This window comes from Gallinula chloropus (genome assembly GCF_964237585.1).
Source record: "Gallinula chloropus genome assembly, chromosome: 9".
NCBI classification, from domain to species: domain Eukaryota; kingdom Metazoa; phylum Chordata; class Aves; order Gruiformes; family Rallidae; genus Gallinula; species Gallinula chloropus.
In genome coordinates, this window is record NC_140094.1 from 1,119,217 (window position 1) to 1,186,486 (window position 67,270).

The window sequence follows — 67,270 nt, forward strand, 5'->3', positions numbered from 1 at the left end:
ACGTGACTAAAGCCAGCCTACACCAACCTAGGAAGTGTCTGGAAAAACGGATTGCTGGGCTAAAAATACCATTTGCCTATGTCTCCTATATGTTACTCATCAAACACTAGCTCTTTTGCTGTGGATCCAAGGGACATGGGGGTAGCTGTTATTAGAACATTTTGCCTGTACAGGGATGCCAAATGTGGAGGCACTGAAATATATGCATCTGTGTCAGTCACTTGTGACTCATGTTCTGGAGTGACAGTTCTTCTGCATGGCGCTTCCTGTTCATCCCAAGCTGAGCCATACTAACTGTTATTTATTAGAAAGCAACTTAAAGCTGCATCCACAGGGCCAGCTGGCTCTTACCCCAGTACAAATCATCACTGCCACATAATCAGCACTTTCAGAGCTCAGGCTTGCAGGTGGCTGTGGCGCTTCCCTCCCTCTACTGTTGCATCCCCACCACCCTGTGAAACTCAGAGTAGAAACCAGGCTGAAGTAACCTCACATTTAAGATCTGATTCAGTCCATCACCACCTCTCCTTTTCTTTAGCTGGTAACCTTTTCAAACTGCTACAAGCCAATCTGGGTGAAAAGTGTTCTGCACCTCAGAAACGCCCTTGGCCAGGCCAGAACAGGAAACGTACCAGCGAGCAAATGGGAAAAACACATGGGAAACAGGAGAGGTCCACACTGGAAGACAATGAATGAGAATATAAAGGGGAAAGTAAAAGGATTGTACGTGAACAACTAAGCAATATTAAAATTCATACAGAAGACTAGTTCCAAACTGATCTAGGCAAGGGTACAAAACGTTTTGAGCCTGTATAGATAGCAAGGAGGTTGTTAGGACTTCAGAAGTAATTCACATAAGCTTGGTATGACAGCAGCCAGTGCACAGCCAAAGTGCAGTTTAAATATTGTGTCATAATAATAGTTGTATGTGTAAACATGTAGGAAGAGTTAAACAATAGATGACCAATGGTTAAAGTACCGTTGGTGGGATGGTTACTCCTCAGCTGTACTGCCAGCTCCTTGGTGGCTCACAAGTGGCCCTGCAAGCCAGGTTTGGTCCTCTGCTTTCTTTTAAGAACCACCACTGTGTAATCCTGCAGTTGTGTCCCCAGCTTCATATCCCTTCAGCAATATAGTCACAAAACCCCTTGTCACCAGTTGCTTCCTCCCCCTCAAGTCTTTCCTAGACAGTGAGCCAGGCAAACCAAAACACGGTTTGAAAACATGGAAGAGACAACACAGAGCAATAGTATCACCTTTGTGCTTACTACTGGTGCAAACTGACTGAGACTAGAAGTCCCTCTGCATTTAAAGTGGCAAGGTTATCCAGCTGTCACGGCCCTGGAGCAACAGAAGCAAACAGACCTGTTAGCCTTGGCAGGACATTGGGGGATGTACTGGAGAACTGCCAAACAATAGTACGCAAGCGATGTGCGCTGTACACATTAACTCCATGCACAACAAACTCGCTGCTGTTCCAAAAGGAGTAGCCAGAGTATTTCAGGAGTTAATGTTTACGAAGAGTTGCATCACATGAAACTGGACTCAGCAGCAAAATAACAGTCGAGCTGTTTCTAGCAAACACTAATATTCTACTAGTGAGGCAAAAACTTTTAAGAAATACGGATTAAAGTTAAAGTTCATGCAGTCATAAGCACAGCACTGAGGTGGTCTCCATTCTCATAAGGAAAAAACATTGAAATTCATTTATATGGAGTTCTTCTGTTAAACAGAAAGCTTTTAATGAGGGGATCTAACCTTGAGTAAGTCCCCTAAGCATTTATTCTTCTCTGAAATGGGCATAATGCCACTCTTTTTTTGACTCTACCATAACTGTTCCATGCAAGATCCTGTGCATGATTTCTTTCAACAAGAGGAATTTAGGTTTGTACATAAGAATTACAGTACTAATATAGTATTAATTTTATAAAAGTTAGTAATAAATGTGAAGCCTTGGAAAGAAGCCCTTCTTTGTAGTTGTTTTATTTTTCCTTGCAGGACACACGTGCATAAAAATAGTCAAGTTATCCTCAAAACTAACAACACTCAAACGCCCCGGCACCACATGAAGCCTGAAGGCCTGAAACGTTGTAAAACATCTTGTCTGTACATATTCTAATGCACTGTTTAGCAGTCTTAACAATAATGACTTCTTCCATTTTCTCTAGGTGATCACTCTTCAGATTAAAAAAGATTTTTCCCTATTTTGTGAAAGAAAACACCTCTAGTTTCATTCCAGAATTCCTCTTCCTGAACTTGAGCTATAAAAGCAATTAATTTTTCTGCAAGTTGGTCATCTTTTCCAACTTTCACAAGCTATGTCACTTGCTCATGCTCCTTTCCACCAGATCACTAAGCCATATTTTAGACTCTTCTATTAGTTATTTCCCCAGTCCCCTAACTTTTTTTTTTTAGTGACTTTTCTTTAGCTTCTGTCAGTTCATTGGTATTTTTCTAGTCTTTAACTGGAAGTGAATATTCTAACTGTTGTCTGGAAGCTGTACAATGAGGAATTATCCTTCTGCTTTCACGAATCAATGACTACTCTGTAAGGCTAAAAGCAGTTTTTCTCTTCCCATTGTTTCCATGTTTCCTCTCATTCCATTTGTTCTTGCATTCAGGTTTTTTTTTTTCCAGCAAGCACCACAATATAAATAATACCCTCCTGCACTTCTCACTTTGAGATCTCAGAATGTTTTTAAAAGCAATTGTCTTTCCCTTAGATGAGGAAAACAAGGTGTAAGTAGAATAAACCAAGATGTAAGTAGAATAATTATCTCATCCCAGTATGTCCAGCACAGGTTGCATTCCAGCTCAGCATATTACCTGATGTTCTCCTTCTACAAGCAAACCCTTGTGCATACTGATCTTTTTAGTAAAGGGCTGGTAAAATTCCAACCTTTTTTTTTCTTTTTTCCTGTCCCACATTGCTCCTTGGGCTGCTACCACTACAATACGTTGCTGCTACTCAAAAGAGACTCATCGGATACAAAGGTCACTGTTAAAATGAATACTGGAGAGAAACTCTTCACATGGAACAGTGTCGACACCTTCGTTTCAGAGGGGTAAAAAACTGAAGCCCAGACAGATAAAGCAACTCTTCCAAGGCTATCTGGAGTTTCAGTGTGGAGTATGGCTCCAGGCTCCACAACCCAATAGTAGGGTTTTACCCAAAAGCCCAGAGGGTCTGCCCACAGGAGCAGTTTTCCATCTTCAGTTCTTGCACTACTGGTTAAAGGCACATGGCTCTCTCTTATAGCTGCAGTTACTAACACCACCTCCCAAAATAAACTCATCAAAACCCCACCTGGCCCTAGAATAAGGCAGGCAACAATCTGACCAGTGTTTCTGGTCTTCTGCATGTTATAGATGTAAAGCAAACGGACTTTTGGGTGGTTCATAATAATGGGTTTGGGACCAGAAAAGCCAAAGGGACAATTTTCTGTGGATGTGCCTTGGCAAAGAGCGTGTGCTGTGCAAGACATATTCTGTCCACTTATCTGGGGATGATAAACTGCAGTGTTTGCTCATAATGGGTAGTACTTTTTGAAGTATGAGACCAGAGCGCAAAAGCCTTCTGCCAGGCTACAGGAGAGGAATAAGCAGCAAGGCAGAAGAGGCAAAAAGTGAGTCAATGCACTGCAGCAAACACCAACCAGGCTGCTTGATGGCTGAGACATTTTTTCCCAATTTCTCTGAAAGTGAACAAGTCAATAAAATCCTATCAGAAACATTTTAAAGTAGGTATAGCAAGTAAACAGTGAAATTTTATTCTTTAGTTGTATCTTATCTGGTAAGAAATGGTGTTTGTTTGGTCACACATTCAGGATTTGGTATAATCAATCCCCATGCCCAAATGCTGCGCTAAGGGGCAAACACATGCAGCTGGCTACACTCCATTTGATCCTCCTCCTCATCCCCTCCCTCAACATTCAGCTGATTACTGAACAGGTTTTTCTCACTGTTATTTTTAATTCCCTCAAGCTGCCTATTTTTCCTCCTTGCCAAACACAGCAGGAGCATTCAGCTCCTGAAAGGCCCTGCATAGCTGGCTGGCTGCTGCTGGCTCGGATGCAGGCAAGGTGTACAGCACAGCACACAAAGGCACCGCAGCAGTCTGGCCAGGCCATGCAGCAGGCAGTGAGAGGGCCAGAAGGCCCATCCAGCCCACATGAGGACAGTTCTGGAATGAGCATTTTTTGCAGGAGCTTAGAAATCCACCAGGCCAGTTATCTTTCCAGCTGAAGTGCTCCCTGAGTTCATACTCACTGCTATCACCTGTAGAGTTTATCATATTGATGTACAATTAGAAGATACCTGGTGTACCAGACTTTGAAGTGTGGTGAAGGCTTTAAGATCTGTTTTGGTCACGGTCTCATATTCATCCTTCAGCCTGAGGTTACAGGGCTGAATACTGGTGCTGGGATTCAAGTTCAAGCCATAGAATAAAGAATCCTAATAAGAAAAGTGCCAGGACAGTTAGTTTCAGTATGGTGACATGGGAATGTCAGCAGACACCTCTCTTCCTAGGGAGTATCAGAGAACTAGAAATCCCTGTTATATTAGAAGGTATCAATGAGGACCTTGCCTCGGGACAGCACATGAGCCCACACTCACTGCCACCACCTACACCCCCCTAAACTTTGCTCCCCCTGCTATGCAATACAGTGACCCTTCCCCACCTCGCCCAGGATCTCCTCAGTGTCGTTCCCCTGCTTCCCTCATCCACAGCCCTTTCTCCCCTTTCTAAGTACATCGTCCAATTTCCTCTCCTGTGCAAGGCCAGCCAGCCTGCAAACAGACTTTATTCCAGCTGGCCCCTGCTCAGTACACACAGTATGGTCGGTCTGGCAGACACTGCCTGTCAGTGGTGGGGGCACGGCTGTTGTTCAGGCCCGGCAAGGAGGAGGTCTGGTGGAACACCGCGTGATCCAGCTGCTTCAAAATGCAGCACGTCCCAGTGTAATGCTGGTTCATGTCAGCCTCAAGCAGAGGAGAAGCTCCAACATCAACTGGGCACAAAAAGAGAAGAGGGGGGAAGCACTGGAATTACCTAGCTCGGTATTTTATTGTGTTTGCAGCATTTTCAATGCCTGAAGTATGCTGTGCCTATGGTTGTTCACAAGCCTCCTGTAGGATGTGTAACTGTACAGAACAGAGCCACTCAAAGCAAGAGTCCTTAGCTCTAGCTCACAGCTAGCTAACAAATCTCTTTAGAAACATGCACCAAGGACCACAGGACCTGAAATCAAAACCCATGTCACCCTTTCATGCAGCAGTTGAATAAAACAATACAAATCCAGTATTACTGCTTATGGGAAACCAGAAGAATGATTTTTAAAGTTTGTAACTGACAATAATTTAACACCCTCGCTCCCCTAATCGTTTACCTTAGTCACAGTTTAGAAGAGATGCAACAGTTGTGATCCAACCAAACCAAAAAGGAGGTTACAGCAATATGGAAGACTTTCAGTATCGTTGGTGCACTTCATGTAAGAGCACCCTCCTTGAAGCAAAAGCTGAAATACTACTGTGAAAACTTGGAATCAACATAGTAGGACTGGAAGGTAATTCAGAAGTAGTATTTGCAGCAGCAGTTTTGCAGGAAGGTGATTTGGGATATATGGATTGAGAATGCTATCACCAACAGAGGAAAGTCCTGCTCAAACTTCTTCTAACATTACTACTACTTCTGGATGCAAGGAGCACCATCACTGCAGACACAGCTGCACAGTAACAAACCACAAGCCTACTGCTGCTGTATTTATGACTTTAAAGCATTAATAGAAAGGGAGAATGTAACTTGAAAGAGATGGTAGCCATAGGAAACATTTGCAGATCTTGCCTCCTGACTTCAAGGGATAAGGTATAAAGAGGAAACGTGTGATACACCATAGTGGAAGGCTGACTGATTTTTATAAATACACCAGTGTAACAGAGAAAGAACCAGAGATCACCTGAACCACCTCTGTGTAAATCCACAGACACAGTCACGGCAGCCTGGGCAAAGAGGAAGCTCCCTGACACAATACCTACCTCTACCCAAGAGTATTATCCAACTTGTGCTTTCCATTACTGCTAAGTCTTGAAGCAGAAACACTGTGCCCCAGTGTTGACTGCTAGTGATGCTCTCTAGCACCCCCCAGCCAGGACATGCCCTTGCACTCCCCCAGCCCTCTGGGCTCATTTTATCCCCATCCCCTTCTAGGGAACTACTGGGATGAAGCTGTGGCATGGTTGAGTACTGGAGAAAGAGGTTCAGCCATCATATACATGGAACAGGGAGACAGTGAGGCAAAACAATAATCAAATAACAGGGAGGGCAGGAGGGATGGTACCTGCCTGTCCATCTTTCCAGGCACCAACATGGGGCATTTCAAGCTTCAAACCAGTACTGGTTCTATTCCCAGCTGCTTTAAAATGCCCCAGGATCAACAGCCATGCCTAAACTGAGGCAAGACAGCCAGAAGATCTACAGCAATGGAAAGAACACAGACAAGGGCTCTTCCCTTGAAGCAGGCTGCTGAGAAGGATTTTCAGGCTTTGCAAAGTATCCAGGGATGCTTAGGTCTAGATGGAGAGACAGAGCAGTGTAGGTCCAAGACCTTTTAGAAGAACATCTGGAATACATGCATCATCCCATCCTTCAGAGGGCTCAAAATTAGGGTTTTAATTCGATTTTAAGGGTTCTTCTCTATCTGAAAAACCCACCTTTTCACAGCATGGGGAATTAAGCTATGCTGCACAAAAGCTTCTCATACAAATGTGACATGGGGGAGCACGACTGCAGGACAATATAGGGCAGGACACAAAAGGCATCCCCTTGAAGCAGCAGGGCACATCTCAGGCATGCTGAAAGCAATTACTGAAGCAGGAAAGTGGCCAGCCTAGCACAGCCAACAGCTATCCTTACAACAGCTAGAGGCCATATGGACTGCAGCTTTATATTGTTTCAAAGATGAGGCACCTCTGAACAGAATGTCACTTAATATTTTAGGATACTGAAACAGAGAATAAAAATAACACCTAGTAAATCACCACCAGCTTCCCAGAGCAGTGAATTCTGCATCTTGGCGACAAAGTGGTCAGATGCTTAAGTTCTCCTGAAGTTACAGTTCAGTAAAAAGTTAAGAAGATTTCAAGCCCATATTTACAAGTAAGCAGGGATGCAAGTCTTTTCCATGAATGTCAGTGATTTTTCTGAGTAAGAGCCAAAGTGAAGAAAACTAAAAAGTCAAGTTGATCAGGTTTTTTTTTTTGCTAATCCTTAAGAGGATATTTCACACTGTTTTGAAAGCTGTCCTTGACTAGAAGGTACTCAGATACCATGGTTACAGTCACAGAATGAGATACTGTAATGTATTTGCTGGGTTCTTTTATGCTTTGATTAGCTAAAACATTGGAAGAACAGACAGATTTTTATTATTTTGAGTCTCTCTTCCACTGATCTTTAGTGCTTGAATCACAAGAGATCTCAACTACTATTTTGTAGCTGTAGACACACTCTGTCTGAAGTAACTGCCCTTAAAGTCACAGTCCTGTTTACACATTTACTAAACAAACATCAGAAGTAAGTGGTGTGCCACTTCCAAGGTACTTAAGAGTTAGTATGTGGTCGGGTACAAACCATGCATCTGGCAGATCATATAGAGCCTAAGAAGATTTTAAGTAACAGACTATTTCAACAGAGCCTATAAAAGTTGCAGTAGTCACTAGAAAAAATGGTCAGGAGAGAAAATCTTTACTTCATATATTTAGAACGATACTAATATATTCATGTGACATTCCCTTTGGCTGGCAACAGTTGCACACAGCCATCCAGCACAGGTAAGTGTACTGTACTGAGGTGTTAGGGAAGCTTGGTCAAAGAGGAGCTGTGTAACAGAAGTTCATTTGGAAAGTACATACTATTTTGTAGCTTTTAACAATCCTCTAATATTTGCAAATTTGCTGTTTTCATAAACTTTTTAGAAAACTTCTATATACATCTGTTGTTCCCTGATTCTCCAAGCAGCTGGCCAGCAAAGCTTTTAGAAACACACAAAAAGCATAAAAGGCCAACAGGAAAAAAAAAACCTGTTTGAAAGACCATTTAAGCAGCTTTAGTTTTCCTTTGTTACCAAATGAGACGTCTGAAGTTGATATTAAATGAACAGTAGTGTCGATTCAATAGGAAAACTGGCTCTTCAACTGATTCTAAGCTCCCCATAAGAATGCTGGAAGTTCCTTTTGCTCTGCTGCAGAACAGTTTCCATTTCTTCTTACAAGTTTAATTCCATATTCTGAAGAATTAGAACAAGTTGAATACATGTTTTGGCTAGAGACCATACAGAAGCACAAATCCAATGTCACACTTGGGAAAGAGGGAATTTAACACTCACTGTAAACAAAATAAATATGTGCATACACAGGATGAGACTCCTAATTGTGCCTTGCCTTATTTTCACTCTTTTTTCCCTTCAAGCTGAGCAATTCCCATGTTTTGGTTCCCAAGCAAACAAGAGGCTTGAAACTTTAGAAAAGTTTATCTAATGTTAGCAACCTGTGCAGCACAAATTATTTTAAGAATTCAGAAACAAGGATCCCAGACAAAAACCAGACACCCTGAGGGAATTAGAACTCATTTACAATACTCAGCCCAACAAAAATAACGTCATTAATATTTTAACTGCTTCATCAGTCTTAATTGCAGGTGCTGAAACTCAGTGGGGAAAGCAGCTCTATCAGGTCTTAGTACAGGTAAAATATGCAGCATGACAAGCACTGCCACATGAGAGAGATTTACTCCAGTTGGTACCATCTGTATTACTCCCCAGCAGTGGAGTGAAATGGAATCAGATTGATTTAGGGTCACTTTGGGCCATGCATCCTATCAGCTTCCCAGGAGAGCCTCACTAAGCTCATTTCATGCTCAAGTAGGAGATACAAACAAAGGTATGAGACTACCTGTGTTGGGAGGTGGTTTTTAGTCCCATATAACACAGCTTTTTCTTGAGGGAAGTTGTGTTTTGCAGCCACAGAGGAGGGTTTTACTGGTTTTTCACTAGGGAGTAGAACAGAAGCTGATTTGTTTTCCCAGATGTTCCCTGGTACCTGGGTGCAGCATTCTCTGCACTTGCAGAGTTGGGAACGTTGCCCAAACCCACAGCTCCAATGTCAGTAAAGCTGCTATCAAGGACAGGTCACTTGCCTCCCTTTCTAAAATTCACCTGCTGGGGCTGGACTGCTGATCTGACTCCCCCAAATCACCACAGTTCAGCCCAGGGTCTTTCAGCTTCCTGCAGATCAGATGCTGCAAAGTTTATTAAAGATCAAGCATCCCCTTATATATATGAGCAGTAACAAGAGCTGACAAAGGGAGAGACAGACCCTTCAGACCACAGCAGGTCATCAATATTTTAATTAATATGAATTACAGAAATTGCTTGCAGCTGAGGCATGTCAGACCTCCAGTGCAGATTTTGTCATGAAGAGCACACATTCACTGCCTGCCCAAAAGGCAGTCAAAGTCACATCCCAAGCTCACAGGCAGCACTGTCATTTTGTTACATTTGTTGTGTTTTTATTTCAGGTTCAAGCAACTTTTTTTGCCCCCTTTTTTTTTTTATTCAGAGAGTTAGTTTTCTAGCATCAAATAGATTCAGTGGTGCAAGTACACCCTGCTTGGTCTGCCTTTAACACAGGACCCAAGTTATTTGCACAAACAGTTCTAACCCAAGTCAGGCAGGCAAGGCATGACATCCAGTGGTGAAACAGCCTGTAATCCCCCACGTTTCTTTTGCCCATGTCACTTTTGCTATTACCTGGACTTCTCTGAGTGATATGTCCTAGGGAGCTGCTTTGGCGGTTGGACCCGATGATCTCTTGAGGTCCCTTCCAACCCCTATGATTCTGTGATTCCAAAGTGGAACCCATCTAAGCAATCTGTTAGGATTTGCTTCATTCAGCATAGCCAAAGCCATTGAACAGAACAAACTTTACATTCATCATCACCAATAGAAAAAGAATTCTGGGTCACACTTGTAAGTCTGTGTTGACTGTTGAAAGGATTTTCAAAACAAAGACAACTAAGACCTGGAAGTCTCATGTGTGACTTTTAAAATAAACAAACAGCCAGTGCTCTTTGAAATGAAAAGTCCAAGTGCAAGTACAGTTTGGGGTGGGGAGAACAAATAGGAATAAATTTCAAAAGCAAGACTATAAGAAAGGAACCCACACGGTCTTGAACACAAACTCTCTCCCTGATTGATGCCTTGGAGAAGTGTACTAGCATGTGTGTCTTCATTCTGTTCCCTAGACATTTTGTTCAGGGGTCTTTTGCTTCCACATACTCTTACAGAAGGTGACTGCTGTTTCTCAAGCACTTCAGACCCTGCCTCCCTTGCCCCACCTGCCCCAGACCACCCTGCAGTAATAGATCCCTAAGTGGAACATTTCCAGTGAACTCACATTTTCTGTCTCTCTTCATCCACGCTGCAAACCCAAAGGTGCCATTTGCAGGAACACCACATCACTTTGTTCCCCACTGTTTTATGAAAACAAAAGGGAAGCTGGCAGATTTCCTTATGAACACACAGAGCTCTCTCCAGCTCTCAGTCTGTGCAATGGGATACAGTCTGTGTCACCTCAGGCACACCCCAGCCATGTTTAGGAGGCTGTGAGGACTCTTCCACTAAAAACAAAACAGCAGCTTTGAGATATTATTTTCAAAACCCCTGGTGCAATTCTACAATTACTTAGTTAGCTTATCCAAACTGCCCAGCCTCTAAAGCACATTAAAAACCTGTGAAACAGACACTTAAGAACAATCTTGCAGTCCCTGTACCATGGTTCAAGGTGAAGATGCAATTTTTAAATTAGATCTGAGGTGCTAAGTGCAGTACTGCTGCACCTGCTGAAGCTGAGCAGCTGGAGGTGGTGTTCCTGGAAGAAACTGAATGCTTTTCAGCACCATTAAAAAAAAAAAAAGAAGGAAAAAAACCCTCTCTCTCAACTGCTTTTCAGCACCTTGTCATAAGTTTCCAATAATTCCAAACATGACAGAAAAAAATGTCAATAATTTCTAATGGGTCTTAGATAAGTCACAGAATAATGATAAATTACTACTGCATGCACCTCCTGCCCTTCAAGTGCTGTGAACTGTAAAGGTTACATGTACTAGCAGAAGAGAAAAAACAAAGTTTAAAAGAGGATTCTGGCTAACAATACTTTCCAAAGAGGGCTCCAGACTGAAATGAAGCTACCAAGGCACCAGCTGTCAACCAAGGCTCTCAAATCACTTTTACATTAGCAGTTTGTATCAAGGATCAGCTAGCATGAAGGAAAGCAAGCTCCTTGCTCTCAGAATCATTCTCTCCTCTTCTACTGCCTACAAATCACAAAAGCAGAAGGATAATTAGGGAAGGGCAAACCATTCACTCATTACCTAGTAAGCATTTAGACTCCCACCCTCCACCTGGAGCTGGTAGAAAGCACCTATACTCTCTGTTCCCTGAAAGACACAAGGAAAGGTGAAGGAAAAAACCCTGCATCTGAAATCTAAGTCTCCTTTCCTTTGGTGCTGTACTGGACTGTGGGAACATGCCTGCCTTTGTTTGAAGGTAGTCCCAAACTGTCCTCTAGAATCAGGCAACAACCTTCATCTGTGGGAAAGGCCAACTCTTTCCTTCAACACAGCTACAAGAGGTGCTGGTGCTTCTATATTACATGCAGGACTTGTAGGTTCCTCAGACCACAGAGAGGGAGCACTGCTCTCTACCCCAGTGATTAGGGCTCTCAGCTGTGAAAAGGAAAGAACTCTGGTAGCCACAAGCCACACAAGAGCAATTTAAGTATTTTAGCTTAAAACCCTTTGAAAGGACAAACCACTGCAGGCTAAACAGCCTCAGCTTTCAAAGCAGAAGGAGGTTACATCAATTGCTTCTGAGCATTGAGACCCAGGAAGTCAATTCTGCAATGTAGGTGTTAGCTAACTACGAGGAGAAACTACAGGAAGGAAACTAGTTACTGCTCTGGAGAGCAGAAACTCAAGGGTACGTCTGGTTCAACCTCACTGCATACATAAATCCTGTAACCTGCATTAGCCAGGTTCCTCTGCCTCTGGTCTGAATAAAGCAGTATCTACCAGCTGTGGGAAAAGCCAAGGTAACTTGGAGCTCCAAATTCATGACTACTCTTACCTCTCCAGAAGTAAAACCAGGATATACTGGACAAGAAAACCATAACCTGCCTTACATGCTCTAGAAAGCCCAACACAAAACATCTAAAACGTTTTCTGCAGCTTGCCCTACTAACTGATCGATCACTTCATTTACCATGGTCACATTCACATTGTATTTATAGTGATATTGCATAAATTAGTTCAGAAAATCGTATGCTCTCCTGTACAACATCTCTTTTCCAACATCATACATGTCAAATGAACAGCTCTATGAATTCAGGGTTTAAAATGAATAAAATCATAAATAAATTTAGACCAGTATTTGCATACCAACATACCCTGGGGCCCCAATTGCAAGTGTCTACTTCTCAGCCCTGGCATGACAGCCCACTGGTGGTAAGAGATGCACCCCCAGTAACTGCCTCTGGATCGACTCCAATTACACATTTATCTGCCTGGATCTCCAGGTGACCACGCCTTGCCATCCCTGCCTAACAGTAAGGTGTGTATCTGGCCAGCCACCGCTTCTAACTCCTCTCTCTGCTAAACGAAGCATAGCGCCTACCACTGAGCACTGCACCTCATAAAGTCTACGTGAAGACAGGGTCGGTATTTGAGTGGAAAGACTGTCAGCCAGTTCACACAGTGACCACATGGCAAAGAGGGAAATGAAATGCCAGGAGTCCTCTTCCTTCCTCAGCCTCTTCCTTCTCCCTGGCGCACGCAACAAAGAAATGTGAATAGACACAATGCAATAAAAGTGACTAAAAAGCCACCAGATACACCGTTAATGGACTCGGCACAGAACAGAAGAACAAGACCAGCAACAGCAGAAGACAAACAGAAATGGTGCACAGAGCTTCTGGGGTCAGGCGGAGCCGGGCTTACCTGGCTCCCCGAGGCCGCGGGACACGGGGACCTTGGTCCTGGAGCGGGAGCACCATCCACCACAGCCCGGCTTTTGCTCTTTCTCCAGCACGCAGCTACCAGCAATGCCCCCAGCCCGCTCTGGCCAGAGAGCCCGCTGATGCGAAGGTGACGGCTGCTCAGGGGTCCCACGCAGCACCCCACCGGTCCTCCTGAAACAGCCACTTTGATCGGCTTTCTCAGGGGGCCTACCCCGCCCCCAGACCCGGCTCCCCTCGCCGCCGCTGAGGGGAGTAACGGCGGTGGCCGCTCCACAGCGCCGACCCTCAACCCCCTCCCGCCGCCCCGAGGCCGCTCCGCGGGCGGCTCCTCAGGGCAGCGCCCGCTCTGTCCCCTCGACGGCCCAGCGGTCGAAGCCGGCGGCTGCGGCTTCCCGAGGGCCCATCCCAACCCCCGAGCCGCCTCCCCGGCGGGAAGCCGCCCGCCTCGGGCCTCCCTCCCCAGTCCCCCACCTCTGAGGAGAGCAGGGAGAAGGGCCGCGGCCTACCGCCACCGCCTCCGGGACAACCTGCCTACGTGCTGCCCCGGGGCTGCCCTGAGGGGCGCGGCGGGCCCCTGCACAGGTGCCGTGTCAGGCCGCAGCGCCAGCCGGCCGTGCTGGGGGCCAGGCGCCAGCTCACCTGCCGCCGGCAAAGAAAGAGAAGACGCCGGTCCTGCTTGGCAAAACTTTATTAGCGAGTCACAACAGCAGACGCCGCCGCTGGGCCCGGCAGTATTTCCCAGTGCATCACAACCAGCACCTCCTCTTCATAAACACGTAAAAACATCGCCGCTAAACAATAAAAACTCTTATTGTAATAAAAATAGGTTTGTTTTCAGACTGTCGCTTCCCTGCAGGTTCCTTACCGCTCAAAAATCCCATGCTTAAGATAAGCCCCCCTCCCAGTAATTCTGTAACATAAAGTCTTCTAACAGAGTCCCACCACTCCTCTCCCACACACCCTGTCCCTTCCACAACTTGTTTGCTTCCCCTAAATTAAAGGCACCTCTAGGTTGTCCCTAAAATCTCACCAAGTGTATGAAGCTAACCCTGCCTTCCCGTGCCATAAACAGTTTAACTAGGCTGTGCGTCCCTGAAGCAGGGCTGAACTCCCATCTCAATGAGTAGATAGGGTGATAAATACAGTGAACACCAGGTTTGGATAAGCAGAGTAAAACTTCCCAATAAACCACAAGCACTAGTCCTGAGAAGGGGGGTCATGCTTGCTTGCACAGCGTGCTCCAATCTGGAACAGCCAGGGAAGCATTTGGATTGACCTGAGTGCTGCTCGTTGTGGTTTCTGTGCCATGAGTAATGCCACACCACTTGTGAGCCACGTGAAGCTACGGAACGACTGAGTGCCATAGAGAAAGGCCGACTCTGCTGCTCTCCACTAACCCACCACCTCCTGTCCTTAGCTGACCTGGGCAAAAGATGACCGAGGCCCAAACACCACGAACTGCTGGCAATGTCTTTCTCAAAACACCAGCTCATACCTTTTATTAATGTAGACTTAATAAGCTGGAGCTTATGGCTTCTCGCAGCCTTCCACTCCTCCGTCTGCCTTTCTGCTGCATCCCATCTTGCTCAAACAGTTGCTGGGACTTTGCCTGAGAAGAATGACCTCATCTCTGTGAGAGCCCAATTCCAATGCAACAACCTAACAACTACCGTAACCAGGGCTTCATTTTCAGACGTGCGATCTATGTGCACATTCTGCAGTCTCTAATTTGGACACTGAAGGTGTTTTCAAACTTAAGGAATTCAGAAGAAAACCCCAAAATACTGGCACAGAGATTAGTTGGTTTTTCATAGCCCAGAGAATCAACTAATAGTAATGCATAGAACAGGGAAAGTGGGAAGCAAAACTTGGTAGGTAAAATGGGCAGATTTTATCTAAATCTGTATTTTTTTATGTTCTATTTATGAATGATTCTCTCCAGACACTAAAACACTACTTTTCCCAGTCCTCCTCCCTCCTAATACATACATTACTACAGCACTTCGTGGATTCTACCTCACAAGTTACACAGAAAGCTCAGAAATGCAACTTTTAATTGCATGGGAAGAGAAGCCTATGTCTTAGAGCTCCTTATCCCTTGACCAGGCACACCTCACAGGCAGGACAAGACACAAAAAATAAAAGGAAATTAAACAAATAGTAACAAAATGCAGGGCTATGCATGCCAAAGCGTTCCTTTTCCTACTTCCACAATTCCTGTATCTACATTCTCTTGCACTTCAACCTTCCCAGTCCAGGTTCACGTCTGCTCCCTACGCTTCCCTCATACTCATTCCTTTCCACTGCTCTTCCCTCCACACTATCTTCTCCCTCTTAGCTTTTCTCCCCCTCAAATCTCGCTCTCTGCCTCTCTCTCCCTCAATGCTTCTTGCCCATTTCCTTCCTGTCACAGAAATTGTTTCTCATCAACTGCATTCGAGTTCCCACCTAAGCAAGGACACAAAGCTACAAATAACATTTTTCTTTCATAGAAACATTTTTTTTGCCCAGTAAAATGGACCTGGCACTAGTTTTCGACAGTTCACACCTTCAGCTCTAAAACCTCAGCCTAGAGGTGGCAACCATAAAGCCAAACAAAACCAGTTTCCCATCAACCTATAGTTTTTTCTGGTAGGCTTGCTTTACGATTTTTAATTTATTAAATGATAAAATAAATATGAGCTTCTAACAACCCTATGTACACTTTTTGGTACCAATTGAACAATACTGGCTAGAAATTAATATAGTTAAAATGATGCAACTTCTGAGCATGGAGACGTTGCATCAGTATCAAAGTGCTTACCCTCCTCAATTTTGGATGCAACCCCCTGAACAAAGCACAGCTATTTGTAGTTTGGGTTACATGTAAACAGCACCTATCCAAATAGGTGGTAATGAGTCTCCAATTTGCTGACAATGAATTAGTGACAGTCTCATACAGACCATGTCTGTGTATACCTCGGGTTCCGAAGTGCCGTGGTTTTGGTGAAGCATCCTGCCATCATTCTGTATAACTGTGTATCTGAGTGCATGCAAGTCACTACAGACTTTGTTCCCCTTTTTCATCCCAAAATTGTCCTGGCCTATCTCATCCTCCAGTGGCCAGAATCAGTTGTACTCAAACTGACAGCGGCAATTGCATTAGTCTTCAGCCAAAGATGATGAGCAGAGCACAAATCTGTGGCAGCACAGAACTGTTCACTGCTCAGTTCACAAAATCAAGGTGATGATGCATAACAACGCTGTGAGTTTCTCTTCAATAACAGCAACAGCAGAGTACTGCACACAGTACTGTCAGAAATCTGCCATTAAATATTTTTTGCTATTAACAAATACAAAAATTGTATTTAAAAATCTCCTTAAGACTCAATAACAATTTCCCTGCCTGAAATAATATTAATAATAATAGTAATAATAATAATAATAATAATAATGCACACAGTCTTAATCATTGTGCGGAATGTAAATGATTCTTCAGTAAGAGTGTCCCAGTAGAAACCCCACATCCTGAGTGCAGCTGGTAACACAAATAAATTGAAGTATCACCAAAAGTCTCAACATATAAAAGCACATATAGTGGTGCTTGTGCCAAGGCACTTCCTTGGGAATCTGGATCCCCATTTGTCCAAAATGCTCAGAAAGCCTTTAATAACATCATCCAGCTGTGGGTGTCGTTTGAGAAGTGAGAAGCATCATACCAAGGATTCAGACAAGGCATCAAGGTCTGCTGTCACAGCTGCTTCTTCCATCAAGAATGAAAGTTTCCGCTGTCTCCTGCCCATGGAATTCCCCATACATTATGACACGCTGCTCCTCCTCTGGTGAGAGGCTTTTCTTTGTGAAAGATCCTCACTGTCACTTTCACAGTTTCTCTGAAACAGAAAGACCATGTAAATGAGATACCATGCTCCTACACATGATGTTCTGTTATTATTAGTGAGTCATCTGTTGAGAAAAGTAGAGCTAATAGAAGTCCCCCAGAGTTTCATTCCAAAGGGTTAGATGCACTCAGGGGGTCCCCCGCCCACAGGGTGCAGCTGGTCACAAGGGCAGCAGTGCAGACTTGCTCCATGGCCACCCATTTCTCAGTCAGACAGCACAGTCACTGCCACGGTACCCAAATATAACCTGTAGCCACCATACTGCTCCTTTACAGGATAAACGTGGCGAGCACCTCAAGGGTTTATAAAGCCACCCTGCCCAAAGCTTGTCACAGTAACACAACTTACAGCAGCACTGCAGACACACAAGGGATGCCACGGTCCCATCTGGTTTCTCACTCAAAATCTCTGCCATCTGGTTTGGCTCTGCACCCATGTAAGGCCAGCCAGAGATCACTGCCCAGTAAAATGTCCCTCCTTCCCCTTTGAGAAATGTACCTACCAAGCTCTCATCCTGTATCAGGACCTTTTTCACCAGCGAACGAGAGAAGTGGTTGCACAGTGAGACGATACGGTAAGAAAGCTGTGGAGAGAGGGAAGAATGAGAATTTGATCCCACATGTGCAGTGCAGACATATCCCAACGTATTTCATTTACCCACTGCCTTTCAAAATTTTACATTCAAGCTCTGTCTTGCCCTCTCTGATCCCATCAGGCTCAGGAAGCCTGACACAGGAAGAATCAAAGGCTCGCTGTCATACCTTCCATCGCCTTCTGGCATATTGCCTTTTGAAGTTTTCCATGTTAACAGCAGATGCTTGCCGAACCAAGGCCTGTCGCTTGTCCACTGGCTGGAAGATAAGAGAGCAATTTTATAGCTTTGACTCCCTTTGGTGCATGAAATACAAAAGATTCCCGTGCTCTGGACCTGGCTGAAAAGAATGCTGGCTGGGGAAACTGAGGATTCACACAAGCAAAAGCAGAAGAAAAATAATTAGATCTAATGCACACTGTGCCTGGACAGAACCCCTCTGATTTCAAACAAAAATCCTAAAACTAGTCTACAGTCAGTGGTCACACTCAGCCCTGCGCACAATGTTGCTCTGAGAAGTTCCACTGCTGCTCCTTTCTAGCCACTCAACTTGCCACAAAAGGTCTATCAGCATAGCAAAGACTTCACTCCAGCCTCCACTTCCTTCAGAGGAAAGAATTGCAATACCGAAGTATGGAAAAATAGGAAGAGAGAACCCCCACAGACCCACCTGATCAGAGTTCAGACACGTGCCTAAAAGTTTTGGATGCCCACCCGGTGTAAAGGAACAGGTGCTTTGAAAACCCTGGCATGGCTCTTCTGAAAAATGAAGCACCTTTCAAGTCCAAAAATGCATCAAAATTTCGGTACACCAGACAATTGTACCTGACATACTTAGGGAAAGGAAGCTGCAAACCAGATCTGGTGGAAAGTGAGGAGAGAGGGACCAGGAATCAACCCTGCAAAGATGATGGAGTTTATGCAGTGCCAACCGTTCCCGCAGTTCTGATCTGCCTGTGGAAGAGGCAGACAAGCCAGAGAGATTTATACTGAACTGGGCTGGAATGCAGCCAAGCCAGACACCTGACAAAGCCAGAGTACCAGAGGAGAAGGGAAAACACACGATGGAGGTTTTAAACACTTTTTTTCAGCAAAACATTTGATAATGTTTATTAGACAACAGATTCACTTTTCTCACCAGATGCTATCGGTGTAGCATTTGAGCAGCTATTTCAGCAGTAACTCAAGGAGCCAAACTATCCACCATTTGCATACCACAGAACTGGGACATTTTGGGATTAAATAGCACTTTCTTCTGCTGGAAATGGCTAGCACAGTGAAACAAAACACTGAGTAGTTATCAATTTCAAGTAGAAAAAAATGTCACTGGCTAAAATGTCAGCTGTTCAACCCTCATGAAAAATTCCTGAGTGCCTTTCAGCAGTAGAAAGGCTGCTGAATCAAAACAGCTCACACAGTTGATAAGTGCCTCTCAATTTCTTAGCTGCCAGCAAACCAGTGACCTTGTAATTTTCTCCATCATCAGGGTATCTTCCCAAAAGCAGTGTGTCAGTGGCTTCCTTCAGCTGGGAGTGCACTAGCCTCAAGGACTGAGTCACAACATTAACCTCACCCAAACACGCTCAGGAACAGAATGGCCTCATCCAGTGTTCCTTCCAATCATGCCAGTGCATTTGCTCATAAAGAAAATCTACAGGAACAGAGAATATGAGATCATGGCTGAGGCAAGGCAGACTCATCCTTCAGAGGTGTTTCTGCAGATATTAACTGTCATTAAACTTTAAGTTACTTTAAGAATGAAAACTCTCTCCTTTAAAAAAAAAAATTGAAGCCTGTGTTCCAGTTCCCCTGGATAGTACCTTGTGGGGCTTCCAGCTCCACGGAACCTGCAGAAATGACAACTGAAGTGTTTTGAAAGAAAAAATAAAGGACAGAAATTCTCAATACTGCTGGGTCACAAGGGAGGCCAGTTCTCTGCAGCCATCAACACCAGCTTGCTAGGGACACAGCCTGGCTACCTGCACTACTTTGAAGCATGTGAAAGTTTTACATGATGCGCAAAAGAAGACGCCACAGGCAGCACGTCCAGTTTCCATCCTCCACCAAGTACAACGACAGGAATAACACCACTCCTACTGAATACATGTTCTCAGAACAGGCCCACGGTGCTCTGCACAAATGGCATGACAGTCTGCTTTTATCTTTGTGTCTCAAAGTAGGAAAGGTTATTCTCAATAACGTTATGAGCAGCAACAGTTCCATTTCATACAGTCATTCACTTCTCTGGAAAAGGAGGAGGAAGGTTGGGCAGTGAAAGACACATTCTGAGATAGAGATATATAGAGAGATAAATATATATCCAAAAATAGAGATCCACTCTGGATGGATCTGAGCAGCAATGTAGGGATGCTTGGCTAGTATCTCACTGAATCCTGTAGCTGCATAACAACCCCCCTGCAGCAAATTTGTACAGCTAAGCAAAGGGGCTGTAAACAAGCTGCAGAACCTTGGCTAGCAACGCTTTTCCAGACACAGAAGCTCAGCATGCCTTTCCAGTCACTAACTACACCATCAGGGAACAACTGCATCCTGCTTAAATGGCTATTTATTGTGTCCAAAAATGAGATGGGTACATCTGTGCATATTAATACAGTCTAATCAAATTATTTCTTTGAAATACAAGAGAACAGGGCAGGATTCAAGTTCGGGCCAACTTTTACTTTCTAAAACTTAAGAAAAAAAACTCTTCACAGCAAGAACACTTGTGTCAAATCCCACACCACAGATTACAGTATTTGTAGCTTTGTCATCATCTTTACTGCAGAAAACAAACCAGACATCTATGTTATCACTTATCCCTCAAAAATTAGATTTGCAGTGTAAAATTAAGACACAGCTATTTGATTATTTCAAGTTCCCAATTGTGTCTTTTGAATAGGATTTCTTTGGTAAAGGAGAGTAAGCTTAGATGTTGATTCATCACTTGGTTTAAAATCCAGCTAACGCCTTTGATGGTAACATATTTCACCCTGCATGACTGGCCTTAAGAAAAATAATCGTAACTCCTCTTCATCAGCAGCCATTCCACAGGGAATTCCCACAGTACTAGCTAAATGTTAAATTACTACACTGTTCACTTTGCTTTACAGGACAGATTAAACCTTTGTAAATATTTCTCTCACAGGCTCTATAGAACTGCCTGCAGCAGGCCCACACAACTGTTTCCTTCGTCCAACCAAAGTCGCTAGAATGAGATTTTAATTAGTTTTCAGGCACCCAGATACTAGTGTGTACAGACTGACCAACTCTTCATTACAAGTTAATTACTTCATAATCTTCAGGAACTGTTAGAGGTCATGAAGTACCATACAGACAATGCAAAAGGCTGTAGGGCTAGATCTGTCCACATAGCACCGTGACAACCCAGTTCCCCTAAGTTCAGACAGTGAACATGGTGGAAAAAAATCCCTTCAACACTACAAACCATCGGGAACATACAGTTTTGGTCAGCATCTTGTGTGATATACCTGCATTTCTTTTTTACTCCTTGGTGATTTTTAAGTATTTTTTTTTTTTTTGAGTGTGTGGAACCTGCACCCTGAAGGCATTTCAAACTGCTGTCCATTGGAACAGGGAGCAAACCCTGCACTCAGCCTCATCTACACCACTACCGATTTGATTCTGTAATATCAAGATTCAACCCGGTAAGGAATTCTTCACAGCGAGATCTATTTAACAGCTCCATTAGCGATTCATTAATATCTTTGCTGAAAACAGAGTCAAAGTTCCCATTCACACAGGCTTCATTTTCCAGCTGAAAACCACTCATCAAATCCTGTATCCACTTGAGCTCCTCAGCAAGCTCCTGACCGAGAGCTTCGTACTGACTCTGCAGGTCAGCGTATTTCCCAGTGATGCCTCTCAGACTGGTGCCGACAGTCTTGATATCATCTTGGAGGTGCCTTTTCAGGGATTCAATTTTACGGTATTCATATTTCAGCTGAGACAGCTTGTGCCTCACGCTTTCACTCTCTTCTTTATACCAAGCTTCTTTCTCATTATAAATGGAAACCAGAGCATCAATGTCCTCCTGCAAGGAGTCACGGGACGCTGCCAAAGTGCTGAAACCCCGTTCCGTGAGTGAGAGGTCTTCTACCACCCGGGCAAAGCGCTCAAAGTTGATGTAGGTGTTATTGGGGGGCATACTCGAATGGCACTTAATGGTGTACTCTCTCAGGCGTTTCGTCTTCAGCTGTGTGTTCTCAACCTTCTTGTTTTCCTGGACTTTTGTTTCTTCTTTCAGCTGGTGAGTCGTCAGACAGAGGAACCAGTGTTACTGAACGTTTACAAGACAGTGCAGTAATCCAAAAGCTCTACACAAAGGATGCAGCCTGAACTTCCACAATGCTGGGAGATTTTCCTTCATGCATTGATTAAAAGAAAACAAACCAAACCACGAACACCACACACAAAAATGAAGGTGACAAGCCATGTGCGTTCATTCCAATCTGGTAAGTGTAAATAACAAGCCTGCAATTTCTTTTCATGTTAATTTTCCACAGTGAATACTTCCCATAGCTATCAGTACTTCTAAGAGGAAAAACAAGAATTCTGAAAACACTCCAGTTAATGTTTTATGCAATGCAGAGCAAAAACCGAATTACAAACATCCTCATCAGTCATGCTGAGATTAGCTAAATGCATTTGCAGTCAGAGACTTACTCACAAAAGCAAGCAATGTTTATGATGACAAAAACTTACACAGGCACACAAATGTAAGCAAATCAACACACTTGGTACAGCAGTTGTATCCTGAGAGAAACTTTATTTTCCACATTGGCTGTAGTCAGCTTTCAACTCAAGAAAGCCCTAAACCCAAGATGTAGTACATGCAAATGGAGAAAACACAAAGCCCAGTCTAGCGTAGGATGCTGCAAGTGCAATAAATCTCAGAGCCTTTTGCCCCTCGTTTGGAAAGTTATGACAATAAAAGCAGCAACTGGCAGAAATTCAAGGATTTAGCCAATTTTTTCCAGTGCATCTCTGGGAGACCTAGGGTCTCAAAGTCCTCAGAGGACGGTTTTCCATTTAACACATCAATAACAGTGAGAATATTATCTCTGCTTTGCTCACAGTAAAAAGCAAGCTGTGTCTCCGTGTTCAGTCTTACCGTTATCCACGGGTGAGAAAGAGCTTCCTGTATCGTAAGCCGTTTCCTAAAAAACAACACAACCCCCCCCAGACTTCAGTGAGAAACACCTCATACACAAGTTCATTGGCCCACACTTCTCCCAGGCTACACGAAGCATTTACCAAGAGAACACCAGGACTAACTCCCAGATTTCTGGGTTACATTCCTCCATGAGGCAGACTGCTTTTGCGTGGTGTAGAACTGTCCCAAGTTTCAATAAGGAGCTGTCTGCACTGCACACGATTTCAATTCTTGCTGATCAAAGCCTACCTGTGTTTTTGTGTGTCTTTCCATAAAAAGTGAAAAAAAAAAATACTTGTTTGTTCATCCTACATGCTGAGACAGTAAATTCTTTCTACACACTTTTAATACAACTGTGTGAATCAAGGTATACAACATGAATGATATCAAAGCTATCCCTTGGAACACTACACTACATCCCCACAGGAGCTGCTGTTTCCTGAAAGCAACATTTCTAAGAGGAATGCTTCAAACCTGATCAATCTGAACTTCCTTCCACATTGTGGCAGCTTGGCAGGCAGCACATGGACAACACTGAGAATCAAAGGTAGAAACAGGGCACTGCACAGGCCCTCTGTACAAGGGACAAACAGCAGTATCACTGCTCATCTTCTCTTAAAATAAGGTTGCTAGACCTGTGCTAACCTCTCATCAAACCCTATCTACTCTAACCTATTCCAAGGCCTGAGGATTTACAGAAGCCTTGACAGAGCAGCTTGCCTCTTTCTCTCTCATACCTACATTCTCTCTGAATGAAGCCATAAGGAAGAACTGCAACGGCCTGATTTCCCTCCATGACAAACAGGATTATGGGAAAGGAGTTGCTACTTCTGCATACACTTTATCAAAAGCAAGAAAAACTAAAAACACAAGAGAAGCAAACAAAAACACACACCCCCCCCCCAAAAACCTCTCCCTCACGTAAGAAAAAACCCACCAAAAGTAACCCAAAAAAGGTCTCTGGTTCCTATGAACTGGGAATAAAGCCCTGCACAGCTGTCACACAAATTCTAGGTGGTTATGACAGACACAGAGACATGTAAGGAGCAATTCTACTGTGAGCACACGTGAAGATTCTTCTGCCCTTGCACCACTAGGAACATATTCTGGGGTTACATCACCTCCTTGCAAGTAGTTCTTAATGGACTAACACACTGGAGTGGTCGTTAGACACCCCTAGAGATTTTGAACGCTGTTTTCAGCCCTTCACTTACACCCAGCTTGACTCAGGTGAGAATTCAATTGAAAGGGAGATTTCACTGAGGAGGTTTTGCTTGCTTTTGTTCTGGGTTCTTGGTGCAGTGATCAACTAGCGGCAAAACAGCAGAACTTCACCTCCTGTCTAGCTCTTGAATGGCAACATACACTTCAGGGAAGGCTTTGCAGATTACTCATCAGGCTCTGTTTTACCAGGTTTATCTTAGAGACAGATGGATCCTTCTGAATTGCCACTCACCGTGTATCTTTCACCAGGAGTTTCCGAATAAAGTCTTTTGCCAGGTCACTGGTATTGCTGAAGAATTCTTCATCGAATTCATAATTCACAGCTGTGATGTTGGCAAGCGTTTCTTGTTTAGTTTCCCCAAGGAAAGGTGATGCACCACTGAGCCTAGATAAGCCAGAAAGAAGAATCAATGGGAAAAGAAATGCAGCAGTCCTCTAATGAAGTTACAGTGACTGTGTACTACACTCTCAGGACATCTGTGAATCTTGTGTTATAGCAGCCATACCACGTGGGAAATAGCAGGTCCAGCTTTGGCTCACGACATCTGTGGTTATGAGTCAGACTCATTATGAAAGCCTCCAGCACAGCACTACTGTGTGCACAGATAGAAACGCACAGGTTCTCCTAAGCCATTGCCAATCAAAGCAGGAAAAGCTTCAGTCTTTATCCCTGTGAACCCACAAACACTACCAGGTGGAAGCTTCTATCGGCTTGAAGCAGGTAAAGTAGTGCTTCTGTAGGTTTTCTTGGGGTAGGAAGAGCTGTGCCCTGGCTGCTTTTCTCCCTCAAAAGCTACTGACAAGTTCCCTGCACAGCGAGTTCAACCAAGAAGCCTTTTCTCGGCTAAAACCAAAGTACAAGGTGCGACGGCAAGTCAGGTGCTGGGCCTTGCCTCTGGGCCAACCCCACTGGAGAGGTGGGGCTGTGCTGCTCATTAAAAGGAATCCACAAATAAAAGGACTTTAGTTGCAGTAAGTTCCAACTGTTTTTGAACACCACAAACTATCCTTCTGTTGGCACTCTGCTCCAGCTGCAAGGATGTAATGGAGACATCATCATAATAAAATGCCACTCAGCAATCTTAGGAAAAGCTTTCAGCATGCTTTGCCTATCTCTCAACTGTGGCTGACAACCTTTGGCTTTGATGACTATTTACCTCTGCTCCATAAAACTCAAGTGTCAGAACAGATTCGTTGCAGACTCCTCCTGCCTTGCCTTCCTTTCCCTCCCCTAATCCACAGGGATGCTGACTTGCACAAGTCCGGTTTACGAGAAATGTTACTTATACTGAGAAAATTGATCTCATCCCTTCCCCCCCATCTTCTGGGCTATTACAATTCTTATCTATTATGGCCAGCTTTGATTTCAGCATCCAGCAGGCTCACAACAGGACTCCAGCAAGCTCCTGGGATCTCAGTGGAGGTTTTGAATACTAAACTGCTTGCTTGCGTGGCCCAGCTTCACCGACTTTTTAAGCCGCCTGTATCACCATTACCATGTTGACTGGGAATTTGGGGTTAAGCTGAAAGTTACATGAGATCACCTGGGCTATTCAGCCCAGTCCCCAGCCACAAGCAGTTTTATCCACAGAGCAAACATTTGAGTACATAAACTCTTTCCACACTTTCTAGTATCATAAACGGCATCAAAGCAGCTGACACAGCAAGGCAGCGGGAGGTTGTCGTCTTTGACGCAGTAGCTTTCAGCCCACAAGCCACAGTCAACCTCTCCTCTTAACAGGTTCTACATACTCCCTCTTAAGCCCTTGCTCTATTTCTGTTGGCCACACAGAAGGCCACAAGCAGGCACTTTGCCACCACAGGTGTTTCAGAACTAAGGCTTGAAAACCTGCCCTAGAGCTGTGCTTCCTTTTCCCTTTTCCAGGGAACTCCACCTTCAGGACCTTGGTTGGATGCCAAAGCCAGCACTGTTCTACTCTCCTGGAATTTATTTTGCCGCCTCTTTGGGACTCAGTTTTGAGGTCTGTGAAATGGGAGGATTCTCAAGTCTTAACCCCTAATGCAAACAACGTTTGTCATATCCTGACTTCATGCCTGCAAGTATCTAACAGCAGACCTCAGTAATAAAGGCTTTGCCCTTAACAACCCAATGAATCACTCCACTGGTTACTGAATTAAAGCTCTATAAGCATTTTGATCTCTTTAACCTGATGATGGCATCAGTTTGATTGCTGCCACGTTTGCTTTAGTAGGCTGTATCATTAAACACACCCCAGTTATTCAGAATTCTTCAGAATAAAGGGCTTTAAAATTAACAGTCAATACTGAAGGTACACAAATTTCTAGTACATCACGTATGATGCAAGCTGATCCTTCCCATCATAAAAAGCATGCTCTTTGTTTTCCTGGTCATTTGCAGGGACACCATTTTCCACCTTAATTACTATGGCAGTGGTTACTAGCCAACCAGGTAAAACAGATCTCTTACACCGGACATAGCACAGAGATCCACTTGGTTATTCTGCCCCCAAGACAGAACTCCATGTGACAGAAAACCCCAGAGAGCACCTGGCTGGCTGTGCACTGCTGTAATCACACGGGAAGTATTCACCACTGCTTATCTTCAGCTCCTCAGTCTCCCTCTCATCATTTATGAGCAGACATTAACAGCAATTTACGAAGCTTCGTGTCCTGTCACAGTCATGTGTCACTGAAGACCAGACTGCTGATAAAAAGTAAGGGCCTGGATGGTACTTTAAGCCCTTGTGTGATGCAAAACCCTCTAACAGTGGAGTTCCCCTTCTGACAGTTTGGCAGCAAGTCAGTCCTCTGCGTGCCACAAGGAACAGCAGAAGCCCAGGGTAGGAATGTCAGGCTTCGGCACTGCTGAGCATGCAGATCCACCGTGCGCTGCTCCCCAGCAATCAACGGAGCTGCATTCCATGGAAGCAGTTAGGTCCAAGGATCCCAGACCACTTCAGTAATTCTCATATCAATCAAGAGGAAAGAATTCTTGAAGCAACAAGTGCCACCCCTCCTTTGCATCTGTTGTTATGCCAGGAGTTTCCCACACTGTTAAAACTCCATCTTAAAGCTCTCTCGACTGCTTGTCCCCAGTGTACCCACAGAACCTCACTTCTTTGAGATTCTGAACTTGACATAATTTCCTACTTTCATTTACTCACTGATGAATTTATTCTTCACATACTTTTCTGCTAAAAAGCATCTTCTTTTCCTCCTTTGTGCTTGCTGACTGCAATGACATTTCCAACCAGCCTTTGCCTTACCAGCTTTAACAAGCCCTTTTTCCCTCCTTTAAGATGAATTCTCACCTCCTATGGGCAACTTCTCTGCTACTATCCCAGCTTAAATTCACTGTTTTGAATATGGGTGAGCAGATTTATGCATTTGCCTTTACAAGCAAATTACAACTTCCCTGGAGTTCTCAACTGGAGTAGCTCACCTTGTAAGTGGTACTATTACTCTCTCTGTCTCTATTCTCTCCGCATGCTGGTAGCTCATAGCCCTTTCATAAGAAACCAACATGCTTTGCTTTATGATGCTTTGATTTTTTACATCCTCTACCATTTGGACCCGATGAGGTTTTGTAAGAAACAGAAGTGCCTAGTGATCCTAGAGACATTTGTTCTTCCTCTGCTCAGAGCTACCCTCTTCTTTTAGGCCTTCTCTTAAACATTAAAAGGCTGCAGGGTAGCATTTGCCCATTAGATAGACCACTGCCCACCCCGTGCATGCAGTTCCATTCTTAAATGACTGAAGAGCTGTTTGATATTAGAACAATAAAGCTTTAGGACTTCTACAGGCGTGAATGTGTTGTACTCACAGTATGTAGGTGATGACTCCGATGCTCCTGAAAAACAGAGGATATTAATTGCAGGGGTCCTATACATGACCTGGGTTCTTCTTAGTGTACACAATATGAAAAAGTCAATAGCAGCTGCTCCACCAGCAGGAGAGCCACCGTGGCTGTGGGTAACTACTCATGTCTCTCAAAGATTAGTGTCTCAGGGAAAAAGTGAAAGACATACGCCTTCAAACAACGTGGATACACAGCACGCATGAGAAATACAAAGAGGAGCACGGATGTTTTATCTGGGGTGATCTCTTTTGCCTGCCTTCTCAGCAGATCAGGTTAGCACACAGGTCTCCTCTGCATGCAGTGCTGTAATAAATAAAGCTGTCACAAAAGCTGGAGGAACATGTGCTCCTCTGCAGTGGACAGTAGCAAACTGTTAACTCCGTGACTGCCATCGTTCCAGTTTTTCACAGTAAGTTTGCAGAAATTAAATGCCTATCTTTTAATTGCACAGAATGTATGAACAACAGAAAAACAGAACAGAGAGGGATTAGCTGAACTTAAGTTTTTTGTTTCACTTTGTTTTTAATTTGTTGCAGTAGAACAGTTTCTGTTCAGATCAAATTGGGAAAGAGCAACCTGGGACAAACCAACCAAACCCAAAGTGTGACAATCTTACCACATATCAGCAGCTAGTCCCAGGGGTTCATAGTTCACTATTTCTGGAGCTGTAAGAAAAATATAATGAAACATCAGCAACCGAGCTAACAAATTTTTACCAGGCTGAATTGAGTAACAGGTCACAAATTACCGAGGGGGAGAAAGCGGGGTGGGAAGAGGAAAGGTAGTTACAGGATGCACTGTTCATGGCTCTACAGCCCTGACATGAATTCAAGTTCACAGGTGTCCAGGAGAGATGACAGAGTAACTTGGGGCATAATACAACTCAAGAATAAAGGTAAAGCAAATATTATATACTAATTACAGTGAAAATTATAACAACAAATTATTCCACCACCTGAGGATACTGTTACCCCTAAGAATCTGAGCTCTTGTTTTGTTTTAAACTGGCACCACTAAAGCTAGTTTCCATTGGCCAGTCAGACACAGCCATTGGGCAAGAGACTGAAAATAAATACCAGGCTACATTGCCATCCACAACAAACCCTATTATCTTTGTAAGAAACATTTCCTTGCAGGAAAACATCCCCATGTAAGACTGCATGCAAGAGAAAAGACCATGGTGAGGTAATGAGATGAATAAAGCACCTCTGAGGGCTGTTTAACTATAATTTGAATTATGGTTTTCTCCCCACTCCCCTGCCCCACAAATTCTGAAACTAGTAGAATGGAGGAGGATTAACCTAAAATCCAAGCAAGACAGATTAGAATTAGGATCACTGAGCAACAAAACGGGAATGATCTGGAAAAATGTAATGGGAGATGAGGGCTTGGTATGCAGCAGGTGTGCAGGGTAAGGCAGTTCCATCTAGAAAGTGATGGTAGAGATACCCCTGTAATTGCTACCTGTGTGCTACAACACAGGGAGCTTACTTGCTCCATGAAAGAAGTACAAATTGTAATTTGTATTTACAGGGTTTCACAACCTTGATCCTGAATTTACACCTCTTAATATTTATTTGTCAGCAACCTACTCTCACATCTGGTTTACAGAAAGCACCTTTCACCTATTCCTGAAAAATACGATAAATTTTGTAAACCAAGGTGATATATCACCTTGATGCAAGTGAGACTGAAACTACCTCTATCCCTCAGTTCTTCCCTGTGAAAAGATGTCTCAACTTCCTCATGTGTCTTGCAATGAGAGACAAAGGAATGGGTCAGTCACTCACCTACGAATTCCGGAGTTCCAAAAATGTTTTTAAATTCAACTCCATCTTCTATTTTGTGAGCCAGGCCAAAGTCAATGAGTTTGATGTGTGGAATAGGAATATTCTTGTCTAGGAGCATAATGTTTTCAGGCTAAAATTAACAAAAGATAGACCTTTGTTATTATCACCTTAATATCTTGGGAAAATAACAGTGTTCTCCAGTGCTTTTCTTAATTCACACATACAACACCCCGTGAAATATGACACACATCCCTGTGCCTAACCATTTAAAATTCGTTCTTTTGATAAATGGATGACAACTGAGAAATCTGACATCACTGAACATCCCAGAGCTTCATAAAAGCTAAGCAAATCTAACAGAAGTAATGCCTTAATTCCTTCAATTTTCTTTCAGGCAAAATCTGCCTTTCTCTATCTTCCTGTCAGCAGTCCTAAGATGATTTTCTTAATGATGGCTATTGCTGGGATGAAAACCAGATACCCTTGCTTTCACAGCCAGAGAGAAGTTTTTCATACAACTCCGTTTCTCCCTAATCTGATGAGATGTGTCACTAGACTACTGGCCCAGCAGCATTGTGATGTAACACAAAGTAGAAACTCGGTTTATCTTGTTCTCTCCTAAAACAGAGAGGCCACTGCAGGGCCACCTAAGATGATGCCACCCCCCGACTCCATGGATTTGCCTGAGTCACAGCTGGTGCACACATAACAGCAGCTAGCTGAAGCAGGGCACGTGTCTGCCACAGAGATGGAGCTGCTGCTTGATCCTGAGTGAGAGCTGCACCACTTAATGTTTTGACTGACAGCAATTTTACTGAATTGTTCCTGGAATTTACACTGGAAAACCTCACTACTTCTGCTCTGTTGTCCCTATGCTCTATTGTAACCCACTGGAAGATGTCTTATTAAATGCTTCTTAAGGGATTCAAGTCACATCTGAACCTACTTCAGGAAGGAAAATGCCCCTCTCTATCAGACTACATTCACAGCTGCAACAACAGGGCCAGGAAAGGTCCAAGACTTACTATCCGAGCAGTCCATAAAATGGAAAGAGTTGGCATCTGAGGTGGAAGCTCATACATGATAGCAAGCTATTAAAAGAACACATCTCTCACAGCATTGTAGGGAAAAGCCAAAGCTAGAGCTGTGAAAATGAAGCTAACGTTTTCAGCCACAGACTGTGACTTTCTTTACCAGACATAACGGATATTTCACAAACTTACTTCTCCAAGTAAACTTCTCAGCCTTAGTTACTCCCTACCACGGCCCTATCTCTCAGGTTTCACAGTAAACTATGGATTCAATTAATCTCCCACAAAGAGCTTTAATGCATTCATTTGTCATAACTTAATCATAAGCTGAAGAGCACCAGCGAGACAGTTTGATTCCCTGCTGGCAGCTGCCCGGCCCTTTCACAGCAGATGTCAGCGTGGAGGCAGCTCCTGCTACCACACACTCTCAGACAGAGCTGCACTGGGAAGGAGACTGTTGGAATCATTCATTGCAATAGTCACTGGACCAAGAAAATTTTAGCCTGGGGCTAACAAGTCTGGTTTTATTCTGTGGATCTAGGGCATATGTGTTCACCCCAGATACAGGATGTGAGCTTGTTTACAGCAAGCAGGCAGAACAGACTGGAATGGCAGCAAGTCACAGTCACTACCTCTCAGACTGTTTTATTCCTTAGGCAGTTAAGTCATTGAAGCTCCACTACAGTCCATGGAGCCCTGTCAGGTGGCAAGATAATTATGAATCACCCTCTATATAATCAGACCACTGCTTCAAAATATCTAATTTAACAGCAGCAAAACTCCAAGCCCTGTCCTAAAAAAAACCAGGAGAGTCATTCCATGAGTATGTTTTAGGTCATTTGACGTACACTACCAGTGAAATGATCCTTTACTTATCCTGTCTAATTTCTGGTTTGTATTTCTTGTAACATCTTCAGTGACATTACAGGCAGGAAATACCAAAATTAACAGCTAGAGATCTGTATAGAACAAGCTTCACCTACATTCACACAATAATTTCATGCCCCTGGATATCACACCTTTTCTAAACCAGAGTGAAAGCTTTCAGCCTTTGCCTTCTGGATTCATTTAGTAATTTCAAACCTGTGTGCACATCCTTTATACATTCCCACATCTGTGACACTTTTTCCTGTGTGCCCTATGTACCATCTGGATGGTAGTTTGCTAACCAGTTTCTTTGGGTAGATGTGATTTGTAACGACTACATATATACCATTAACATGGACTCAAGACCAAGCAGTTTAAGACAGAGACAGTATTGGGCACACACACAGCCCAAGGAATCAGCATTTATACCCAGAGAATCTGGGAGCATACCACCTATAGCACACTAAGCTGGGTTTAGAGTTAGGACAAGGAACATGGAACCTCATTGTAGAGTTTCTTCCTTTTTCCCACATTTCACAGCATTTCCCTCCTCTCTTACTCTCCTTTTTCCTAGGGACTAAGTGTGTTTTGAATGTCTTTCTGGAAGCAACAATGTTTGAAGCAGCCAGTTCTGTAACTGCAAGCCTGCTACTGAGAAAGCACTTTCTTCTGGTCTCAAGAGTTTCACCCCAAGGACAGAAGGCTCCCAGCTGCAGACCAGCATGTTCATGTAGGTAGGCTGTGATCAAAAGGAGAGAGTGTCTCTTCTGTATTGTCTAGGCCAGTTGTACTGACACCAAAGTCAAGGATCAAAGCTATAGATGTCACCTGACATGGTAGGAACAGAGCTCTCTGAGATGTGATTTCAAGGCCCTAAGTAGCTAAGAAATCAGGAAGTCCTTCTGCTAACCAAACTGAGCTGCACAGCACATACTTCTCATGCAATTCTAAAACCAGTGGTGATTAGAAGTAGCAGCAGTTGTTTGTAGCTGGACCTGGCCCTCCCTCCTCTTCCCAAAAATGCCTTTCTTCTGTACATCATTCTATTTTTTTTAAAACAACATACTTTGGATGAAACCACAAATGCCAACAGCTGAAAGAGGGAGATGTACAATTTCTTTGTGTCAGTCAGAAAATGTGTAAGTCCACCCAAACATTATCACAGGCCTAATAAAGGAGGTAGTCTTCCTTGGAGTGCTCAGCTCTGAAACATTTAAAGGGCTCACCTGTTACTCACCTATGCACATTATCAAACACAGATATCACAAAAACAGTGGAAGGTACAGCCTGTCATTGCAAAACAACAGTGACAATTAAGCATAAAGCAGTGTCTTTACCTTTAAATCAAAGTGAGCAATTTTCTTAGAGTGAAGGTAATTCACACCATCCAAAATCTGCTTGATGAATCTGGTTGCTTCCTCTTCACTCAGAGACTCCTTCTGTGCCAGGAAGTCGAAAAGCTCTCCTCCAGAAACCCTGCAAAATACACCAGAAAATATTCTATTATCTTACCATGAGACTTAAAACAAACATAAGCACAGAAAACTAAAGTAGCAAACAACTTCCAGGCAGTTTGAAAAAGGCCACTCTTGAAGACAATCCAGAGTTTTGTGTTCTGGTCCCAGATGTGCCAAAACTTCCTTTTGGCTTCAGCTCACTCCCCTGTGAACTAAGGACTAGCTTTTCCTAATTCACAGCAAGGTTTGAGTCATCACAGGGACTGTAAAGGACCAGAAAAGGTACACTGCTTGATGCATCTGCAGTCGTGTATGTGTTTCCATAGGCTGACTTGGATGTTAACCACTTCAACTGCTATTTTTAAACACTTTCATTTTGCATGAGACAGAGTAAACAGAACAAGTTGCAATAGTCAGTAACTGTTAAAGAGCTACTTCTCTTGTTGGTTTCCATCAGAAATATGAGGCAGAAAGAGCTGCTAACAGAACCTCTTCCCTTTCCAGCCACTACACTGTTCTAATACAGATGCTTGCCAGATGTAGCTGACAGGAAAGCACTTATTTTGTGATGAATTTTTAAAAAGAAAACAGATCGCAGCAGTTTGGAAAGTACCTAAAATTGTTTTCCCAAAACAAGGAAGTGCTATTAGTTACTAGGAGTTTTCACATGAACCCTGAGAGACACTGCATATCAAGCTCATTTTTGTTCTATGTATTGAGAGCTCCAGGGCTGGTTTTCTATACAGTACAAACCAAAATGGCCTAAGATGTTGAACTGGGTGTTTGCAGTTGTTATTCATAACTATGCTCACATTTGTTGCTTTCAGTTCACAACATCACTGATATTAATGATTTATTCTCATTCAAATGTCCTGTTGGGGGTACCCAGAAAGCCGCTGATGCTCTTGAACTCAGGTGTACCAGGTGCCTGCGTTCGCTGTTTGGAGAGCAAGCACACGACTCGAGAGATCCAGTGGCCATGTTGGAGAACAAGCTTTTGGCCCTGCTCCCTGGTGAAATGCCTCTGAAAGCACTGGTGGGTTCAAATGCTTTGAGGTAACCAAGTGCTGTGATTCAGATGGCATTTGTGCACGGCAGATGTCTTTGTGCAGCCATCCCTCTGACCCCAGGCTCCTGCTCAGCACTGGTGGTGACAGGATGGCGACACCCGGCTGTTGTGGTTTAACCTGACTGGCAGCTAAATCCACCACGACGCCGCTCGCTCACTCCCCTCCACACTGGGATGGGGGGGATGCAGTGGGGAGTTAGTGGGGGATAATTCAAAAGAAAAAAGGAAAGCTTGTGGTTTGAGATAAAGACAATTTAATAGGCCAGAAAAGGAAGGTTATAACAACAACAGAAGAAGAATATACAAACCCAGAGATGCACAGCACAACTGCTCACCATCCAAAGCTGAGGCTCAGCTCGTTCCTGAGCTGCGCTGCCTCCTGGCCAACCCCCAGTTATGTATGGAGCATGACATCATGTGTCACAGAATATCCCTTTGGCTGGCTTGGGTCTGTTGTCCTTGATGTGTCCCCTCCCAGCTCCTTGGGCACCCCCCGCCCTTTCATTGGCAGGTACATAGGAGAAGCTGAAAAGTCCTCAACTGCTTGGCAACAATTAAAACATCAGCACGTTATCTACATTATTCTCATCATAAATCCAAAGCACCACACTGTAGCAGCTGCAGATAAGAAAAATAACTCTGTCCCAGCCAGACCCAGGACACAAATTCTGCTTCTTTCACAGCAAACTACTGTGAGCAGCCACAAAAACTGCACAGATGTCAACTGCAAACAAGAATAACATGTCAAAAACTACAAAGGCATTTGGCTTATTCCTTAGCATCTACTGTTTCTCTGGGTCTCAGCATACCTCACTGTTGAAAAGGCAGAGATTTACACAGGGCCTGTTGACTTGAGCACCCATTACTGGATGTGTTTCCACCACTCCCACATAGTGAGAAACTTTCTAAGCCACATGAGGCAGGACACTTAACTCGGGCAGAAGTCGCCTCACTTCACCCTTAACTTGGGCAGAAGTCACTTGATGTTTTATTACAGCTGGAAAACATAAACTTATATGACCCAGGAATATGTTCCAATTGCTGTCCCTGACTGCTGCCGCCTCCTTCCTTATTAGTCTCACTTACTTGGCTTGCGAGACGCTTAATTGGTCTCTGATTTTGTTTTTAGGTGACACATGCCAAGGGTCTCAGCACTACCATCAGCCTTGCTGGACAGGTTTTGTGCACTTTTGAGCCAGGGAACACTGTCTCCTTTCCATACCATAGTAAGTTTAAGTTCATTAATTTACAAATCATTACGGCTGACACTAATAATGTGACAAACCAGTAAAGAAATTTGTATGTAAAACCTGGTGGTCTGCTGGTGAAATCTATGTACAGAGAGCAGGCAAGTCCCATTTCCTTCCTGCTTTCTATTCAAACTGTGCTGAAGCAGTCACCACTGGCAGGCAGCACAGCCTGGTCATCAGGAAGCCAGCTGTACTGGGATACCTTCTTGTACTTTTCTGGAATGTAACTGTGTAGGCACACTACTCTTCCTCCTCTTTTTCTCTGTAAAATCTCCTTGGCCATTGTTCCTTAAGGTGGACTCTTTAATCAAGAAGTATTCTGTGACAGCCAGACCAACAGCCCACATAGTCCTCCAGCACCAGCAAAAGCAGCTGCCACATAAGGACAGCACGGAAGCCCAACCACTCTGTGAAAGCTGTTGCCCCCTTCACCTTCCCCTGGCACAGAGGACTGTGCTAAGAATGTTCAAGGATACCTTCCAGCCTGAAGGAGACCAGCAACTTTCTAATTGAGAAGTCTCCTTTGCTATACAACAGCAGGGCAGAAGATTGTTTAGCTGCCCAGACCGAAGGCACTTAGTTGCCCTCCTGCTCTCTTGCCACCCCCATGAGTGGTCACTTAAAACTGTTGGGTAAGTTGCTGGAGGCACACAAAGAAGGTTTATGGAGTCTGAAGGCCCTTCGTTACTTTATCAGCAAAAGGTTCCCTCTTACAACAACCACAGGAGCATTCTTCCACTCTCTTGTGGCATGGCCTAAGACATTAGTACAAGCTGCAGAAACCTTAAAGGAGTAATCTAAATGAAAATTCAGCAGAGGAGATGTGATGACTTCTCATTAACAAAGATTCAGGCTTTAATACCAGGTTTGAGTAAACTGCAGAAACAGAGTGGTAAGCAGTTTTGTGCACAGCCATTCCTACACGAGTTATGCACCTGAGCTCTGAGAAACCTGTAGGCACAATAGGCTTAGCAGTTCCAAAAGCCAGTCATTATGGAATCCCAGGAAAAAAACAAACAGCACAACAGGTCAGTACTAACTCCTTTACAGTAAAACACTAAAAGATACATTCACACATCCAGGGAGGTGTTTTCTAAATCAGCACTACTTGTAAAAGAGCAAATTCTCCTTCCACAAAGGACCTTAGCTTACAGACAAATCCCTTCCTCTGATTCCGTGACTTTACCTTTTGCCACGTCACCTTATTCCCAAGGCAAACAAATTATACCTTTGCTCTTCCTTCCCAGTCCAGCAAGACCAACAACAATGCTGCCTTACCTCTTGGGAACAGCTGGTTATACTGTGTACACAACTTTGACGCTTACTAGCAGGGGAGACCAAACCTACCTCCAGGCTGCTTTTGTTTAGGCAAAGCAGCCTCAAGGCAGGGCCTGAGCAACAGCAAGGTGACAAAAAAGCTGTGGGGAGCATATTCCTGAGCTGTGTCCACAAGGAAGGGCAAACCATGCACCTGCCAAACCACACGTAGCGGCAGCGAACTTGGCAACAGTCTTCCTGCTCTTGAACAGGAGGAACTGCACGTGGAGAATAAAGGCCTGTGGAAAGAGGAGATACACTCATCCCTGCCAGCACAGGGAATTTGGGAGAGGGTCAACATTTTAGCCAAAGCTTCTTTTAAACACCAGGGCAGCTCCTTCAATTAATCCAGAATTCTAGGGAACATTCTTTGGAAGCTGAAGTCCACTGTGACAACATAAGATTAATTGACCAGCTGCTGTCACACTTTTTTTGATAAACTGCAGGGAGCATGAGACTCTGACATCAGACTGTCAGAAGAGATCATCTGTTTACAGAGAGAATTTAATTATCTTTATTAGAAATTACCATCATCCTCAAGTTGTACACAGCAGCTAAATGCAGCAGCCTTAACCAGGTCAAACTCTGCTGTACCCAGCCCTATAAAAGTGCAGTAAGCTGCAGCCTGACAATAGGACACAAACTGTTATCAGGCCGTAGGAGGACAGGAAAAGGCAGAAGGTAATGAAACAGGAGGTGATTTCAGCACAAAGTAGCTGCCAGTCAAAAAAAGCAGGCTCCTTTCCTGTCTCTTCCAGGGCATGGCTACAGATACCAACATTTGGCCATAGATGTATACTTAAAAATTAACAGATGCCTTATCATCACTCATGTGCCATCTGCCAGCGGTCACATTAATCTCCAGGAATGCTCCCTGGCCTAAATGCTGGCTACCCAGGAAAGCTAGTGGTTATTTCATCTCACTCAGGGATCAAAGCCTCACCGCTTAGATTCCACACAAGGTCAAGGCAAGTACCCTAGGGACCTACATATGGTCTACATAAGTTCAGCCACAGTGTCTCTGTATTTCGTGCTTCAATACATAGAGAAAAATTGCATCATTTATTCATTACCTAAAAATTGTATTAAGTAGATGACCTCAGGCTGTCTCCTTGCTTGCAGCTTTACTTTAGTACCATGAACTGACAAAGGACTTGTCATCTTCTGCACAGCTCCTCTAAGACTCAGAGCTTTGTAAACTACATGATACTGATGATTCCACAGAACAGCAGGACACTGCCCCAAAAGCTTAAACTGATGTCTGTCTTCCTTCACTATAAGACAAAGTTCATCCCCTTAGGCCAAGGCCATGCATTCCAACCAGCAAAGCTCCATTTCTTAGAAGAGCTATTTCCATTTCTGGCTCTGACAAACACAAGCACACACTCCTCTCTGCTTTGTGGGGCAGTGCAGAGGTTTACAGTCTCAGTGGAGATCACTAAGGCTGAGCTGCACAAATACACCCAGACACAAATCTGCACACTCACTAAGATAACTTACGCCCCATTCAACTCTTTAGGGTAAACCAACAGCAGACACTATGAACTGTACAGAAGGTGATCCTTTGGACACAGGTCTGTAGCATCATTTGTACACACAAGGTCACTCATTTCTACTCCAGTCTTGGTCCTAAGCAATGGAACACCTGGAATGACAAGAAGTGCCAAGTTTCATCCAAACTCATTATCCTAGTGCAAGATCAGGTATGAACAGCCTCAAGGATTTTGTGCCTCCTCTTTTTCATTTCATTAACAAGTGCTTGAATTTGATCATGGCAGATTTTGTTTTTCTATGGTAATTTATATTAGGCAACTGCAAAGTTTTCTCAAACCAACACATGGACAGAAAGGCTCAAAATTGGGGGCATCTGAATGTTCAAGAGCACCCAGGTGCAGGTGAAATGCAGAGGAGCAATTGATCTTTCTGTGACCTCCCAGCCACTACCTGTCAAATCGTACTGAGAACAGACAGCCCAACAGCATCAGGCAAATTAGTTCCCCCTCCTGACTTGAAAGTGAAGAACATGCATCTGACTTCATCAGGGGAAAATGAAATTATTGCATGATCTACCAAGAGTGATGACAACTTCCTGTGGCATCTAATACGTCAGTATATTCAGTCTGATAGAGAAGTTACTCTGATATCTTCCCTTAGTATTGCACACTAGTAATGCTGCAAGCTGCTGCAACCACTTTGAGTGTTCTGCTCTAGCTCGGCCAAAGCAGCTCCTCCTCCTTTTGGGATAACACTAGCCCCTTCTCACAAAACCTCAACTTTAGCCTCTACAATATAGGCTGAAGTCACAAACAGGAATAACCTTTCCAGTGCCATTTTGACTGATACTGGCTTGTGAAGCCAAGAGGCAAAGCTGCTTTTTATGCAAAGAAAAGCTCTCCTGGTCAGACTACAAAGAAGTATTCCTTCTTTATAAAAGTGTCCCCCTATTACTCTTCATTGTCAGGCTGCTTCTATTCACATTATACTTCCCAAAAGCACAGAAGTTTCATCACACACACATCAGTATCAGCACTGAAGGGATGGTGTAAACTCCACACACATTCAGATTAAAGTCACGTAACCAACCCATGCATGCAGTCACCCGATCAGAATGACTTTGAGACAGCTTTTCCAAAGAGGGCCTGGCATATCTGTCCAAAGGGCTGACTCAAAGCCAGGCAGCAGAAACAGGCAGAACACATTCAGAACGAGCTGCGGGAGAAGAGATTATATTATTAACCTGTGATCTGCATCTGTCTCAAATGTTCCAACTCAGTTCCACCAAACGTACAAGAAGGACCACAGGGTGGAAGAAATAGCTGATGCCTTTGGGATGCAGTCTTTCTAGGCTGATGAAACAGCCAAACAGAACTCACCCAGGAAATTTAATAGCTATTGCACAGACTGGCAGTTTTGATACTACTTCCAAGTCTAACAGCATTTCTCTGCACAGTAGCACCTATTAACTTGGTTCTCTCACTTCACTCTCGCTTCCTTTCAGAGAATAAGATGCAATACAGACAAAAGCATTAGAGGTGACTCCCTGAAATGCAAACTCACACTCCAACTAAGCAAAGGCTCCTTAGCCAAGGCTTTGTTAAAATCATTCCTGACCACACCTCCAGCTTCTGTGAGCGGCACGTTTACTCTTCCGGGCAGGGACATGCTCAGGTTCTGTTCCCTCAGCCTAGTCAGAGAGGTGCTGCTAGCTGGTTTTACATCTCTTCTTAAACAGCACAAACCAGTTTGCATTTCATTGGCAAATATGTCTGGTAGTCTTCCTAAACCAGTAGCCTGGCTATCCAGCAGGTCACGATGCCAAGGTGAGGTTACTGCAGACCACAGATGCCCTGTTTGGGGGGGGGCAGGGTGGAGGGTTGCTTCTCAGCAGGAGCTAAATGGCAGAGGTTTTCCCACATTACATGGGGGAAAGGAGTGAGCAGCTCTCCTTCACTCCCAGCCTGCCACTAATCATCCTCAATAGTCAAAATCTGGGGATTAAAGAAACCTCAGCTCTTCCCTTGAGAGAGGTAGTGAGAATAGTGAGTAGTGAGGGAGTACTGAGAATGGCTTCAAACTTTGCAAAGGACTTGATGGTGTCACTTGCATTGGAAGAGATAAGAGCAGCATGGAACCAGCATTCAGCACCCATTTGTGCTTCCTCATGTCAGGTCAGCACTAAGCAGACCTGAGGTAATCCCTCTGTTCACAAACTGTTTTCAGGCTGACCACACTCAGGAACAACAGCCTCAGCTGATGTTAAGGTGCACCTGTATCCCCAGGGGACATGGATCAACTGGGTGGCCTGTTTACCAGCAACCACAGTCAATTGATCTTCAAGTCCTGAGAACAAAGCAGCTCCGTTTTAACACTGTCTCTATGGCCCAGCAGCCTCTGCAGCCCCTTCCAGTTCCTATTTTACTTCATCCTTCCCTGGAGGATAGGAAGTCCCCTTACTCACAGCTCAAGGATGAGGACCACATCCGTCTTGTTCTCATAGATGTCATGCAGCTGGATGATGTTGGCATGCAGGATCTGCTGCAGAATCGTAACCTCCCGTTCAATCTCCTCCCGTCTCACCCCACGGCGGCTGGCGCGACTCTGGCGCTTCTTGATGAACTTGGCCGCGTACTCTGCGCCGGTGCTTTTCTCCCGGCACTTCTTCACTATGGCGAACTGGCCACTGCAAGGACAAGAAGACAACAAACACTCTCAGAGCTTTTCAGGAATCACAGCTTTCCAAATAAGCCACTGACATCCAAAAGCTTGATCATGCAACCCCTGAGCAACACCACAAACCAGACAAGCTGCTGCTTGGACCAACAGTGAGGACTGTCAAGAGTGCTGCAGCTCAAGGCACTACAGTATTAACAAGGGAGCCTCCTGCTGTGCCTGAAATTTAGCAAAACCAAGCACTGTCTGACAATGTTACAATCTCCAAAAAACATTTCATGTTTAAATGAATAAGATCTGACTCAAAAGATTCAAATTACTACTCCTTCACTGGGTAATGCTTAAGGCATTCAAGTCTGCAACACACCACTGGATGTTCTGAAAGGGCACACATGAATTAAAGATTTCCCTCAAGAAGAATCTCTCAGAAAAAAAACCCCTCAAAGTATTGATAAACCTTTGGAAATGTAGAACTGGCCTCCAGTAACCAACTGTCAAATAAGAGAATAGTTTATTCAGGTTTCTGCACCTCGCTTGATGATTTAGCTGTACTTGTAATGAGAGCAAGTGCAGCTTTCTCACTGCACTTCAAGGACAAAGAATTTCCCGCTGCACCAAACAGTAATGCATCTGCATTAAAGTTGAAAAGACAAGTAGCTGCCATTTGCCAATAAAATTTTCCTTACTCTGGGTCCTTAAATAAGCTATTCCAGTCCAACTGTAAAATTTTCCCCTCATATCCTAAGCAGGAAACAGCTGGAAGTCAGATGATTAACTCTAAGAGAACCCTGCAGGTTACAGCTTTATGTCAGTGGTGGGAACTCTTTAAGATGAGACAATTGTTGCTGACTCTTCAATAGGAATGCTGGGGACACTTTGTGTGTGCTTTTCTTTCTTCATCATGCCCTTGAGAGGCACTGTTTAAACTTAGAGAAGGCACCATCTCCTCAGAGTTGGCATTCCCCCCTTTTAATTGTCTTTGAAAAAGTGACTGCAGCCAAGCTGAGATGTCATATCAAAATTAAGAAGGATGGCCTGCAGCTAAAGCAGGATTTGAGTAATATGAATTATACCCAAGTCAGACCAAATGTAAATGAGGTCAGTCCTTTCCATTCAAGGTGAGTTTCACTCACTCGCAGCTCTCAGTGCTCAGTGGGAAGCCCGGCACCTTCGCTGATTCAATAACTTTCATACAAACCATTACAACAAACTACACTCATTTAAAAACAAGTACCTGTGTTCTGATGAACCTTCTCTTACCTAACAGAAATTCAGCTTTTTTTTGCTTTGTTTTTACTTTATTTTTCTGTAACCACCTCCTAGCAGAGACCTGGACATACCATGTGCACAGCACACGGTACAGTGGGACGCTGTGTTTGAGCTGGTGGAAAACAAGGAGGTAGCGGGAGTGTGATGTAGTGGCCAGAGCAGCCATCAAGAAAAATCACTCTAGTAGGAGCATTCAGACATTCTATTCAATAAGTTCTATGGTAGGCTGCTGCTGACAAGTGTTAGAGCAATATCTCTGAAATAAAAGCTACAAGAGTATGAACAGAAAGAAAAGTTGACTACTTTTGTTTGGACACTAGATCGAGGGCTTTACAGTCCACCTGAGCACATCTGTGATGTTGAGCAGCAAGAAGAGTTTATTACCACCCTAGCCTAACCCTCCTCAGCCAGAAACTCTAAGCTGAGGGTTACTTCTTGTTATGTTTTTTCCACTGTTAGATTATAGGAGAAATACATCCCTTTAGGCAGAGCGACAGAAAAAGAAAAGACCATAGAATCCACCTTGTAAACAAGCCACATATTGTACAAACACTACCTCAGCAGCGAGGCACACCAGACAGCTGGAGAACTGAGGCTATGGATACAGCCATGTGCTCTGGACTGCTTTGTGGAAGAGCACAGCACACCTTGTGATAACAGTGAGATGAGAAACTAGCAAGCTGGAAAGACAGACTAGGATTTTAGGTAAACAAATTTTGGCCAAAACTTTTGCCTCATGAAAAAGGCATTTTGTTTTGGGACCTTTATATCAAGATGGGGGGTAGGGTAAGCAGTAGCTGCAGTATCTTGGGGATTTGGAGGCAAGGAGCCCCACACAAACCCATGCCCCACCCTTCTCATAGCAATCCTAATGAAAACCACAGAAATTTCAAGTCTACCACATGTGCCCCCCCATATCCTACCAAGCATTCCTTAGTCAGAAAAGGCTCAGGTTTTATCCCTGAGTATTTGATAGAATCCCACTTTTGCAAAAACATCTCACTGCATTTCCACCATGGAACAGAAATAAGTTTGGAGGTTCTAATAAGCTACATGGCCAGGAAGCCACAGCCACCTAACAAACAATAAACCTCTGAGAACAATGCAAGTAGTTAGCCTGGCCTAGCACATGCAAAGCCTAACAGGTATGCAATATCCCACCACCAAAGGAACTACCTTACCCAAACCCTTGCTCCTCAGATTCATGAAGCTCTGCTGCTGTCCACCCACTTTACAAGCAGAAAAATCAAGACAGAGAGCCCCTTTTCACAACCAAGAGCAGCACTGTTCTCCCCTGCCACAATCCACAACGTGACTGACATCTCTCTCTGCAAGAATTGGCAGGTCTCCAGCCCCAGAATACAGACTTAGCATCAGGTATTTCCCTCTCAGGGCATCATAACCAAACCCACAAGAAAAAAACCTCATCTTACAGAGAGCCTTAACCTTTATCTACTGTGATTTTATCAGCCAGGAGCTCTTTATAAGCAACACAAAGTCACTAAGTGCAGCCCCCCATGACTACACCACAGAAGCACTGAGCTGTTATTGTTTTCAATATTATATCCTTCACTGGCTTGGTAAATGAGATGAAAGTACAGTTGGAACTTAAATTATGCAGCATACACAGCAATTACATTCCGAACCTTATAATTATATAATGTGCTCAGTGCTTCATTAACACACATGTCTGGTTGAAATCTATCTTAAACCTACAAAAGCACACAAATCAAAAATTAAGGCTGTCACTTGGGGCTCGATTGCTCTCGAAAGCTAACACTCCATGGCAGAGGCAGCCTCTCATTTCAAAGGGTTCAAACAATGCCAGACTGCCCCAAGTACTGCTCCTTGGTTTTCTTTTTTGTACATATCATAAACACTTCTCAGGAGAGAGGTAGGAACAGATGTGTCAAGTATACTTATCCCCTTAGGAATGAACAATCATAAATTGAACCAAGGCCACAGCCATTTGTCAAATCCATCAATTCACTTGTATTTCTGCTTCCTTATTTTATGTGCAAACCCTAGAGAACTTAAGAGAATGAAATTCCTGCTAGAAAATCCCCAAACCTGCCCTAAACATTCTTCTACAAGAGTCTGTCCTGTAGCAGCGAGGGCTGATTGTGTAATACACAGTGGGTTTCATGGAGGTTTTTAGTTTGATTTGTTCTTTGCAATACATGCATCTTACTTGGTCCAGACTTTCTGCAGAGACAGCACTGATGCTGCTGGGTTTGCTTCCTTGAATTCTCCCTGGAGACATAAATTTTTCGAGCAAAGGTTGGGAAGAACATATTATTTCCTGAGTGCTGCTTGTGGGAATGAACAGTCACTCCTGCATTTAAGTCCAGTGATAAAATCCAGGGATTTTGTAAATTTCTGTTTACTTAAAAGCCTATAAAAATAAAGACACAGCATAGGAATTCCCATCTTCCCCTTGCACATACTTCTAGTCTGGAACAACTGCTCATCACAGTACCCATTCTCTTGTAACCTGCTGTTGCCCCCCTGCATGCGTACCCACGGACACATGCTCTACCTGCTCCTGAACCCGGCTTTATGGCACTTCCCATGTCCCTGAAAACCAGAGTAGAAGAGGTTGCAAGCTGTTGCAAGCCACAGGGAAAAAGATAAACACACAATTTCTTAGCCTAGGACACTTAAGACAGTTACAACATAATTACCCATGATGCTGTCCATAATTCACTCTTACCCATTTCCCTACTCACTTCGGAGCACATTTGCTTTAACTGTGCTTGTTCCTGAATTCCCAGGGTCTTCTTTAAAGCATCACAGCAAAGCTAAAGTATTTTCCAAGCACCCTTAAGACTGCTGTCATGAAGCAGTAGCCAGCATATCTCTCCAGAGAAGTAGCCCAGTGCTGTGCAGGCACTGATACAGTCAAGTACACCAAGAGAAGAGCTAAAGGCTGGAGAAGGGCTGGGTAGGGAGAAAGTCTTTGAACAAAAGTTCAAGTAGCAGCATATTGTTCTACTTTTCCACCAGACACAGGGAACAGCTCACATGGAGGCCCATACAGCCATGAAAAGCAAGATGCCATCTCACTTGTATTTTACACAGCCAGCCACACTTGGGATTTCTTGTTAAATCCAGAGCTTGTAAAGTCATGGACCAAGGAAACAGCATTCCTGCGCCTCCTAATGCATCTGCATTCAGCACACAAGAATCAAACAGCATGATCAGCTCCCCAAAACATGTGATCTCTGCTAGGAAAAAACTAGAAGAAAGTATGTCTCTGACACCTGAGCAGACAGGACTGAGAAATTAAGCCCTTTACCTCATTTCACTGAGAGAGTCTGTGGCTGATCTCAGTCTTGAAACTAAATTTCACAGCTCAGATACTCAAATTTCAGCCAAATGACTTGGCCAGAATTCATGGCTTTTAGTAAAGGACTGAAATGGAAATGACTTGGTCCACAAACAGCAGTATGTACAGCACACAAGCTAAGCTCAGAAGCTTTTTTTTTTTAAAGGAAATGAAGTTTGTTCCCTTTCAGAAATATTCTGGACAGTCATACAACAGCCTTGTCACAGATTCAACATAGGGTGTCCTCCACTGTGGTAACAGCCCAGGAATATAAACAACAGCAGCTGCAACATGTCAGTTGCAATATAATTACATACATCAAATCTGTCCATCATTACTAGGATGGATTCCCTTACTAATGGAGGCAACCTATTATTCCCATTGCTACTATCCTCTAGGAGATCTGTCACTGAATAAGAACACAGAGACAATCGTACTGGGTGGTTTTGAAGTCTATTTTCATAAGTATGCTTTAGATGAGCACAAGTTCAGCTTACTTAATTGTTGTGTAGTTCAGGAAAGGATGTGGAAATGATGTGGGGAAGAGGGAAACTGGACAATCCAGAATAGCAGGATAACTTCTTGCTCTTTTTTTCCCCAGTTTATTTTTAACACTGGTTGCAGAGGGGAAGGGTCTGGGGCAGGATGTGACTTGAGAGAACGACAGAAGTGCAGCCTGCCAGCTTTGAATGCCTCGGTGCCTAACAGTGGTATCTGCAGAGCATTACAACAAGAAAGCCTGTAGGAAACCCTTTGCATCCATCTGGGTTTACAGGACTCTGCCTTTGGCTTTCCAGAAACACCACAAGGCTGAGCAGCTGTCATGAAAGGCTGAAAATATGTAAACAAAAGACAGAGAAGACAGTACAGGTTACCTGACTCCTCAGGCCCTCTGAGGCCAGAGCAGGGGTGAAGTCTGGAAGCCAAATCTGTCATTTGAGAAAAAGAGAAAAGCATTTCCTCCCCAAATACCAAACATACATTCTGTTTCTGCACGTTCAGTCTATTTCTTTATGTCCTGTCCATATTCATCTTAATTTCATTCATTTAAAAAGGAGGAATTTTAATATTATTTTTGGTAGCTCTTAGAACTTGGAATTCCTATAAAATAGGTAATACATTAAAACATGTTGACAGACAGACTTCACACTGAAAAATGTTTTCAAGGAGTTCTTTGAAAAGCAAGTGAACCCAGCAAAGGACAGTGCTCTGGCACTCTGTCAGGCAGGAGTCAACAGTCAGTTCCCTTGATGAGCCAGGACAAATTACTTCAGAACAGATTTGCAAGGGATTTTAAGCAGCAACCTCCCACTGACTTCAGAACAGTAATTAGGTTCCTACACACTGGATGAAAAATAACACCACAGTCCTTTTGTACTTCACTTCCCAAAGCCTGAAAAATGCAGGTAGTGCTACTTGAAAAATGAAATAAAATTATAAGGGGTAAGCACACAGCTGGACTTCCAAATCAATTTCACATCTCCAGACATCACCAGAATTGCATTTGTAATCACACATATTTTTATTCACTAGGCATTCCTGCACAAGACTACATGACCAGAAAGAAAAAAGAAAATAATAGAAACTTCACAGCACCTCAAGTAGCCCTTTCAGCTGCCTGGATTCACATGCAGGCTGCCCCAAACGCAAGGCAGTTTAACCCTTCTGGTCACACAGCACTTGCCAACTGGGTTTGGGATCTCAGCTTTTCACTGGGACTGCTTTTGTTTCCCACTTGGGAGGTGCCAGCTTGAGGCTGGAGTTTGCAGTGAGAAGCCCCCGGGCTCTGCCATGTCAGCAGTATATGGCCCAGCGTGTGGTCAGGGCCCAGGGCACAGGCCAAGCCCCAGGGCACAGGCCAAGCCCCAGCCATACTCTTGCCCACGCAGCCTTTTTACTTCAATGCTGCCATGTAGATCTATTTTCCTTTTTTTTTTTTAATGTTGGGGCAGGTGAAGGGCAGTAAAAGTAGAAAATAATTCAAGTCAAAGTGAAAGTTTCCTCTTTACAGCTGAGGGGAGAGAACAGCAACCCACAGTACACTAAGCTACAGCAGCCCAGGCACAGCAATATGGACAGTGACACCTTTCCTACCGCGGCACCGACTGGAAAAGTTCTTTACATTAAGAGTGAGCACAAGCAAATATTTTCAAGGGAAGTGGAGATGAGCTTCCATTCCCCATATCACATCTTCCCTCACACAATCTCTTGTTACTTACTGTGTTTTAACAATGCTACACAGAGCTCTTCCAAACCTACTTCAGCGCTTGCTCAGGTGTGCAGTTCCCTCAAGACTTGACACTGAGTGAAAGAAGCAACGGTTGGTATGCCAGTCAGCTAATTTAAACAGTGTAATTACATTCCAGACAAGGAAACTGCTCACACCACAAGTCCCACAGCCATTCCACATAGGAAGACAACAAAACTCAAGGCTGACTGCAAGTCAGAATTACATTAGTTACCAGGAAGGTGAAAACACGCTGGAGAACTTTTGGAGTTAGAGCTGCTTCCTTGGAGAAACACCCAGGTGCTGAGCTCTGCCTGGTCAGAAAGTGGGGCTGCCTCAGGCACGTCACTTTGTCTGCCTACCTCATAGCAGTACCCTGAAAACAGCAGTCATACCCATGGGATAGAACTAAGTGGCTCTGACTCCTGTTTACATCAAATTACAAGCACACAATTCAGATTTAAGATGATTTTCTATAGAAAAGTAGGGGGAATATTTCAGTCTCACAGGATCTTGGCTGTAAGCTGGAGCACAGGAAGTTCCGCACCAACATGCGGAAGAACTTTTTCACAGTGAGGGTGACGGAGCAGTGGAATAGGCTGCCCAGGGAGGTGGTTGAGTCTCCTTCTCTGGAGATATTCAAGTCTCGTCTGGATGCCTATCTGTGTAATATGAGATAGCGAGCCTGCTTTGGCAGGGGGGTTGGACCCGATGATCTCTTGAGGTCCCTTCCAACCCCTGAGATTCTGTGATTCTGTGATTCTGTGATCTTTACCCACTACCCAAAATATGATCTATGTATCTAAAAAGCAAGATTTGGAGCACACCACCACACACAGGGCACCATATCATGACCAACAGCCTACTACAGGACAGAGCTTACAGGAAAACTGAAAAAATGAGCATTCATTATGTAAGGTGTTCACTCTCTGCATTGTTTACTTGTCCTTTTCACATTTAAGGCATTTGGTTGTGGCAACACAAGTTTAAAAGGTTTTATTTGCAATTACAAACCCTACCCCAAAGAAAGACAAACCACTGACAAGGGGCAATGGCTGCAAGTTGGAGCATAGGAAGTTCCACACCAACATGTGAAGAACTTTTCCCCAGTGAGGGTGACAGAGTCCTGGGACAGGCTGCCCAGAGGGTGTGGAGTCTCCATCTCTGGAGATATTCCAGCCCTGTCTGGACGCTGACCTGTGCAATATGAGCTGGGGAGCTGCTTTGGCAGGGGGGTTGGACACCATGAGCTCTCGAGGTCCCTTCCAACCCCTGTGATTCTATGACTGAACTCATTTATTTGGTTGCCTGTGCTCAGGAAGCCAAAACACAGCTTCCAAATCCAAGTTCAGGCTTATGAGACTGCAAAGTTTGCCAGTTGCTGGCTCCTTTCTCTAATTGAATGATAAATTACATTTGGTCCCTTGACAGACACCCTACCCAGTGTCACACACTCTCTGAGCTCTGAGTCAATATGGTATCTTTAACTCTGAAAACAATTTTATTTATGTTTACTGGCAGCAATCAGTTACTTCACAATTTATGTCATAAGCCAAGTCAGCTTCACCTTCTGTTAGCACCACACTGTCCTTCCTCCAGCAAGCAAGTTTACAGCATCCTTTGCTTTCATTTTGCATAATCTCCACGTAGAGACAAGTAAAAGTCCTAAAAATATATTATAGAATCATCACGTGTACATTCTTAAGGCAACATACATAACCATCATCACAGCTAAGAGTGTCTAGCTAGACCTTTAAGCAGGACTGCTCTAGATTCTAGAGGCTGCCTTCCGAGCTGAGGCAGGATGGTTTATTTAGTTTCAACAATGAAGGGTCATTTATTCTTCAGCTACAACAATCACTTTATGTCAACACTTTTGTTTATCATACCTTTCTGCCACTATTCAATTCAGATTGATTGTAATGGCCATCTCAAGCTTTAAGAGTCTGCATCTTACTGCTTTTCTATCTTTTGCACTCATATACTTTTTTCCTGGAAACCCAACACTAATAAATTTACCCAGTCATGGCTGCATTTTTTTCCCTTGCAAAGCAAAGCCCTTGAGAATTCTTGCTGAAAGCCTTTCTTTAAAAGAACACCTCGAGCCTGAAAAAGCTGTTTTCCTCACAAATTGAAGTGCTTAGAGCAATTGCTCTACTGCATGTAATTTTATCAACCTAAACGCCCTCCTCCTCTTTTCCTTACACTTCAGAGAGAACTTGTGCCAGTTGTCATTGCGCTGGCACGCTCTTCCCAGCAGAGAGGCCTGGTGGTAACTTCCTCTACCATCCATTTTTATGCTCGCAGCTCATTTATAAAACACAGCTCAACCCAAGGCCAAGTGAGGTTCACAAAACATCTGCATAAAAGCACTTTCCTGACAGGTTGTTATCTTTTTTTTCTAGGAAGTTTGTGGTCACAACCATACAGAACTGGAAACCTCTGCAAATGGACTGCAGCAATAATTTGTATTATGTTGGTTTGGGATTTTCATTTTGTTTGTTTTTGTCAGACTAAACCAACATCTGGCACAGCACACTATTTACAAAGAAGCTAGAGTACAATAAACAACAAAACAGAAATTCAAGCATGGCAAGGTCACTCAAGGGAAAACATCTTGCTGTTTCCATAAGACTTTATGGGATGAAACTAAAAAAACCCAAAGCCTTTACCTGTTAAACACTCTCCTGTCACCTCACCATAAGGAGCTTTAAAAATAAAATCAACACAAGCATCACTGTACTGCTTGTTTAAACTGCAAATAAGGAGTGAGTTTTGGTTTGTCTGGGGTTTGGTCCTGTTTTGGTTTTATTTTCTTTAAAAAAAAAAACATTAAAGCAAAGTGTTGCTAAATCACCTGCACAGAAATCAGCTGCACAGAATCTAAACTGTAGAAGATGCCAGATTATGACACAACGATCTAAAACTTTCTTAATAGAGCACTGAGCAGGAGTTTTGCTTGGCTCCTAAAAAGTAGATAAACTCTTTATGTGTGTGAAGGATACAGAGGTAAATCCAATTCACAATTACTATGCCTCTCTTTTGAGCATTTCAGGCAAGACTGTCATAGAGCTGTCACTGCCTTACCACAGCCCTGGGGTACAGGCTGGAAGAAAATTTTTATGATGTAAGAAATAAATATGATTCCATTTGCAGCTCACTAGGTGCCCAGGCAACATGAGGGTGACTTCTAACCAAACCAGTTACTGTTCTAGAGGGAAGTATCACAATATCACTATCTCAACATTATGCTAGTTTGAGATGCACTGTTGAGAGAGAACAAAATAACCAGCTGCCTCTGTCATGTTCACTGGCAACTCATGTTTCCACCAACCGACTGTGGGGTACTCCGGAATACAGTGACTTTACAGAGCAGGTTTCAGTGTTGATGACAGGGAAGTCCTGCACACCTTTGGGCATATGCTGTGTCTGGTGACACCACTGTCCCACACCTTTCATGCATATGTCTTCACAGCTCATGCAGAGGTAACCAAAGCATCCTGGCCCAAAGACCATCTCGGTGTCCACTGCTGGAGGAGAGCCAGGACTAACACAGATGCCAATAGCATGATTGTGTACTGGCACAAGGAGAGATGTTTGCTATGAACTATTACACGTGACCAGTAAAGTAACATGTTATCTGCACTGCAGCCAATTATTGTTTTAAACACCATTTTGGTTCATTAGCCCCATGTCACAGGAAGCCACGACATCTAATGAATCACCACCAGCAGCTCCTGAAGCCATTAAATGTTTTTGGAAACTTCCCAGAAATGCAGTGACAAACAATGTGGTCCTTATCAGTGCCTGAGGTTGGAGGAGCCAAGTCTGCAGTGATATAGCACGAGCCCAGCAACTCTGGCAAGTTCCTGATAGCTTGTCAAGCATTTTATGTAATCTGAAGCTCAAGAATGAAATGCACATGATAAAAAAATTTCCTTACTTATGACACTTAGCTTTTTAGATTGAATATCAGCTCTTGGAGTGGTAATGAACAGAGTCCAGAGACCTAGGGAAGGTCAAAGCTGACTCATGCTCAGCAGGAATAGCTGATTTGATAAGCTGTTCCTTCTGCTATGTGGAACACCAGCTCATACGTAACACGCATGCAGACTGTCAGCACACTGTACATCTGTGTTTAAAGGTCCAAATTCAGCTAGATATGGACTGAATTGAATATACCTGGGAGCAGATAAATTTTAAGAGGGTAGCAGCATTAGGGTTAAAAAGTTTAAACTATATTTCCTCCTTCTTCATGTTTGAAACAGATGGAAATCACAGTGGCATTTTAATCAAGATTTCAGCGAATTACCCGCAAGGCCAAAACTACAAAGAGTTGCTGGAACTCTCCTTTCACTGCTCTCTGCACATTCTTCTGGTCTGCCAAAACAGGTGGAAACTATCTCATCTTATTTAATCCTCCCTGTATTTCAGTAAACAATCTCCTCCGGCAGGAAGACAGCACAGAAGCTACATAACTTATTCCCTCCACTCGTCCTACACAGGAAACAGACCTACAGGACTTGGATACTGAGGTCAGCTATTGTAGGTTCTGCAGCAGGTAAAGATTCCAAGTCCTGGCTTCAGGATGCAGAGTCACCCACTGATGGTGTTCCTGAATCTGCATTATGGGCTGCCCCAAACAGGCCAGTGACTCCAACCCAAACGTGCTGGCACTCGACAGAACAAGTGTAGCTTGAGCAATGGTATAACACCCTTCTCACCAAAAGCATCACCGTGGGTCACACTCAGCAGTTGTAAGAGGTTTTCACTCTGGTTCAAAACTGTTGATGTAGACTTTTAACACAATGATTACTATATGTCATCTGAGCTAAATTAAGCTTGATCATCAGACACCTACTTGCAAGCCCTCTTCTGCATACAATGCTAATGATTTGTCCAGTGTTTTAGCACTGTCAGTCCAGTGGTGACCTGCACTGTTCATTTTGTGTATTTTTACTCATAGGTAACTTTTTATTTCAAAAACATGGAACAAATACCATGCAGAGTCTATTTTCTCAGCTGTTCAACCTTCCACCTGCTTCCTATTGCAATGTAAAGTGGAAAAACAGTTCTATTTTTACAGAACTGGCAAAGCAGAGACTGGGATTAGGCTTAATATTTGGTGTTTAAAGACAATAGTGAATTTGAACTTTCTGAGCAGTACCCACTGGGGCCACGCAGCTCTGATATCTGGCTTTGAAAGGGATGCTGGATGTGATCTTAGCCTTAAGACTGATGCTGGTAATAAGGAATTAACTTGACAAAAAAGGTGGGACTTTGTTAGTAAGACTAAGGCCAGTTCTAAATAACTAAGTCCAGTTCTTCTCAGCTACTGTAGGCAAAGCAACTTTGTTATTAGAGAACAACCCCAACAAACCAACCACAAAAATTCCCATTATTTTCTCTACGTAGTCTGTAATGAATCAAAGATTTTGGAAACAGCTGAAAGAATCCTGAAAATTAACAGGGAAATATGTTTTAAAAGGAAAAATTAAGAACAGTTACTCTGCTAGAAGCAATAAAATGGAAAAAACACAAACCCACCAAAAAATAGTGTCTGTATCAGACAGCCAATTGCAATCACAGTGGTGGTGACAAAGCACCGGATGCCAAAACGGTTTCAACAAAAGATCCAGTATACATCAGACACTTGATATAGAAGATTTTCACATAAATATATGAAAAAAGAGGTGCTGGTAACTGCTCAATAATTCAACTTGTATTTTGCATCAAAACCAAAGACTCACTTCGTGTGTGTTGTAAGACAAAGTAATCCAAGGTTATTCTTCCAAATTTGAAGAACTAATTCAAATTATAAATTGATCTAAGAACAGAGTTAAAGCCCATGCCTGAGAAAGCCTAATGCTGAACAGTTTCTACAGACAGAAAAGCATTCCCAGTATGAAGGTACTGTGTGACGTGTGGTACAGGTCAACACCTCTGTTTACCAGGGAGTTCACCTAGCTGGATGATGACATGACTTATCAGAGATTTCCCAACAGAGAGCATTTCAAACTAGCAAGCAAAATCCTTTTCTTGTTTTTCATGCACGCTGACAGGCTTTGCTTTGACTTCCTATGAGGATCAGTTAATCAGACTATGCATCTTCATATGGACAAGGTCTCCCACTGCTGCAGAAAACATAGCAAAGCCACACACAAGCTGAAGAAAGTTGAGACTCGAGATGAGCATAGCTCCTGTTCCCCAAGACAGGCAAGAAACTGCAATGGCAGGCAGCAAGGCATGTTGTGGAGGAAGGCAGAGCCCCTTCCCAACAGTCAAATGACAGAAATGCAGGTGGGAGACTTCCTGACGCAGAAACATCCCTCCAAGGTTAGTGTCTGTTAAGCATGACCTAAGTCCTTGTACATCGCAAAGGGCTGAGCTGCAGTGAGCAGTGCTCAGTCCCTGGACACTGCAGTCCCATTCCCACACCACCCCTCAGGAACACGCTTTCTCAACGGGCACTGCCACGAAATACTTCTGCACGAGCCCCATGACACTCTGTACCCTCAGCCCTAAGTCAACATGTAAGTGACACTGCCCAGAAGGTGCAAATGTCAACAGCTCCCCGCAGTCTGGCTGGCAAGACGTTTGGGTAACAGATTAATGACTCTATGGTACAACCTTTTATGAATTCCACTGCACATCTCCAAAGTCCTAGCACTGCCTGCGCACCTATCACCACCATCAGTGTTTGCTAGCACACCTGGAAAAGGCTCCTGCAGGTTTGTACAAGAGGTCCTTTTGTCAAGGTAGGCAGAACTACCCATCCAAACCACAAGTTCTGAGAAACTCAGTGGAAAAGGCTCTCTGGTGAGCTCTACTGCTGCAGCTTTCCTGGGAACTCCACCGCTAGCTCAGTAGGCCAGTTCTTCTTTCACTTGCCCTGCTTTGGCCTCTGTTCAAGAGTTTCCCATCTTGGCTGTGGCTCACTTCCTCCTCCCTTGCTACAAACCCAGCAGTTATTTGCCCTACTGCCTATTCCCAAAGCGCAGAGTTAGCCTGTGCTCCCCCACGCTCTGCGAGAGGCATTCCCATGGCTTGGGCACACGTTGGAGTGATCTGCTACACACATTTCACTCCAGAATCCTCCTCACAAGAGGCAAAGCTGATAACAGATTTTTTGCAAAGTATATTAAAATCACTGGCAGAGGATGCAGTTTGCCATTACTTGAATAAAAGTGGCATTCAGCAAGACAAACTCATGTTTGAGGAGGGATAAATTTTGAAAACATTCTACAGAACAATATATTTAAGTATGCATTTTCAATCAACAGCCTGGAAGCAGGAAGAAACTGAATCTGCCAGAAAGTCACTTCAATGAGTGATAGCATTAAATGCCTGTATCAAGTACTCCCAAATCACACCATCTGCTACCCTTGGGGGAAGGGGAATGAGAAGACAATCCTCTAATACCCCTGCAGGCACTGATTACTTTATACCACATTGCTTTCTAGCTCTTCTAGACTTCCAGATTAACTAGAATAACAGAGGACTTTTAAGATAAATGTCCCTATAACATATTTATCTTCAGTTAAGTTTTTAAAACTCTCCCCCTTCTCTCATCATAATTTTTTTGAAGAACTAATATTTTAATATTCTAGCTACAAGCTGTTTCACAGAGCTCAAAATAGCTCTTTTTTATTCTAAACTGTTAAAACATGCTAAATTTCCTCTAAAGGCTCCTCCTTTTCTCAGCTGCTGCTAGCCAACCTCAGTCCCCCAGACTTCACACTTAAACTGACTGATACTATCTTGCAGAAAGTGCCTATGTGATATGTAGATATACACACACACCTATATGATAATAAAGTATTGCACTCATTCAGCACAGACCACGCTAAGCTTTTCAAGTGTAGCTACTAGAAAGAGCCAGCCTGGCAACAGCTTCTTTTCCCTAACACCATATGCCTGATTGTTCTCTGTACACACCCTCAGGAGAAGCTGAGCAGCAAAGGTGCACACCTAAGGTTAGTATCTGAAAGGCTGGGTGCATGTTGGGGCTAGGCAAGCTCACTACAGCACACAGCTGCCAGCATGGAAAACCTGCTCCCCCTTTCTGCAAAGGGCTTTCTCTCTCCCCATTTCCTTGGCACAGCAGACAGCTGCATTTCCAGCATCCCTTGAGCAGCTTCTAGCAGCTGACTCTTCAGTGGCTCTGAGAATCATCTGGTTGAGGAGTCCATAATGCACCATTTCCAGGATGTGACACAGCTGCATCTGAGGAGGTTTTGCTGCAGCCACCTGCACTGCTGCACACTGACAGGAAGGGTCTAGTTGCATCACTAGGCCAGACATGTCTAAGCCTTGCATAAGAGCGTGTGCAGTATCTAACTGCAACCTCCTTTAAAGTGCTGTGCAAAGACTTTCAGGTGCTGGTTCTGCTGGCAAGGTCCTTCAAATGAACTTCAGGCTGAACCCAAGCTAGAGCAAGCATTAGGCCCGTATTAATGACTAGTTTTGTTGTCAAGAAGTCACAAACTCAGTTAGAAGGACACAAACAGCACAGACTCTGCCCAGGTGCTGTCTGCAAACCTCGAATCCTTTTACCTGCCTGTACCTGTCAGCAACTAACAGCTTGCTGCAGACACACTGACCTAATAAAAGGCACCTAGAGGTCCTAAGGGCATCAGTCAGTATTGGAAAAGATTCTTGCATTTCAGTCATCACAGCCTGTCTATTGTGTTATTTTTCTTCTAACAAGGCAAGAGATCATCTATCACTGGCCCTTATCAGTCCCTACTGTGCACAGATCTAGAGGCATGATAACAGAGTGACACTCCACATGCAATGCCCAGCTGAAACGGGGACTGCAGAGCTCCTCACAAAACCTGAAAGTGAAAATACAAAGACAATGCAGGCACGTGTGGAGTATACAACTGGAACACATTCAGATCAAGGGAAAGAAACCTGATCTTGCTGCTCTCTTCTCACAACTGACAATTATAGGTCTTAAGAAATCCTAACAAGCAGCAGAGGGCTGCTTGTTACAATTTGCCTACTTCCTTCAGGTCTTTCATGGAACATTTTTGCCTAGAGTCTTCAGTACCAAGGAGACTTGGATTTCTCATCTACATATAAAATGCTAGGAATGAGAACACAGTCTTGTACAGCAGTTTAACACCCCTTTGTCATGTGAGGATAGCACCTGCTTACATGTACACCCGCTCCTTCCTCCGGCTTATCTAGCTTCTGTCTTGCAGAGAATACATCGATTAAAGAAGGGCCACAAATACAGATTTCACATCTGAAGGTAGTTTCCTCTAAACCCAGCCCATCATCAAACATGTAGTGGGTACCAGCTCATGGCATAGCCCTGGGACCAGCCATGTTCCCATGACAAACAGCCAGGAGAGGCTGCTGTGACCATTCAAGCCTTGAGGAGCCTGAGGCCTCTCTGGCAGATTCTCATGACGAGGGCCAGACTTCACCAAGTTGTTTCAACTACACTTTTCCATTCAAAAGGATTAGTAACTATCAGCCTGAAGAAGAGAGCGAGGTTCATCATCTCAAAAAAACCTGGAATTCCAAATCCAATTCAGAAGCCAAAGTAAAAATTTACTACTCAGTTCCCAGGTCCTTGTTTTAGCAGTTTGACTGTGACAACACTCACAAGGGCCTCTCAGTAAAGCCTCAACTATTCAGCTTTCTCTAACTCCATTACCTGGGAGGGAATAGGAGGGGGGGGGGGGGAAACCAAAACCCAACCACCAGAAATCATCTCTCCATAAGAGAAACCTTCTCAACAACTCTGAAGATGAAATACCTGAGAGTGAAAAGAAAAAAAAAAAAAAAAGATCTGGCAGGGAAGCAGCTTCACCTGAAGTGTTTTAATGTAACTAAACTATTGGCCCTTGAAAAAGGGTAATTGCACATACACATTCATTTGTCAAAACAAACTGCCAGGCGTTGGGAAAGAAGCCCTTATCTAGCTATCTGCATATTAAAAAGAAAAAAAAAACAAAAATCACTGAAGGTTTGGCCACTGAAGGGAAACCAGCTATCCTCTCCCAGAGTGCTGCACGTTGCCAAGTGACTGCAGGAGCTCTGTGTCACCCAGTTCACAAACCCAGCAGCATTCAAGCAGGTGCTTACTGCTAAACATGGTAATAGCCCATTACCTCCACCTATAATTAATACCTGCAGGTAAGCCTTTAGAGATTAAAAGCCATATACAGGTATTAACCAGTCCAGCTGAAATTTTGACAGGTAAATCTTTTCAGGAATACATACAGTGTCCTGTAAGCAGATACACACGTGCTCTGTCAGTGCTTGGAGTCAGTTGAAAAAACAACAGTGCTGTGCAGTGTTCAAAACAGCAAGCCAGATTAAAGTGTTGGGTTCCTGTTTCCTAGCTGGTTCAGAGAACAGAGGGGTGAACTCAGTCTAAAGCACAGACACAGATGACACCTATCTACAAAAGACAATGCAAACATACCTTTTGTTGTCCTAGTTGCAAGAAAAGAAACAGGAAAAAATAGTTAGCACACTTAACTTCATCCTAAGTGGAGCATTTGTAAAGGACTGTTTCTGTGGCATACTGCACTTGGTTTCAGCTATCATGCAGGTTTTGTTTTAGGATGTGGCAAATATCCCCACAAGTCAGCTTTTAGACAAACGTGCCATCACTACAAACTTACCTCCCGAGCTCTTCCCCAATTTCATAAACATCCTCCACCTTCTGTTGCTTGAACAAAGCCATATTTGGACTCTTCATTGATGCACAGAGATGATGCAACTAGAATATTAAGAAAGAATGACATTCATTAGAATCTTCCAACAGGCAAAGACTCAGTAAACCACGTGTCTGGTGTGGTCATTTTGGATCCATCGCAGCTCCTTCGTGGCCAAAGTTTCCACTGGTCAACTGAAAGAGCTGGTTTAGCAGCCTGAGCCAAGTGACGGTCCAAATCTGGAAAGAGGTGAGTGCCTGTGAGAGTTACAGAGTTCCTGCTTCTCACTGAAGTACCTAAGCACGTACTTAACTAGAAGTACAGAACACATCTTGAAACATGGGTGGAAATGAAGAAACGAATCAATAATTTGTTAAACTTAAATAGAAATAAAGCATCCCCACAACACTGAAGAGACCTAGCAAGCAGACCACAAACCAAGGAGACTACGTGTCAGAGCTTCCTTTTTCTCAAGTCAGGCAGTGTTTCTCAAGCACAGCACCAGGGCAGCCAACACATCTAACTTACTGCTGCAAAAAGGCAGCTTTCATGATACAGTAGGTGTTTGGAATGGCAAAAGCACAAACAGCACACAGGACAAACACCACCTTTTGAGCTGGTAAGCTCCAAGACATCTCAAAAGATGAGCCTCACATTGATGCGTTTTAGGATCTGGTAGTGCATTATGCTGTGCTGCTTTTGGAAGAGAAGATCTGAGATCACATTATCCTGTGGGAAACACCCACACAGCAACATACATGACTTTGGCAGAATGGGTTTTAACACAATAACCAGCCAATCTGGTGTTTCTTGCACTGACAGAACACCAGCATTGTGCCCAATGGCCCAAACATCCACTGTTTACAGCAGAACATGTAAAGCAGCTGCCAGTCCTCTAACATCACAAGAAAAATCTAACTGTGTTGAGCCACACAGTTATTCTCACACATCTGTAGGCTTCAGCAGCATCTGTTCCCCCAGCACTGGGGACTTGTGTGTTCTGTGTTTCTACACAGCTCCTGCATGTGTTTAAATAGCAGTGTTTGGCACCTGGCTGTGGCACAGCATGAAGCATATTTCAAAGCAAAGCTGTACTTCAATCCTTTAGAAATAAGCTCAATTCCATGTTGTGAGAAGATACAGCTATTTTGACAAATCAGAAGGTTTCTTATAAAATAGGACAAAATACCAAGGAGCAACTGCAGGGTTCCTGCCAAGCTGAAGCACATGCATTTTTCAAGATTTTCTTTGACAGAAGTATATACTGTAATAGCAAATACATGGTTAAAAATAATCTAACAAAAAAAAGAAGCTGCTTTGTTTTCCCCTTCCTTTTATAAACTATTGGCTTCTAACACATGGAGGCATGTTGAAAATCAATTTAATGCCTTTCCAAATATGCTCCTGCTAGTGCTTCAAAGGAAGAGAAACAGTTCTTTAGCTCTTGGCTGATGTTAGCAAAGCCTACATGTAACAACAGAAGTTACTTGACTGTTTTATCCTAAGCAGAATCAGTGCTGCTTTTGGAAGAGAAGATTGATGGGAACAACATTCACTCTCTCAAAAAACCACAGCACTAGGTAAAGGGGTAGCAGCAACATCCCATGCCTGTCCATTAGTCAGCCCGCTCCAGTTACACGACACGCAGGCTGACAACAGGCACGTGCTTCCATCCTCCACTGACATGGTTTTGTGTAACTGTGACGACTCTGACCAGAAATTAACACCCCTGCACGGTGCATCTTCTCAGACTGCCATGTCCACAGGACAAGCTGATCCAGGGTAACCTGTGACCATTCATTTCCTGTTCACAGTGTCCACATCAGGTGGGGAGCTTCTAGTGGCCCAGGCCCAGGCTACAGCCTGCTCTCTTCCAGTTTTCTTCCTCCATTGATGAGGGAGAAGATACAGGGCACTTGCATTATTCTGGCAAGCCCCGCTCCCAAGGGATCCCACAGCTTCACTCTTGCCAGGTGACGGGAAACAGTTCAGCTATACATCAAGACCTTTGAAGAGTGTGCCTCTCATACCTCCTAGGACAGTGTGTACGTGACGTGACTGCCGTGCATCTGCTGCATGAACAAGCCCCAACCACTTCTGCACTTCTGCACATCTCTGAAGCAGCTACTCAACAGACACGTGCAGGCCACTCACAGAAAAGAGGGAGGTGCAAGGTATCTCTCACATCAGCTTTCATAGCAGCCCTACTGGAGGTCTCCACTGCAGACATGATGGCTCTCCCAGGGGTTCTGAGGGGCATACTGCATTTTCATTAAAAAATTTGTTGTTCCAAAATCTGCAGCAGAGACAAATTTCTCTCCCACACCTGTAACTGTGCTCCAGTGATGACCTCTCTTATCCTGCTATCTAATGCAGATGATAGAAACCACACAGGATGAGATGCTGAAGACCAGAACAACCACAGTACTATTAAAGTATACTGTGGAAATTGACACTTCCATTGGTGAGCCACAATTAGATGCATTACAGTGTGTGTTGGGGTTTGGGTTTCTCCCACACACACATTCCATTTTCCATCCCCATATGTTCTCAGGCATTTTTTGGATGATCCTTACTTGGCCTGTATTTTCAGAGTTTTCCAGGATGAAGCCAGGTGAACTGTTCTGCTACTCTGCTCATTAGTTCCCTTCTCCGAGCCACCTTCATGCCTGAGACAAAAACATCTCTTCTTTCCTCTCAGGGATAATAAACGACTCAACTTCTGTGTTGTAAGCAAATTACTGTACTCCTCAAGCAAACTTTCATCATCTCAGAGCAAGCTCATCAACCAATCTTGCTCAAGGCTTGAAATTACAGTCTATAAATGCTTTAGCAGCATTCACATGTCTGAGGCCATTCCTGAGGTAGAGGCTCCATACTAAGGTTATAAAATGTCACTTGCAATTGTTCAGCGCAGGATTTTCTGAAGTGTTGCTGCAAAACTTAGTTCAACACCCAGAGACTTCAGAAAAGGCAAACAAAGGACAAAGCCAAGCCTTGCTGAAAGCCCTAAACCTTCTGCGCATCCTGAATCACAAGATTAAGCTCTGAACACATACAGAAGTCAAGCATGGGAAAACACTCACACATTAAGAGATACTGCTGAGACTTGCCCAAAGACTGTAAATCCCTCAAGCTGACTACTCCCTTCATCAGAATCCAAGGTACACTGCTATAAATAACATTAATGCGAACACACCTGAAAGAAAACTATTGTTCTAAGAGACACAGAGCTTGTCATTCAGAGAAGCAAGTTAAAAACACTGCTTTGAGAATGGGGAACCCACCCAAGATGCCTCTGGGAACACAGCCACTTTACATTGGATTGACAAGTCTACTCATTTCCTAGCACCCTCCAAAGAACACACCTACTTCTGCAGATGCACAGAAGCTATGTGATGCTGTCTCCAAAACAACCAGGAAATTCTCATCCCTTTTGCTGATCTTTTAATACTCTTGCTCTGCAAAGGTCAAACCAGGAAGCTCACTCTCAGCAGCACAGAACTAGTCAAGTGTCCAAGTTTGACTAGAGCCTCATTTTTGAAGGCTGAACAAAAAATTGCCCCAAAGCATTCAGACCCCCCAGTCAGACCGCTGAGGTGCTGGACTTTCCCATGTCTGTCACCTCCCATCGTCTTACACTGCACTCATTACTTCTGCAGATCTCTCTTGCTGGCTTTCACCCAGCAGTCACAGTTGGCAGATGCTCAAAATAGATCATATACTTGATGATCCAAGACAATTGTTATTTGCAAATACACAGAGGGGGTAAGATAATAAAACATAACCCTCCCCAGACACTACATACTGATCCTGGGAAACCAAGGTGACTTCAGATTCTAAAGGACAACGCTTCTGCTGCACTCCATCTGCAAGAACAGAGCACAAGTATACTAAAAGATGAATAAAAGCCTTTCTTCTCTAGACAGATGGTGATTTCCTTCTGCTGGCCAGTGACAGCAGATTGAGTTAGAGATGACCATTCATCCTTGACTCAGCCAAAGAAGTTGCACATTCATGATCTGAGGAAATAACAACAATCAGCTTACTTTTCTCATTCACTCTTTATGCTAACGTTTTTGGGGCACATACCCCAACAATACAGTGAAAGTCAGAGGCATTTCCATCACTCAGGGTCTGCACCAGAATTCATTAACACCAGGAGGAGGGGGGAACCTGCTGCAGCAGGTTTTGAATCAGGCGAGAGCTTGAGGAACTCCAAGACAAGCTCTGCAGAGGAGTCAGCCTTATGTGCTCTTTCACAGAACACGCCGTGTCTGTTCCTCAGCCATCCCATGTTGGAGCCAGCTCTCCTCTGCCAGTCTCTGCTAGCAGCAAGCATTGCAATACAGAGACCAGCTTCTACTCAGCCTTTGTATTAGGTGCTTTCATAATGATACTCCACAGTATGTATATATGATGCTTCACCTTTAACTCCTGTGTCCACCTCCCCTGTATACACTATATCATAAGGTGGCAAAAGTGCTGTTGATCTGACCATTTCCCCACAGACATGTAGCAAAGCTGTAGCAAAATGAGAAATAGAACACAGACCTCTCAGTTGCAGGCACCACAAAGACATCCTGCCTTATCTCACCACGTTCCTAAACTCTGTCATACCATAAAATCAGACCTTATTTACCCTAAGAAACCACACCACCTCCCATTGTGATCCAGACCGTACATCCACACACACAAGCCCTGGCTGTGGGTATTTTCCTTCCAGTACAGAAGATTCTTTTTAGTGGAGCTTGTGCTCTGTGTGAAGGTAATGAAAGAAATCCACTCTTCTGAAGAGGGTGACAGCACTCGCCTGAAGAGCAGCAGAATAAAGCACGCTCTATTTCTCTCTTTCAGTGGAGGTTTCCCTGTGTAGGTACATTATTAGCCTGTCATCACCAAATTATCTGACAATCTATGACTGGTCTACACATGTTAAATCCTTGATAAACGTCCGCCCACCACTGAATAAGAGTAGGATTATAAAAAGTAGAGCTGAGAACCAAACTGTTGGATCATTTAACTTGTCACCAGCCTTACTGCCTCCCCCCCCCCCACCGCCCTTAAGGTATCTTCTACCCTAAGGAAATCAGTTTCAAGTGACTGAGGTACCAGCTGAATCATCTGACTTTCTCAAGTACACCTGACATGAGCTGAATCACTAAAACCTTTGCCAAACTCCCCTGTGGCATGTTTTTATATTATTAAACAATAGCTAAAGGAAAATCCAAAACACATATTAGAACAAATCCTCTTATAAGTTATTTTTAATACTGAAAAATTACTAAAGCAATTGAGAACCAGAACTGGACTGCTTTAAATTAGTAATTTAAAAAAAAAAATTACATCCCCCTCCCAATAAGCTACCAAATAAAGTTAGATTGTCTTCTAGTTTTGGTCCCTTATACTAAAAGGAATATATTTTTATAAGCGTTAAAGTATTTTCTTTTTATCCCCTTTCTCTTCCTTTTATCCTAAAAAGGAATAAACAATTCTATAAGCAAACACCAAGCAACTTCTACCCTCACCTTTCAAATAAATGGAATCAAAACATAGTAAAAAGTTATATTAATCTGAGCAAACCCTTATATTCACCCAAATATTTTCCTGTCAGAAAACAACAGCTGCCTAAAAATTTTTCTGTCAGAAAAATAGGTACCACCTGTAAAGGACACACAACACACAAAACATTCAGTCCCATTAGAGAATCCCTGCTCAGAGGTAACTGTCAAGGGATGCCTCTCTGACCTCCCAAAGTTGAGCCTGTAGTAATCAATCAAACGTGTGGTGAACGACCAAAGGCAGCATTTCTAAGCCTTTGCTTCAAGCTACATACCGAATGTGTTATCTCTGCAGCTAATTACGGCTGCCCAGCCGACAGCCAACTGCAAGGGCTGTTGCTGTAACTGATCCCAAAGCCCCCGCGTGCTTGAGCGATGAGCACGGGTCGAACGCCCGGGCAGACAGGGTGCAGGGGGAAGCCCGCAATGCCCGGCGTGCCGGCGCGGCATCCCAGAGCCCTGCTCCCCGTCCCTCAGGCGCCTGCCAGGATTATTGCTACAGATAAGACACATGGCTGCCGCGAAGCCCAGGGAGATCTAGTCAGTCCGAATTACAAGCACAAGCAGGCAGAGGACATAGGAAAGTCTAAAACCTACAAGAGTTTCAGCATGAACGCCTCTAGAGAGGGTCCTAGCTGAGCTTCTTCCCCATGTACGAAGCAGGTAAGAGTGCTGATCTCGGTCCTTCTGGGGTTAGGGACTGGTCAGCGAGAGCTGGAGCAATCACTGCACATTTCCACCTTGGCTCTTGCCTGCCCTCTCAAAGGATGCAGGCCGGGTCACGCCAGACCCCACCACCGTGCTGCAGCACCCCGGGACCCCCAATTCACTGCCCGCAGCAACAGGTGTTAAGGCACCTACCAGACCTCAAGAGAAGCTGTTTGAGGGAAAACACAGGGAGGAACTCATCTGTGAGCTGAGGTGTGAATCCAGGACCAACCGTCCCTTGACAGCTGTGGACAGAACCATCCCCAGACAGAGCAGCAGGCACACTACAGACTCGTGGGACCCGCTCAGGGATCAACGTCAGCTGCTCCCTGAGGAAATCATCCCGGGAGCTGCCTTTTCCCCCGCCTGACAGCTGCGGGACAGCTGGCACACGCAATCCGGGGTGGAAACACCACACAAACACCGTGTCAACGGGCTGGCCAAGAGTGAACGGCCACCCGAGCGCCTCGGACAGAACCGCACCGCAGCCGCCCGACTGCCCCGCGGGGAGGGACCCCGCCGCCCGGCCCCGCAACCCAGGATCCGCCTGAGGCGCAGGGAAAGCACCGGCGGCGAGAGGCGGCCCTGCGGGCTCCTTGGCCAGATGGGCTCCGCTACTCCAGCCTCTCTGAACGCCGACGCAGGCAGGATGCAGAGCGGGAGCATCGAGAAAGCGGCTCAGGAGCCGCCGCAGGAGGAGACACGGACGAAACGATTAACGGCGAGAGGAGAGCGGCGCCGAGCGGGAGGTAACCCTCGGCCCCGCCGCTGACTTCGGGGGCCGCACCGACTTACCGTCGGGCACAGCCTGCCCGCATCCGCGGGGCTCCCTGGAGGGGTTCCCTCCGGCGCTGCCTTGGTGCGCGGGGTCCCTGCGGGGCCACCCCCAACGCTTGTGCCGGGAGAAGGCTGAGGGGGCGGTGCCGGCCGCCAGCCCCGCTCACCGGAGGAGACGCCGGGGCTGTGCCGGCCGCCCGCCCACGGGAGGGGCGCCCCGCCGCGGGGAGCCGCCGCGCCCCCTCGCGGACTGCGGCGCCCGGGGCGCTGCCCTGAGGGGAAGGGGTTTCCCGCCCAGAGGGGGGGCGGGGAGGGGGGCGGGAGCTGCGCTCCAGCCCCGCGAGAGGCAGCGGGGGACCCGGTGGGGCTCCGCCCCCGTTTCGGCGCTCGCGGAGGGGGACGAGCCAAGCCGCGGGGCAGCGGGGGCAGGTGCAGCGGGGCCGCAGCCTCCTGCTCCGGAAAGAAAACGAGAGACAGACCCGCGTCCCGGCGCGGGGGCAGCGCCGACCCCCGCCCCGGCTCTCTGAAGAGGTGGGTGGGAGGGAGTCAGCGGGGCAGGGCCCGGCCGCGCTCCCCGGCCGGGGCAACCTCCAGCCGCGGGGTGCCGGGCAGCGGCCGGGGCTGCTCCGAGGCAGCGACTGGGCCAAAGGTCAGCGAGGAGCTGGGTCTGCCCCGGGTGCAGCGGCAATCCTCCGCCACGGCGCGTTAGGGCCGAGATCCAAGGGCCCCGCACCCTGCGAAGGAACAAACGCCGTCCCCTTGTGTACCCGGTTGCGCCCCGTTGCGCCGCTGGTCAGGCGGAGGGAAGGTGCCGGGACACCGCTCTCAGGAAGGGCAGAGGGATAAGGCACAGCCAGCTGTGGCTCCAGCAATACCTCTGTGCTACGGCCGATGCCTGTGGGCAGACTACAGGGCCGATCACCCCAGCACTTGGCAGCACCGTGGAGGTGACAGCCTCACACGCCCCTGTGGGAGATGCAGAGCGGGTGCTTGGTGGTTAACACAGCCGCCTAGCCCAGCAGGTAGGACCTGATCTCTTCTGCTTCAGGAGATTCAGAAGAGGGATGATAATGCCCAAGAAATGAGGCTGGGACAGTGAATGCACTAGAGAGGCACTTCATTGGCATAAGCCTTGTTCTAGATTCTACACAAGCCTAAATACAAGTCTATATTGTGTATTCTCAGTATAACCCAGTGAAATTCCCTGTTGCTTCAAGAAGAAACAGCACCAGTTTCCCCACTGTGGATTGCAAAATGCAACCTTACACACTACTACACATTCACAGCACTGTTCCCCAAGCTGCTCTAGACCAAATGTTTGCTACTCACAGTATCACCCTTCATCTGTTTACTCTCCTCTCTTAAAGACATTCCCAAGAACTGTTAAACTAGATTTCATCCTTGTATTTGGCAGACAGTAATTGCAATAAATAGTGTTTGGTCTCCTTAAATTTCTTCTGGGCAAGTTAACAAGGTTTGGTAATGACAAATAATACACTCTTGTTCACACCTTCCAGATCAAACATAAATGCCAGGCTGCCTTCACTTCCAATGCTTTCTGCAGTTAAGATAATGCCAAGCTACACCAAGTTATCGTACAGAAATGATAACTGAAAGGATAAATGAAATTGGCTGTTCCCAGTGCAGTAAGTTGCCAAGAGAGATGTATTGAAAAATAGTTTTTATACCAGGCAAGTGCCTAACAGCAGGGGATTTGTGGGGTTTTTCTATTATCACCCTTAAAGAGAAATTCGGCTTCTGAGTTGTTCCAAGAGGACTGAACTGTGCCCCTGTTTGCCTGCCCTGGGAGCCGTGTTCAAAACCCCAAGTTCCACCCAGCTCTCCCAATTACACAGGGTGGAGGACAGGAAATAGGAGCAATAGTAAAGGTTTCCAAGGGCACTGGAAGAATTCACAACCCTTTGAAAGGGAAATACAGACATTTCATTCCTCACCTTTAGGTCTACAGTGTGATATGATCACATGACAGC

General features: G+C 44.5%; 1 protein-coding gene across 1 annotated transcript; it reads right to left on the minus strand.

Moving 5' to 3' along the window:
• Positions 1–19,998: 19,998 nt before the first annotated feature.
• Positions 19,999–58,277, minus strand: DAPK2 (death associated protein kinase 2; the record flags this gene model as incomplete). Its single annotated transcript, XM_084267863.1, has 9 exons — positions 19,999–21,805; positions 22,673–22,718; positions 24,171–24,323; positions 27,744–27,770; positions 28,396–28,444; positions 29,570–29,699; positions 32,805–32,943; positions 40,519–40,740; positions 58,201–58,277. 9 exons carry the CDS (start codon positions 58,275–58,277, stop codon positions 21,170–21,172), a joined length of 1,479 nt encoding a protein of 492 aa, XP_084123989.1. The 3' UTR covers positions 19,999–21,169.
• Between the last annotated feature and the right edge of the window lie 8,993 nt (positions 58,278–67,270).